This window comes from Coregonus lavaretus, assembly GCF_964263955.1.
Source record: "Coregonus lavaretus genome assembly, chromosome: 13".
NCBI classification, from domain to species: Eukaryota; Metazoa; Chordata; class Actinopteri; order Salmoniformes; family Salmonidae; genus Coregonus; species Coregonus lavaretus.
Window position 1 is genome coordinate 31,502,124 of NC_140000.1, and position 70,416 is coordinate 31,572,539.

At 41.5% G+C, this 70,416-nt stretch overlaps 4 protein-coding genes across 7 annotated transcripts; 2 read left to right on the forward strand and 2 right to left on the reverse strand.

Annotated features, from left to right (window-relative positions):
* Positions 1-4,313: 4,313 nt before the first annotated feature.
* Positions 4,314-10,375, reverse strand: LOC311140140 (growth/differentiation factor 6-A-like). Its single transcript, XM_084175081.1, has 2 exons — positions 9,930-10,375; positions 4,314-5,633 (listed from the first exon to the last, which is right to left on the reverse strand). Exons 1-2 carry the CDS (start codon positions 10,279-10,281, stop codon positions 4,741-4,743), a joined length of 1,245 nt encoding a protein of 414 aa, XP_084031207.1. The 5' UTR covers positions 10,282-10,375; the 3' UTR covers positions 4,314-4,740.
* Positions 10,376-18,518: 8,143 nt separating this feature from the next.
* Positions 18,519-33,464, forward strand: LOC311139446 (syntabulin-like). Of its 2 annotated transcripts, none has more exons than XM_084174322.1 (8): positions 18,519-18,627; positions 24,332-24,386; positions 24,655-24,841; positions 25,795-25,989; positions 29,209-29,308; positions 29,626-29,772; positions 31,386-31,541; positions 31,665-33,464. In XM_084174322.1, the coding sequence occupies exons 2-8, from the start codon at positions 24,363-24,365 to the stop codon at positions 32,824-32,826; spliced, it is 1,971 nt and encodes a 656-aa protein (XP_084030448.1). In that variant the 5' UTR covers positions 18,519-18,627; positions 24,332-24,362; the 3' UTR covers positions 32,827-33,464. The 2 variants fall into 2 exon arrangements, with proteins under 2 accessions (XP_084030448.1, XP_084030449.1); XM_084174323.1 differs by having other exon boundaries at positions 25,849-25,989.
* A 3,580-nt stretch (positions 33,465-37,044) lies between these two features.
* LOC311140525 (receptor-binding cancer antigen expressed on SiSo cells-like) lies at positions 37,045-49,004 on the reverse strand. Of its 2 annotated transcripts, none has more exons than XR_014614145.1 (7): positions 46,868-47,139; positions 46,472-46,550; positions 46,050-46,202; positions 45,326-45,433; positions 44,443-44,537; positions 39,461-40,419; positions 37,045-38,182 (listed from the first exon to the last, which is right to left on the reverse strand). XR_014614145.1 is itself a non-coding variant. In XM_084175610.1 (7 exons), exons 2-7 carry the CDS (start codon positions 46,948-46,950, stop codon positions 40,302-40,304), a joined length of 636 nt encoding a protein of 211 aa, XP_084031736.1. In that variant the 5' UTR covers positions 46,951-46,962; positions 48,689-49,004; the 3' UTR covers positions 39,644-40,301. The 2 variants fall into 2 exon arrangements, 1 of the variants encoding a protein (XP_084031736.1); XM_084175610.1 differs by lacking the exon at positions 37,045-38,182 and adding an exon at positions 48,689-49,004 and having other exon boundaries at positions 39,644-40,419; positions 46,868-46,962.
* A 411-nt stretch (positions 49,005-49,415) lies between these two features.
* LOC311139707 (dual specificity protein kinase Ttk-like) lies at positions 49,416-60,664 on the forward strand. Of its 2 annotated transcripts, XM_084174629.1 has the most exons (25): positions 49,429-49,515; positions 49,890-49,982; positions 50,258-50,480; positions 51,025-51,131; positions 51,462-51,605; positions 51,824-51,935; positions 52,067-52,151; positions 52,687-52,793; positions 52,879-52,960; positions 53,154-53,262; positions 53,450-53,672; positions 53,782-53,888; positions 53,998-54,141; positions 54,376-54,542; positions 54,746-54,885; positions 56,920-57,052; positions 57,248-57,340; positions 57,676-57,833; positions 58,573-58,724; positions 58,862-58,986; positions 59,096-59,170; positions 59,314-59,490; positions 59,603-59,702; positions 59,834-59,919; positions 60,009-60,664. In XM_084174629.1, exons 2-25 carry the CDS (start codon positions 49,892-49,894, stop codon positions 60,093-60,095), a joined length of 3,027 nt encoding a protein of 1,008 aa, XP_084030755.1. In that variant the 5' UTR covers positions 49,429-49,515; positions 49,890-49,891; the 3' UTR covers positions 60,096-60,664. The 2 variants fall into 2 exon arrangements, with proteins under 2 accessions (XP_084030754.1, XP_084030755.1); XM_084174628.1 differs by having other exon boundaries at positions 49,416-49,982.
* Positions 60,665-70,416: the final 9,752 nt, after the last annotated feature.

A 70,416-nucleotide genomic window follows, 5' to 3' on the forward strand; every position in this document is an offset into this window, starting at 1 on the left:
ACTCCTGTGTTTTCCTTTTTTTAACTTAGTGAGCAGCTGCCAAGGGCAACCACCTCTCTTTACAACATCACTGTCTCATGTGAGTCAATCACAGGTTGTAAGAAATACAAAGGTTAAAATCATGATAGATAGAAAAGGGTTCACTCATATCCTCTTTTCTCTCTCATTCCCTCTTGGTTGCCCCGCTTAACACACTCAACTGTCTGCCTCAGAAAAAAAGAGGTGTATGGAAAAAATGGGACCTCTGGCATTAAGGCACAAGCAAGTATATTTCATGTTTGGATCCACCCATGCCTTTGTGTGGAGGCCAGTGGTTCAATGCAGGGTGGCAATGGGGGTCAGTCCAGGCATCTGCCGCTACTCTGCAACACTCATCTTCCCATCTGTGTATGCTGCTGTCCTTCTGTCCTCTAGCACACACAAGCTCACACACACACACATTGTACATTATACATGCATGTTCACTCTCACATTCAAATATACTTGTACACTCTAAACCAGCGCACACGTTCTGGAAAGAAACCACCTTGCACTGGCCTGTAGGTTGAAGGGGGAGGTGGGGGAATGAGCCACAACACAGCCAGGCTCTATTAGATGCAAGGAATTGAAAAGGAAATAAGGAAGGATCTCTTTCCAGAGATAAACAAAAATCTCTAAGAGGAGAAACAGACACTGAAAATCCTTGATAAAGAAATTCCAATTTGACGTCATCGATAGATTCATGACCAGTTTCAGTTCAGGCCTTTGCCATGTCCAAGCATTCCCTTTCCCTGCATCCCAAACGCAGCCATTCATCAAATCACAATGAGAGTTCTCATACCTAACAATAAATCTAATCATATTTCAATATGCCCATTTCCCTATATACTCGCTGAAAAGTAGCTTGCAGCCTAAATGTTAAGTTTGATTTATCTCCTCACTGCACAGTTTATGAGGACATCACTGATAACAGTGGGGAAATGTCTGTCTCTATAGGAGCCAACTTGTGTTTTTAGACTTTGGAGAGACTCCCGGATGGTTTGGAGAAGCACATTGTAGATCTTGACTGTGTTATCATGCATCATTATGGACCATGAAGAGGCAGGCAACTCAGTGGTCCACAGATATGGGGTGTCAAAGCTATTTGTGTTAAACATTCTCCACATATTCTGATGAAAAGGAGCTGTGGTTTTGCCAATACAACATTGGTTAAATAAATATATTAGATAGAAATGTTAAACAAAGCACTCTCTCGGAATGGCTTCCCCATAATGGTGACTAAGACAATTATGCAACTATGAGGACGAACATGTTATTCTTTATGAGACCATTAAAGCTAAAGAATGAATGATTGAGAATACTAAACTAAAGCATTCCTTCCTTTTCATCGGCATATACACATTCTCAAAACTTCCTCCATCAACCCAGTGTCCAAACCAGAGATATCACTGTATCCAATAAAAGAAAGGGACCTAAAATGTAAGGGGAATTGAAATTCCAAGCCCTCATTTCTCACAAAAGCAGTGTACGCAATCTCACAGTTGAGGTAAGAGCATAGAGGACATTTGACTAATGGCAGTCAACCTGTCACACACTTTCTGTCTTTCCCTTCAGACCTGTCTCTTTCCTCTTTTCCACTTGCACTGCACGTCTGCTAGTAAGGTATCACCATGCTATGGGTATCACCAACGCACTGCACTTGAGGGGAGTTAGTTAGTGGGCCTAGCATTAGCCACATAGCATCCTGATGCTATTCAATGCTGACACACAGACATAGCCTGAATGGCCATTTGGTTATGCTCAGGGGAGTGGTTGTTGTGTCAGTCATTTGCAGGGGCAGCTAAAGAGTGCACTTAGTGTCCTCTCTTTCCCCCGGCAACCATGTGGGGAGTGACATGATACTGTACAAGAGCCTGGACAACGTATAACATTTCAAAGCCATTTCCTAATTGTTTCCAGGCCAAGGTCGATAGCCTATATGGAAGCAATCCCTGCTTTCAAACTTTTTTCATCCTCAGATTGGGAAACATTAAAGTGTTAAGTAAACTTGACCCAGGGGGGTGGCTAATTCATTGGGAAATAGCTGCGGTTCATTCATTCAGTACCATATCAGTGACAGTCAATGTATTTCCTTCTACTTGAACGGCCACCACATGTTAACATAGCTTTAGCATAGCACTGAGTCGGCCAAACACTGAACAATAACACTCATTGTCTGTGAGGGGAGGTTGAACTGTTTACATGTTAGTGAAAACACTAAATTATCCTGTGGCTTGAAGCAGAGAGCCCTATGACTTCCAATAAGTTCATGGACTACACAGTACCATTATCATAGCCTATATCAACTCCTACCAATAAAGATGAATGATTTGTTTACATTGCATAAACTTTTAAAGAAAGCTGAGCTCCATTGTCACCACCATTGAGTTATACTGCATGAGTTCTAAAACAACTATAAGGCTCAAAGTCAACAGCTTCGGTGCTGTAACCAACAGCACTAATTATAATCCTACATGGGTAGAATGTCCTGTATCCCCTGCTAGAAATAAAACACCATGCTTTGCTAAAAGCTAGTTTTGTAATTCAAGCACATTTAATGGTTAAGATTTGGAAATACATAATGGATTCATTGTGATCCGATAAGACTGATATTAATGAAATATGCATTGATAGGGTTGAGCAACAGAACAATGTACAAACAAACAGGATCTGTGCTTATATACAGGCTTTGAAAGCAAGGGGGAAAAAAAGTGATTATTTTTCCATAGTTAATATAATCCAATGATCAAAGGAGACATTCTTCTCACTTCTTATTTTGGTCAACATGAAAAATCGCACAAAGGTCTGATTGAAGTGTGAGTTTTTCCCATTATTCAAATAAAATCCTTGTAGACCACTTGATTAAGCATGATACTTCCAATAACGTTAGGTACTCTAATTAGTGTGGTTCATATCTGTAACTTCATTGGAAACAAGCAGAGTTATAAATCACTTAAAAACTATATTTTCTCTCTGTCACAGAGGATCAGCTCTGGGAAATTCAAGGGGGAGTTGAGTCATCCAAAGCACAAGAGTGTTGGATGTTTTTTTCTTCACTTTATTAGTACAGTAATAGTGTGGAATAATATCCATTAATATATATATATATATATATATATATATATATATATATATATATATGTAGGCCTATATAATCGTATAATTTCATATATCATTTAAAAAGAACTTAACACAGTTGAATGCACCTCAGAACTCAGAACCTAGGTAATTATGAGGTAGACATCAATAATGGTATTTCCACCCTCAAATGTTTTTATACAGCTTAAATTACTCTTATCAGTGTAAGAAATATATGATTATCATGAAACTCTGTACATCACAATTAATAAAATTATTATAGAATAGATATTATAACGATTTGAGTGCATTTAAAGTATGTACATTTACAAAGAAATGCATTTTGTCATTTCTTCATTCGGTGCACTTGTAAAGTTTTAACTATACAAATATTTACAGCTCAAATAATGAACAGCAGTGCATTCAAAGCTAATGTGCATTTAAATATCATCTCGTTTGCGAGTCTTTTCTGGTCAGTCGATGTATCGTGAAAAAGGCGTTCTTCCTGACTACATGACATTGGCGCAGTCAGTTGTTGAAGTGCCTTTCGTAAAGATGCAGACGTTGAAGATGCAAATGTTTGTCTTGATTATTTAACGTGGCCTCTGGTGTCCCCACGTGCTCCTGTGCGCAACCGGGTCCAACTGCCTTTCACTGTGCCTTCAGCAAGTCATCGAGATACAGTCAGCCGTCAATGGCAGCCACAATACGAATGTCTATGTCCATTGAGCCCATGTTTATAATCGTCTGTTTAGTCTTGCATTCTTTTCCCCCGGCTGTGGTGACTCGAGCGCGCACTCCATTCCGATGAAGCAGGGCGCACAGGGAAATCTCTTGTAGGCATACCTGCGCTATCTCTTTTCCTCAGAGCCCATTGTGTGTTTGGTAGATTACATTCACCTTTTGGGGAGAGAGAGAGAGAGAGAGAGAGAGAGAGAGAGATAGAGAGACAGAGAGAGAGAGGGGGGGAGGGGGGGGGGGGGCTAGGGCCGATTGATAACGCATCAGAAGAGCTCGATAGTTTCTGCTGGACACTGGCAGTGAGCCTGGAAACACCCGCTACAAATGAGTCCTCTTTGCAAGACTGTTGAAGGGAGCTGCAACAATGCACAAGGGCTATCCCGTGACTGCGGCCTAGTTTGAACAGGTGCATTCCACTGTGCCCATTTCGGACGCAGTCCACTGATGGAAGACCAACAATTCCAAGCCTGCTCAGGCATTAACAAATAATAGCCTATCACTAGCATGTTGATACCCACTCCTCTCCTGCGGACTAATGGTTTATGACGACTTGTCTATCCATGTCGGGGCCTGGCAAAACAATAGACTATGCCACTGAAAAACATATCAGACGGATGGAAAAGTAGGCTAGGAGTATGTATTAGTTTAACACAACAATTGGACAGCTAAGGCTATGTGAGATTGTACTGAGTTTAAATTTGACCAAAATAAATATGCTTGCATAGGCCCACACTACAAATAATTTCTCTCGCGGATCCCTTTTGAGTGAAGTTTAGGCGCACCAAGGCATGGGTCTATATGCTTCAGATATGCCACAGCTTTCATATTCTGACCTGGACCGACTGACATATCTTTGATTTTACGGGGTTTAAATACTTTAAAGTGTCGCAGTAGAATAGAACGCTACCTGCAGCCACACTGCTCTACCACCATGTCCTCGTACTGTTTGTACACAACGTTATTACCCGAGTCTATGTAAAGAATGCTGATGGGACTTAGTTTGGTGGGAACACAACAACTAGGAGGTGTGCTATTGGGGTCCATTGAATTCATAAGAGTTTGAATGATGGCATGGTTTGTTGGCTCTAAATGCGATCTCAAAGGGAAGTCGCACACACCCTCGCAGTGGTACGCCTCATAATCCAATGGCGCAATGATCCAGTCATCCCACCCTAGCTCTTTAAAATTAACGTGCAGAGCCTTTTTGCTGCATCTAGATTTGGACTTTTTGCCATGTCTTTTCCCATGCCGATTGTTCAATGCAGTCCTCCGTCGGCGCCTGGCTTTGAACTGCAGGCCCCTCTCCTCCTCCGACCTGCTCCCCGATCCACGCGACTTGATCTTCTCTTTCATTTCGTTGAACAGGTTCTCCCTTTTCTTGGACCTGGTGTAAACCACCAAGATGGCCTTCTCTTGCTGGGTTCGGCCGGTTCTGTCAAATCCCATCTGTTTTAAATCGATTTCCATTTCTGATTTACCAAGAGTGCCCTTGAGCTGGAGACAAAGCTGGCTCCCCTGATCAGAGTGATGCCGGTTTTTAAACATTTCCCACACGTCCAAAACCTCCCATCCTGGTTTTCGGGAATCCAGAGGATCAAGGGATCTGGAATCCAGTAGCCGTTCTGATCGACAGGAGAGTAATTGAATGTCATAGAGACCTGTCGGGGACGTTTGCAAATCCCCGGGCACTTTTCTAAATATCCTTAATTCAGCTCCAACCAACTCCTCTTTGTCTGAAAGGGTTGAGACATCAAACAGATACTTTTGTCTTCGCAAAGGAGAGTGCAAGAGATCGTCTGCAAGATAAAAAGAAATAATTGCAGTCAGATTCACTTAGGGTGTACAGTGTTCAGGAGAGGGAGGGAGGAGGAGGGTTCACATTCTCACAAAGAGGCCAGATCCACTGGCCTTCTTTCTTGTTTTTCAGTGCCCACTCGAAAGTCGAGCTGAGACAAACTACGATTGACACGTCATCAAATTCAATAAAAAGGTCTCATAGTTAACATCATAGGCTACTTGATATAATTTCTGAGCAGAAAGAGTGGATTATCATTTTGGTACTGTATAATAACCATCTTCATTCTTAACATCAATAATCAACAAATGCAAACTTAGCAAAACAGCTACCATAATAATCAATTATTTAGTTTTGCCCATTAGGCCTAATATGATGAGGTGTCGACTGTCTGAATCAAATGTATTTCCATGTTACTAAGCTATAATTGTTGAGACAGTCGCCTGAATATTGTAGGCTAAGCCTATGATCATAATACAACAGCTGGCAATTACATATTTCTCTCTCTCTCTCTCTCTCTGTACCACACTGTCCTTTTGGATTAGGCTTTAATACATTTTCGATGTGCAAAATACCGTTCAGTAGCCTATAATCCTATAATTTTGCCCTGTACTTTAATTGATGTCACTTTATATTATTAGAACAGAATCGAAATATAGCCTATGTATTTTAATTCTTATGGGGAGAAATGTGAAATTCGGAAACAAACTTCAATTGAATTGTCAATTGAATCTTATCATTAATTTTAAATGTTAATGGTTATTAGGCTATTGTTTTCTAATAACACCCCAAATGAATCACACTTCTGAGAATACTTTGCTTTTTCAATGTATGCCTATCATCACTAAACGAAGAGCCTGGTTAAATTTGTGAATATTATATCAAACAAGTTTATTAATTATTCTTTGCTTGGAAAAAATAATTTCTGAAACAATTATCAAAGTTGTGGAGCATAGAAACTAGGTGCCTAGTGACATGACGGGAGGGGATTCTGCCAGACTCAACCGACCAAAGGCGACATAGGCTACTGTACACTCAACTGAACAATACACAATTAATACATTATTCCCTGCTCGAGACCCACGAGGCCTAGGCCACACATATATGATCCCATCGAAGCAATGTGCTTTCATATAAGTTAGAATATTTTACATTTCTGCTGTAAAGGGTTTACCTGCGGTATGCAGTGTTTTTTATACCTAAACCCCAAGGTTTCATAAAATACATTATAGCTTTTTAAAACACCGTTTTCTAAAGATTTTTCGATTACTTACGAGAAATTTAGATTTTCGTAATATTTTATCAGTCAAATATACTTATACATATGCATAATAGGGGAAATGCTCAAATAGGCTGAAGTAAAAACGAATCTTTTTTACTTTTATGGCTACCATGAAAAAAAGTATTTGCCCAAACAAAATGCGATTTTCTTTAGGATTCACGATAACATACAGGAATATACTAGGCCTACATAAGACAGATAAACCTGTTGTGTTCTGAAATATCCATCAAATGTGATTCCGCTTACCATTTGTCCATCAAATTAAATGCACTGAAAAACATTTTATTTAATAAAAACAACAATTGTTGGTAGCCTGTTCTAGGCCTAAACAATTGCGCCCTGTGTGTAGGCTATTAATCTATAACTCCAACATAGATGCCATATTTCAAAAAAATATGATGTTATTCGAAATAGATATTTGAATTTGGTTGCCAGTACTTTCCCCCCTCTGTGAACCCTGCAGAGTTTAATAGTAAAAGTAGATTGAAACCTTGTGTTTGTTTCAGTAACTTTGCACGTATGGTCTGCATTAAGGTTTTTTATAAGACCTCAAACAAATCGAATACAAGGTCACCAAATAATTAACAGTTCTGAATTCCCCTCTTCCTCATTAAAATACTTCCCCGCTTATATTTCATCTCCTCTTGCCAACGACAACATTCCCGGTTCAAAAGTGCTTGGCCTGATTATGCTGACTTTAAGTTACAGGGGGAATCTGTTTTAAAGAACTTGACATTGCAGTTTGTTGATTTTGAGATATGATTCGACAAATTAAGAGACCCGTTTTGATTCACCTCATTTGCTTGGAAATTATAAAAATTTTGACATAATGGAGCCTGTGCGTAATTTACATATGAATCTGACCAAAATATGAACGATAAGGCATCATCCGCTTATGTTAGGCCTATTGTCATATTATCTGAGGTTATGGACAACATATAACATTGATGTTACGCTTTCGTCTATCTATTAGGCTTTCTAACTGATAAAGAGAGCGAAGAGGAGAGGAGCGAGAGAGAGAGAGACAGACAGAGAGAGAGAGAGAGAGAGAGCGAGAGAGGGAGATAGCGAGAGAGAGAGCGAGAGAGAGAGAGACTTCTAGTGCTGTGGCTTCCAAGGCCAGCGAGCACCATCTGCGTTTTAATGAGTTTCTTCAAGTGCCAAAAGTAATTTTCATACATTCGGTTTATTCTTGTCTGACCTTGCGACCATAACGAACATAGGGACGACTCCTAATCTGTTTTGCATAAATTGTTTTCATTTTACCTGCAGAGGGGAAAGCCTACGCAATAAAAAATATTTCAGTTTTATACAAACATGTCGTCTATCGGTCCAGTTCACCGTACACTTACAAGTGTTTCCAAAAAGAGCTGTGCGTAATAGCTGAAAAACCACAAAATTCATATTTACGCACGAACGTTGTCTCTTGAGTATTACTTTTCGTACTTTTTAAAGTGAAAAAAAAACATTATGTTGTAGCCTATTATACAATACAACTCAACACTCGAGGGCCTGGTAGAATCTTAACAGAAACCACCACTGTGCTGAGAGAACGGAAGAAAAATATATTTTCAGCAATTAAAGTGGTGGTAGCGCAGGGAGGTACACGGTAAAATACTAACCACTTCATAGCGAAGGACGTGTTCTTACATTTTTTTCCTTCGTTTTTGGTGATGTGCCATTGGCTGAGCTGGGTCATTATGGGAGAATAGACAGTGTTTGATATGTTATGACATGAACACTCAATTAGATCACGAGTTCAAATACTCCAATCAGCGGTTTGATGCTAAGCAACCCTCAGAGAGTCCAGAGAAGGGTCAGAGCCAGTGACACATCAAATCAAAATCAGGGGGAAAGTGAGGCTTTTCACCAAATCAGCTCCATGTTACAGATGGGAAATAATGCCAACAATGACGTTAACTGATTGTATTTCTCCTCTAAAGATAAAGGAAACTTACATGTGTTCGGTTTGTTGGTGTTTATCTGCCTTTGTTTGTCTAATCAAATCCGCCAAATCACTTGATTACAGAGTTAACTGTCCCTAATCACCTGCAGCCCACCCTAACCCATTCTAATATATCCGTTTATTAACTACAGAGTTGGCCATACAGATTGCACTGATGGCATGATGATCTGTAACACAAACTTATAATTCCTATCTTGATGTGAGCCAACTGTAATTTCCTCTTTGACGTGTTCACTGATTCACATAGTCCTACACCAATTTGTAAATTAATGCACAAGTTCTTTGGAAATATAACTTTTTCTATGATTATCTAAATTGGCCCTGTTTTGAGATAGTCTAGTCTGACGACATGGCAAGGTTTGAACAGGATGGGTTTGGTGCACGCGGGGACCCATAGAGAATGATTTACTACCTTCATTTAGATAGGGCCTCAATTAGTGTTTTATTGTCGTGTTACCTGGGGGTCAATGTATGTCTAATATAACTTTATATTTTACAAAACTGACGTACTCCTATGGCTCTTTAAAATGTGTCCCAAGGGCTCAAAGGGAACTGAATGCGACAACAAAACGTAATGCGTCCCTCATAAATGGTGATAAAGTTCTAGTGCAACTTATACAACTTTGAGGCTGACAAGATAATTGAACTTTAGCTTGTGATATATCGTTTTATGCATTAATTAATAGGACATTTTACAACTCAAACTGTTACATATTTAGATTGGATCATCTCTAAACATGCGCCATCGACTGATAGGCCAGCACACTCTATTTTGATGTGGTTATTTTATTTTATGGCACTCTTTACAGCACAAGAGCAGAACAGGAACACCATTTTTCAACATTTCAACTCAACTCCGGCATTTCCTTCATTAAGAGAGCCATTGTAAAATGAATAGTTTATGCGACTGTTTTTGTTTTTTTGATTTAAAAATGCATACAATGGCTGCAGCGATGTGTGCAAATCTAGAACAAATGTAGCAACATTCTCAATTGGTCGTATGCAACGGTAGTAGGTTACATAGCTAAGTCATTTTAGTTGAGACCAACCTGTTCCTCTGTCCACAAAACTTGTTATGGTGTTTGCAGACTTTGAGGAGCGGAAAAAACTTGCGTTTAGTCCGAGTCTCTCTGCAGCCGAATACGTCCTGTATATGGAGAGCATGTAATCGTGGGGCACAATTGCGTCCTTATTAAAGTCTTCTTGGTGATGGCTTAAGATAGGAGAAGATGCGAAGATCTCTTTGAGAAATTTGGTTGACCTTTGTCCATCATGAAGGATCTTGGCTCCCTTGTTTCTCCTTGGCACAGAGGGAGATATGATGGCAGCTGACTGAAAACATGGTATATTCCAAATGAAGATGAGTAACAAATATAACGATAATACTTGAAATGCGTCCATGGTGGTAGTGTCCCAAAGATGTTTCGAAGCCCTCTACACAATGAAGCGATTTTAGACAGCAAGGGCTGAAGATAGACTGCGCGTCAGACCTAGACTTCTGCGTTCCGGTCTCACCAGAAAAGTGCGTTCGCGCCCTCGACTTCACACAAGAGCGGAGACTGTTGAATCAACAGAGAAACACGCCCACTTGCAGACGCTCATGTAGCCTACTTATTGGAGAACTTTTCCCAGTCTTTCTATGGACGTTGAGACGGAGGAGACATCTCCGACGGCCGAGGAGTCGTTTCTCACCGCCATAAGTAACGCCACAGGATGCCAAGTTTAAAGGTACAATAACACGTTGACAAAGGTCAAGAGGTGGACAAAGATTTCAACAGAGTGGAGGTCATGGAATGTTCCTTACCAGCTGAGAGAGTAGCCTATTGGCCTATATTGATGAATGTAACCAATTATCTAAGACCCCCTATAAACTTTTACGCATGAAAACATGAAGACCCGTGATTTATTTCAAACATGCAAAGGTTTTGGGGCCATTTTAGTTTTACTTTAAAAACACCTTAGCAATAGTTCAGCTATTTGGGGCGATGGTCTACATCCCTAAATATGTTCACAGGTGCAATTTTGACTTTTCAAGACCAAGGACCTCAGTTATAGATTTTGTATTTCTGTACGTAAACCAAACTGCCAATGTCCACGAGGGTATCAATGGATTCTGAAAGTACTGAAGAGAATGCGTTCCATTCAAGAAAATAAATAGCAAGAAAAACACTATTCATTACGCTATTCAGCCTCTCTTTTTGCTGTACTCTACCGACCTCCAATGGCATTGCCATGAACTACAAGTGGATTCAAAATCATACGACCCATGCTTCTCTGAATATCTAGGCCCACTTGATGAAGACATTATAATAATGTCTCCTCAAAAATGTGTCATTCAGTTCATGATAAGGCCATCATGTCTCCAGATAAAGGACTTAATGAAAATCCCTTGTGGAAATCTCCACTCTTGAATTGTTTAGTCAGAGATAAGATGTGTGCATAGACCTTGCCAGTAACATATTAACTAACTGTGGTGTTAATAGGTCAACAAACGGACAAGGTCCTTCACAGTGATAAGATTTAAAATAGTTTGAGACAGGAAACAACTTCACAGTGATTTGTAATGCATGCAGCTGTTGTTGCATTCACTAATTATGTGTCTGCCATAGTTTTTACTCTGTGTATGTTTAGGACTATAGCCTATGTCTACGCAGGCCCTATTTCTAATGACAGTTGGGTAAGACTGGATCCAGAGGATTCACCCAACAAATACCTAGCTGTTTTTGAAAAACTCCACAAAATCAATTTCTGGTGCTGATTTCTTGTAGTATGTCACGTTTTAGCTTTTATCTATATGGCGTATTTGAGGTTTTAAATTAGGGTTTAAAACGTTTAAATGTATTTATTAAATGTATCTAAAAACGTACGTATCTAATCATTCACATTATCTATTTGCATTTCTATAAATTGGCATGTGGAGGAATAAACATGATTAAACCAGTCCATAAAATAGCATTATTTGCTCTTCCATTGTGTAGCAGTACTCTTCAGCAGAGGGCAGCATTTGTCCACCACCTTCTCCTGATGTCTGTGGCTTTGACATGGAGCATTCACTCTTTAAATTTACTCTAAGACACATGGACAGGGTCAGTATTTTATTCCAAATGTGAATAGGCCTTAGATGTCTCACACACTTAACTAGCCGTTGGTCACAGGGGAAGCCTACTTGAATGTTCTGGCCACTGCTGTGAAGCAACACAGTATCCCCCACCTCTTTGACAGCCTCCCTCTGATTATCTCTACAATCTGAACATTGGGTTTGGAGAGGTTTGGCAGTTACTTGTCCTCAAATTAATTTAGCTCTCAACGGGCCCTGCTGCATTATGTTATTCATTTCTTTCGTCAGTAGGAGTCAGTATAATTCTCAGAAGAACCTCATCAATTTGGTCGAATGGTTACTGTTGACATTTTTTTCTTGGTCTGCTAAACATTTTGTAGAAGCAATTCTCACCATAGAGCAGCTTTTGATACAGATTGGGTTTTGATGTCTTGCGAAGGCTGCACTGCAGAGTCTACTCACAGGCGCTATCCTACTACTGGACGGCACCGGGGCTTTGACCTGCTTCGTTTCCGACCTGGGGCAGTGCACCCCTCCTTAGACGACCTGGTGAGCCCGGGCTCCCCCAGGAGCACCATATCGATACTGAATTTAGTGCTGACATAGAGCGCCTCAGCTCACACAATGCGCCAACCTCAGCCTCCCGGTGACTTGGGTTACAGGCATGAGCCACCGCGCAAAGCACGAAACTCAGCTGCAGGTAAAGGTGTTAAGGGGAGTAGTGTGTGACGTCATTTCAAAGGAACGCTAACGATCCTTTGCAAAGTCAACGAGAATAACTAAAGACTATAGTTTCTATAAACTAGGCTTCAAGTGCTTCAAATTACCCTCAGATTTGACAATATTTTAATAGAAAGTCGGAGTACAGATTGTAGTATTGTATTTGTATTTGTTTATTTTAAAACAGTTACAGAAATGCAATATATATTTTTTAGAAAAAGCAATAATGTATTTTTAAATTTGCTTAGGCAAAAACAAGATTTGATAAACACAACCACAGAATTTCTCTATGCGGATTTCATTCACAATGGACAGAAAATATTAACATTTTAGTCATTTAGCAGACGCTCTTATCCAGAGCGACTTACAGTTAGTTAGTGCATACATTTTTCATACAAACCTGCAAGAACTGTAGTGCGTTATGAACACAGAAGGCATTGATGCAACTTCGAATGTTCAAACTTATTGCGGACACCCGTTCGGCATAGCGTGCTACAGTCCAGAGCTCCTCAACTCACTCGATCCGCCAACCTCAGCCTCTCAGTTACTTGGATTACAGGCACGCGCCACTGCGCCCGGCGAGAAACTCAGCTGCAGGTAAAATTGATAAGAGGAGTAGTCTGTGACGTCATTTTAAGGGAACACTACAATACTCTACAATACAAGACTATGGTTTTCTATAAACTAGGCTTCAAAAGTGCCTCAAATTACCCAACATTTTTATATTATTTTCATAGAAAATTGGAGTACAGAAAATCTCTGATGGTCAGTTATTTCTCTTTGTAAGAGGATGGAAGGCTATCTGTGATGCTGACTAGAATGTTGTAAGAAATAACATAATAATAATATGCCATTTAGCAGACGCTTTTATCCAAAGCGACTTACAGTCATGCGTGCATACATTTTTTTTTGTGTATGGGTGGTCCCGGGGATCGAACCCACTACCTTGGCGTTACAAGCGCCGTGCTCTACCAGCTGAGCTACAGAGGACCAATTAATACTTTTATGCTTTACCATAAATTGTGGAAGAGCACAGTAAGAAAAACCCACCTGTAACTGATAATGAGATTGTAGTATTGTATTTGTATTACTTTATTTTAAAACAGTTACAGAAATTCAATAAAATTTTCAGAAAAAGCAATATTTTCATTTGAAATCTGCTTAGGCAAAACAAATATTTAATAAACACAACCACAGAATTTCTTTATGCCCTCTTCGCTCAGTGTTCAACACCATAGTGCCCACTAAGCTAAGGATCCTGGGACTAAATACCTCCCTTTGCAACTGGATCCTGGACTTCCTGACGGGCCGCCCCCAGGTGGTAAGGGTAGGCAACAACACATCTGCCACGCTGATCCTCAACACAGGGGCCCCTCAGGGGTGCGTGCTTAGTTCCCTCCTGTACTCCCTGTTCACCCATGACTGCGTGGCCAAGCACAACTCCAACACCATCATTAAGTTTGCTGATGACACAACAGTGGTAGGCCTGATCACCGACAATGATGAGACAGCCTATATGGAGGAGGTCAGAGACCTGTCAGTGTGGTGCCAGGACAACAACCTCTCTCCCTCAACGTGAGCAAGACAAAGGAGCTGATCATTGACTACAGGAAAAGGAGGGCGAACACGCCCCCATTATATACTAGGCGGTGTAAGAGGAAGGCCCAAATTGTTCCTATTTTGTTGCATTACAACCTGTAATTTAAATTGATTTTTATTTGGATTTCATGTAATGGACATACACAAAATAGTCCAAATTGGTGAAGTGAAATGAAAAAAATAACTTGTTTCAAAACATTCTAAAAAATAAATAATGGAAAAGTGGTGATTGCATATTTATTCACCCCCTTTGCTATGAAGCCAATAAATAAGATCTGGTGCAACCAATTACCTTCAGAAGTCACATAATTAGTTAAATAAAGTCCACCTGTGTGCAATCTAAGTGTCACATGATCTGTCACATGTTCTGAAAGGCTCCAGTCTCCAACACCACTAAGCAAGGGGCACCACCAAGCAAGCGGCACCATGAAGACCAAGGAGCTCTCCAAACAGGTCAGGGACAAAGTCGTGGAGAAGTACAGATCAGGGTTGGTTTATAAAAAAATATCTGAAACTTTGAACATCCCACGGAGCACCATTAAATCCATTATTTAAAAAAATTGAAAGAATATGGCACCACAACAAACCTGCCAAGAGAGGGCCACCCACCAAAACTCACGGACCAGGCAAGAAGGGCATTAATCAGAGAGACAACAAAGAGACCAAAGATAACCCTGAAGGAGCTGCAAAGCTCCACAGCCGAGATTGGAGTATCTGTCCATAGGACCACTTTAAGCCGTACACTCCACAGAGCTAAGGCTTTACGGAAGAGTGGCCAGAAAAAAGCCATTGCTTAGAGAAAAAAATAAGCAAACACGTTTGGTGTTCGCCAAAAGGCATGTGGGAGTCTCCCCAAACATATGGAAGAAGGTACTCTGGTCAGATGAGACTAAAATTGAGATTTTTGGCCATCAAGGAAAACGCTATGTCTGGCGCAAACCCAACACCTCTCATCACCCCGAGAACACCATCCCCACAGTGAAGCATTGTGGCCATTCCAATCGGTTTGCTCTGAATTAAAAATAGAAATAAAATCCATCATCTATAAATTTCTATAAGGCCTTAAAATGCTCCTCAGGTAGGTAGGTAGAGAGTTTGGCTATGAATGGAGGAGAGGCTGAGTGCCGTTTGGTGGATGTCGGCAGGGACTGGGAAACTGGTCAGAATTGAAGGAATGATGGATGGCGCTAAATACAGGGAAATTCTTGAGGGAAACCTGTTTCAGTCTTCCAGAGATTTGAGACTGGGACGGAGGTTCACCTTCCAGCAGGACAGTGACCCTAAGCATACTGCTAAAGCAACACTCGAGTGGTTTAAGGGGAAACATTTAAATGTCTTGGAATGGCCTAGTTAAAGCCCATACCTCAATCCAATTGAGAATATGTGGTATGACTTAAAGATTGCTGTACACCAGCGGAACCCATCCAACTTGAAGGAGCTGGAGCAGTTTTACCTTGAAGAATGGGCAAAAATCCCAGTGGCTAGATGTGCCAAGCTTATAGAGACATAGGCCAAGAGACTTGCAGCTGTAATTGCTGCAAAGGGGGGGGGGGGGGGGGTGAATAGTAATGCACGCTGAAGTTTTCTGTTTTTTTTTGTCTTATTTCTTGTTTGTTTCACAATAAAAATTATTTTGCAACTTCAAAGTGGTAGGCATGTTGTGTAAATCAAATGATACAAACCCCCCAAACATCCATTTTAATTCCAGGTTGTAAGGCAACAAAATAGGAAAAATGCCAAGGGGGGTGAATACTTTCGCAAGCCACTGTAGACTGTTCTCTCTGCTACCGCATGGCAAGCGGTACCGGAGCGCCATGTCTAGGTCCAAAAGGCTTCTTAACAGCTTCTACCCTCAAGCCATCAGACTGTTGACATAGACCTCGACCTTACCAACGAGGCAAAACTGATGAAAGAATGCCACAGTAGCCAAACCCCCCCCCCCCTCTCTCTCTCTTTCTCTCTCTCATACATACACACACACACACACAGTGCAGTAATTACAATCCATAGAGCAGCTTTAAGTGATACCTCGCTCCATTGCTTTCTCTGTGTCATCTGTTGCTTTCTCTCTTCTGCCCTCTTCTGTTGCTGTCTCAGTATTCTATGTTGCTGTCTATTGTCTATCCTCCTCAGACTGGGGCACAGGTTCACCTTCCAACAGGACAATGACCCTAAGCACACAGCCAAGACAATGCAGGAGTGGCTTTGTGATAAGTCTCTGAATGTCCTTGAGTGGCCCAGCCAGAGCCCAGACTTGAACCCGATCGAACATCTCTGGAGAGACCTGAAAATAGCTGTGCAGCAACGCTCCCCATCCAACCTGACAGAGCTTGACAGGATCTGCATAGAAGAATGGGAGAAACTCCCCAAATACAGGTGTGCCAAGCTTGTAGCGTCATACCCAAGAAGACTTGAGGCTGTAATCACTGCCAAAGGCGCTTCAACAAAGTGCTGAGTAAAGGGTCTGAATGCTTACGTAAATTATGGGGTATTGTGTGTAGATTGATGAGGGAAAACACCTGTACAATGGAATAAGTTATAAGACCTCTATTATTCATTTAATTTTGTCAGTTCTACCAGCTAATGTGAGATTTTTTAGATTGCATAACTTAAGGGCCTACAGTGGCTTGCGAAAGTATTCACCCCCCTTTGCTGCTATAACAGCCTCCACTCTTCTGGGAAGGCTTTCCACTAGATGTTGGAACATTGCTGCGGGGACTTATTTCCATTCAGCCACAAGAGGTTGGGCACTGATGTTGGGCGATTAGGCCTGGCTCACAGTCGGCGTTAATCCCAAAGGTGTTCGATGGGGTTGAGGTCAGGGCTCTGGGCAGGCCAGTCAAGTTCTTCCACACCGATGTCGACAAACCATTTCTGTATGGACCTCGCTTTGTGCACGGGGGCATTGTCATGCTGAAACAGGAAAGGGCCTTCCCCAAACTGTTGCCTCAAAGTTGGAAGCACAGAATCGTCTAGAATGTCATTGTATGCTGTAGCGTTAAGATTTCCCTTCACTGGAACTAAGGGGCCTAGCCCGAACCATGAAAACCAGCCAGTAGCTACCGAAGTGTCTAGCCAGCCAAGCTAGGTACAGAAACAAAACCCATCAAATACACTCGCTGAAAATAAACACTTTTCCTAATATCATGACATCAACATCCTTTGCTTGCCCATTCATTAAATATACTGTTAAGTAACTCTGACTGACACCCAATAGCTTAAGGATGCTGAGCGCTAATGCTAGTTTATTAGCATTAGCCAACCCTTATGCTGAGGGAGACAAGCTAGTTAGCTACCACCAACCCTGCACAAACCTGTGGCTAACTCTGCTGCTGCTGCTGCACTTTGACTTTCTGGCTGTTCTACCCTCTCCACCTCATTCACTGATGCCTCAACCTGCTCAACCTGCTTGCACTCTTTCAGGAAAGAAGTTCAGAATATCCAGACTCTGAGTGACAGGCGTTTTGCTGAGTGATGACATTGACATCTAACCTGTGCTGTAGGGGTGGGCGAGGGGACAAGGGACGTGAGTGGTCCACTGCGATGTGAAATCTCGATCAATCACAGCAGGCACTGTGTCTTTCCAGGGGCTTCTTTCAGTGCCTACTGCCTTGTGCAAAAATATTGTATTGTTTATTTTTGTCATAAAAGTGTGTTAGTAAAACGTTTTCTTATAAATATTGCATAACGCAAGTGATGTGTGGTTATGGAATCTCATATCAGACTGAAATGTAAGAAGGTTGGGGGCTGGAGCAAAAACATCCGGGGATGAAGCCCCGGAAGCCCAGGCCTAATGACGCAACTGCTCAATTCCTGGCCACACCCAGTGACTTCAGCACCATGGACAGGAAAAGCCTGCTGCGCGCCAGTATATTGCCAGTATATTGTTTAGAAATTTAGATATTTGTTGTTATTTCATGCATTTGTTGTTGTCACACATCCTGGTCTTAGTGTCTGTGTCTTTTTGGGGGAACAAAATAAAATCTGAATCTCGCTACATAGGCTATGGCAGGCGGAAGTAGGCTATTTTATAATCTGCGCGTTATTATAGGCTTAATTGGCAGCCAGATATGTCTTTAAATAATAAAGGAATGAGTCAACAATTTCAGGACAGAACAATCATGTCTGCGTTATGTAACCCAACACTGTTGGAACATTGGTCATATTTGACTTCGAGCGCGCGCTGTCACTGGTCCTCGTCCAATCCTGTGTGCACAGTGTAATTTCCACATCTCAAAACACAGAGTGGGATGGGCTCGACAGTCAGACTCGTGAGGAACACTGGAGTAACGCGGGACTCGTTGTTGTGTCCGTGATTTAGGCTACACGCGCATCCTTTGCGACTGGAGGAATCAACACCAAACATCCAGGCAAGTAGACTTATATGTTTATGTAAATAGCTTGATGACAACATTTTTGAAAAAAATAGGAATAGGAAAAAAAGAAAAGCATGTAATTCTGATTTCTAGCTAGCCTATGATGTTGTTTACTTTCCCATGTCTTATCACAATTTGCTATCCATCGACATATTGTTGTATTCAGTTAAGTCCGAAATGATGATTGTAAAATACATTTAATTTACTTAAGCTACTGCGCACTAACCAAATGTTAAAGGTGGGGATGGTTGAAAAGAGGGTCAGGTTAAGTTTGAACTCATACAGCGCTTGATCATATTCAGCACCACGAGACAGTGGACAGCGCCACTGATTTCAACTGCGTATTACGATAATCCCGTGGGCGACCATCCCCCTAAATGCTTTGATATCTTTCCTCTTTGGTTACAAGAGCGACAAAACAAACATGTTTTGGTAGCTATATTTCAAAAAAATTATGGGCTAGACTATATGTTTTGCATTCATTGCTGTATTTTGGGGGAATGGTCTAAAATCATTGACAAACCATCAATCTTAAGAATTCATACATGTGGCGGAAAACCTTTTGATATTAGGCCTACCTATGATATTAAAAAGGGGGAGCGCGGGTAAGAAAAACAAAAACAAAACAACAACTATAATAACCTTAATCCAAGTCACCATGAAGCACATCTCATACTGTAACATAAACATGGACAAACATGGTCAGCATTTGCAGAAACAGATATTATATGGATATTAAGGAACGTTTTGCCATCATAAATTGGCTGATGTGAGCTGTCTGTATTTTCTCTGTAAATAATGTGTGTATTTAGAGTGCACTGAAAGGGATGTTATCGACCACCAACAGCAAGTGAAAGCTTTTACACCTTGCCATTGTTATGGGTCTTTTATGGGTATTTTATGCACACCATAATGTTCAGGTTGATATGGATAATCTATGTTGGATTTAGGGGAAATCTATCAGAGCAATTTATAGATCTGGACATTTTCAGATGTGGTTTTATTGGAGAAACTGTAATGTATTCGTTTGTGAACATCATCAAAAGACAGATAATTAGACACCTTGAAACACATAGTTTCTATCATCATCCTGAATGCTCACACACACACACACACACACACACACACACACACACACACACACACACACACACACACACACACACACACACACACACACACACACACACACACACACACACACACACACAACCATACACGATACCTACACATACATACACGATATGTCCTGGTCAATAAGCTTATTTTCTCTGTTTTTATATGGCTTTCAATAAATGATTATGTGCCATACCATATGTCAACCCACTCAGAGGAAGAGATTGGATTATATAACTCTCCATACAGTTGACTGACCTAAAGTGCACACTCTAAATAGCTGAACAGATCTGCAGGGTATGGCAAGCTCATATTTTAACAAGATAACTAATTTAGTTATGAAAGCCCACTGAGTGGGTATAATGGTTTCATTTAATTCAAGTGGTTTTATTTGTTATTTGCATTACACTTAGACGTAAGGTTATTTCTGAGCTGGGAATTATCTCACGATACTGCATCCTCAATCTGTTCAATCTGTATTTAGTCTGCCTGCTTGGCTTGAGTGTGCACTTTAGGGCAGTCAACTTTATGGAACGTTATATGAGAGTGGAAAAATATTTTTGTTTGAAAAGACCACCTGAAATTTCAGACTGTTTTGGTGGGATGGCGTTTTGGCCTGCTTGGTGACACCACCAGGCGGTAAATTAGTTAATAGACCAATAACAGAGAGTGTTCCAAAACTCTCTGCCAATAACAGCTCATATCAGTTTTCCCCTCCCACTCAGACTCTCCCAGACAGTCCTAGCAAAATTCCTGTTTGAGAAATTGCTCTTTGCTAAGAAGCTATTTTTGTTTCTTTTTCATCATTTTAATTTAAAACAATCACAGCATGGTACTTAATTGTTACCCAGAAATGATTTGATATTGAGATAAACGGCTGCAAACCACTAGCAGAGATGAGTAACCTTGCCTGCAGAACAGAAAAGTAATGTTAACTCCCAGAGCTGAGGTCTATAGACTTTAGCTTGGTGGGGTAACATAGTCTTGAGTTGTGCAGAACACCCGTGTTTGATACACAGTTGATTGCATAAGTTCCAGCCGTAGGACCAAGGCCAGGAACATTGTGAACAACACAGCCAGGTCACTCGTGATAAAGGTCAGTTTTAGACGCCCAACCGACTAGAATCATTACTCTCGACGGGTCTGACCTAGAGTATGTGGACAACTACAAATACCTAGGTGTCTGGTTAGACTGTAAACTCTCCTTCCAGACTCACATTAAGAATCTCCAATCCAAAGTTAAATCTAGAATCGGCTTCCTATTTCGCAACAAAGCCTCCTTCACTCATGCTGCCAAACATGCCCTCATAAAACTGACTATCCTACCGATCCTTGACTTCGCCGATGTCATTTACAAAGTAGCCTCCAACACTCTACTCAGCAAATTGGATGTAGTCTGTCACAGTGCCATCCGTTTTGTCTCCAAAGCCCCATACACTACCCACCACTGTGACCTGTACGCTCTTGTTGGCTGGTCCTCACTACATGTTCGTCGTCAAACCCACTGGCTCCAGGCCATCTATAAATCACTGCTAGGCAAATCCCTGCCTTATCTTAGCTCATTGGTCACCATAGCAGCACCCACCCGTAGTCTGTGCTCCAGCAGGTATATCTCACTGGTCATCCCCAAAGCCAACACCTCCTTTGGCCGCCATTCCTTCCAGTTCTCTGCTGCCAATGACTGGAACGAATTGCAAAAATCTCTGAAGCTGGAGACTCTTATCTCCCTCACTAACTTTAAGCATCAGTTGTCAGAGCACCTTACCGATCACTGCACCTGTACACAGCCCATCTGAAATTAGCCCACCCAACTACCTCATCCCTATATTGTTATTTATTTTGCTCTTTTGCACCCCAGTATCTCTATTTGCACATAATCTCTTGCACATCTAGCATTCCAGTGTTAATACTAATTGTAATTATTTTGCACTATAGCCTATTTATTGCCTTACCTCCATAACTTGCTACATTTGCACACACTGTATACTGTATATATTTTCTGTTGTATTTTTTGACTTTAGGTTTTTTTACCCCATATGTAACTCTGTGTTGTTGTTTTTATCGCACTGCTTTGCATTATCTTGGCCAGGTCGCAGTTGTAAATGAGAACTTGTTCTCAACTGGCTTACCTGGTTAAATAAAGATGGAAAAAAAAAATATATATATATATATCCGAGGACGTCAGGAGATGATGTCAAAACCAGCTACTAGGGGCAACAGTGAGCGCTGTTACGGACATCTAATTCTGACGTGAGACAGTGAGAGCTGCTGTTGCAGCAACAGCCAGAGCGCCAGACGGCTCCCGCTGTGGAGATGTTCACGTTGTTGTACATCTTATCTACCAAGAGCATGCATGGGCAAGCATAGATGAAAACATCTCTCTGTGAATCTGAGGCTGTCAACCCTCCACAGCCCTTATTGGTCTCTATCTTCTAAGGGATCACCAGGGTCACATTTGCCTGCATGGAAAATGTAATATTTTAATATATTTTGCAAAGGAAAGCGAAAATTAGTGCTTCTTATTTGACAATTCCAGGTAGTCCCTCACCATTTCCGTCCATTTTCTTTGACCTTTTCTTTGAGAAGGAGGTTTACAAGCACTGCTGAGATTCAATCAGCATTGAAACACTGTATGGACATGACATGATAACAACTATTGGGTATAGCAATGCACAAACTTGATTGCATTTTCCTGACATTGATTGCTGCTGATGTGCAAAGAGACAACGGCTCACGTGCACTTGCTCATATGGGAGCACACCTGACCATGTCTTAGTCTGTGGTAACACTCCCCCCACACTGCCCTAGGCCACTCCCAAAGTAAACAATATTGACCTTTGTTATGTTGCAGGAGGAAAACCCTCCTATTGCACTCTCGGAAGATGCACAACACAGAACTGTCTGCATATTTAATTGGCCCCATTTAGCCTGTGTCTTCCTTGCAGTAATTTTCCTCTGTTGCTAAGTCTGTTGCTAGGGCATGGTTTGGTTGGTAGCTCTGCGACTGTGCCTGCTGCCTAATCTGATTCTACTCTGAAGCTGTGTGTCTGTGTGCCAGCTATCCAGAAGTGGGTAGAAACAAAAGGAAAACATATCGAGGCATAAAATGCTGGCGTACTGCGGTTTTATTGTGATGCTCATGACACACTACTCAGTTGCCTTAAGAGGTACAAAAAGCTGAGCTCATTTCAGGTGAACTTTTGTGGTGTTCTCATATCAGGGCTGGGGGACCTACAAGACCAAAAGTGCATACAATCTGGTATAAAACCTGCCTTCAAGTATTCTATTTTGTGGTTTAACAGATTTCCTTGCCCTTACTTGCTGAAAACATACCTGTAGTGAAGACATGATAGTCAGGGTACACAGTGTATTTCAAGATAGTTTGCTTGGGGATAGGGACAGCAGATGTCCTGAGCTATATATACCAACATCCTGGGTGCCATGCAGTCAAAATAAAGAGATAGCATCTGGATGGTAAGGGGGAAAAAGAAGTCCGGATTCAGTAAAGCGATAACGAATCAGACCTTAGGGGTCAATTACGTCATTCTCGATATAAAAAGGAGAAGACCAAAGACGTACACACTTACATAACCAACCCCTTTAAGCGATGATGCTAAGAGGCACAACATTCAACAGGAGAGAGGGAATGGATAAGGAATGGAGTGATGTTATAATGTGCAGTCAGGCATTATGGGAACCTTGAATTATTCAGCCGTCAAACATCAATAAAACATACACTTTTGTACATGTACTGGATCCTGGAGGCCTTTGTACGTCTATGTCAAAATGGAGAGGGTGAATTGAACTACGTGTATAGGGTCTATGAAAATCAATATACATTGATACACTATTATTCTGTAATTCTTATCTCAATATTCAGTGAGCGGTTTGCCGGTGTGTTACTCTCTGGTGTCATCTTTTTGGCAGGAAAAAGACTCTTGGCACAGGATCCCAAAAGGAAGAAATGATGTCATATTTCTGTGGTGTTTCTTGGCAGAATTACTCATGGCACCGAGGAAAACCTTAGTCAGCCTCTCTCTATTAGATGTTTGAAGATGCTGCTGTCTGTTTTCCACCTAGTGGGACATCATTTAGAAATAAATTAATAAATTAAGAGTTAGAACCACACCCAGTTCCTCTCTGCAGCATCATTCACGACTAGATTTCAATCATCATTCCATTATATCGATACATAATTGGATAATGGATTTTAGGTTGTTGTATTTTTTGTGGCACATGCATGTGAAGGACAGTAAGCCTGGGTTTTATTGGATTTAAGAAACAGTCTCATGTCTTTGTTCCATGTTTGAGGAAATACATGCAAACTATTTTCAAGTAAAACATATATATTTTCAATCTGGTAGCCTACATTTGATGTGGGGCTCACTGGTTTAATAACCAAGGTCCGGTCAGTGTCTGTGCCATCTGTGCCAGGCAGGGGTGGACGTGGGCGGGGGTGACATGATTTACGTAACAGATTTCGGACAGAGTCGCCCTTGTTCGTAAAGGGCTCAGTGCCAGTGTGCCACGTCAGGATGCCTCGGACAGAAATACATCTCACCTAGTTTTACTTTTCTCACAGATCCAAAGGGGGAAACGCAGTGTGAAGCACAATGGGACCGTTCCAGGAATATGAGGTGCGTGTCATTGCAACACTTTGAAATCATTTTGAATCTTAACAATTCAGCTAATATTTTTGTTAAAATATCACATAATGAGAATGATAATAGCCTACAGTTATCTAATCTAGACTGTCACAGTCACATTAGTAGACCATCATTATTTAATGACTGTGTTGCTGTGACAGAGCAAGTAAGACAAAAACAAAATTCATATGAATTTGATTTGTTCTTGTCGCAAAAATTCAAGTGGTGAGCATAGTTGTGATACCTGTATGGTTCTCAGGAAAAGAAGTCACCAGGGAAGGAGAGCCCCCGCAGCCGCATCCCACGCTTGATCCTCCATCCTTTCCACCCTAATGAGAAAGGGTCACCCCTGTCCGAATCCCCCATTTCTGAGGAGGAGGGTAAGGACTGCGACATCAGCTCAGACAACTCCAAACGGACCATCAGCACCAACAGCTTTTGCTCAGGTATGTGGTTCCCATGTTTCAGATCAAGGTTAGGTTGCATCCTAAACGTCTAAAATAGATTCCTCTTCTAATCTCACTACATTTAGCTGAAAACATAACATTTATGGGAATTTGCTTTCACCTGTCACTATTGTCACATTGTTGATGGCAGCCAGGGAGGTTCTGGCAATGGCAGATGGGCTGGTCTATCTTTAGCTCAGTGGGTCTATCTAAATATCATTTTTGTGTGCAGAATTAATGGCCGCCGGTGTGTTAGAAATGCCCAGGACGATTTCTGATCCCAGTCCATCCCTGCAGCCAGGGTTCATCATATAAAAATGTCTGAATTCATGCCAACACACTGCTATGTAGGCCGAATCCACATCTTATCACACACTAGTCAGGGCGTTGATTACATAATCATGCATTGGAGGTTTTGTGAGTGTTGCCAAGTCAAATTATGTAAAGATAAGTCCTCATCATATGAAAGCTAGTTGATTACTGTTGTTTCAATCAACTAGCATACTTTTTTGTAGATGATGACATCAACTGTTGAAACAAATCTGAATTACACAAGGCTACTAACCTACCATAAACAACAAAGTTGGCAAACATAACAAAGTTGGCATAATAGTTGGCATTATTCCAGAAATGACCTAGCCTTCTATAGTAGGCCTAGGTTATTTTCTCTATTGACGTTATTTTGACAACAGTTAAACCTAACCAAAATTAGGTTACAACATATTGATGTATATTGAATAACATTAAGTCATCATGGAAGTTTCTTGTCACCCCTTTCACCTCCCTTCTGCTTCCATAACACAGTGCTGTGGTGTTGGTAATATGAGCACTGTTGGTTGGATGAGTTACAGTATGAACAGATAAGAGGGACTGAACCTCGAGCTCTGAATGATTGATTGACTGCTGTGTGTTCCGTGCTGCATGCGTATTCTTGGCTATACCTGTTTACATAGATGACACCGGCTGCCCCAGTAGTCAGTCTGTGTCCCCCTCCAAAACCCCGTCAGGCTCAGACAACAGTCCGCATGGCTCACCCACACCCACCGCTGAGTGCAAGACCAAGGTGAAGAGGGTGAGGGTGATGGCAGAGTGGCAAGCATCCCCGCCGAGGCACAAGAGGGAGCAGCGATCCTCCACATTGCCCAGAGGTAGGCTACTACAGGGAATGGCTTCAGGTTTTTTTTTTTGTAGGTGGGGTTTGGAGGCTCATACATACGTTGTCCTAGCAGATCTTAGGCTTTTCTCTCAATTCTGATTCTGATATGTATTTGTTTGATTGAAGTACTAACTGTCAATTAAAAAAGATCTACAAAATAGATCAACGTCAGAGTAAAATATATATGAAAAAAACCATGTGAAATGGTTTCTTGTAGACCAGGGTTGTGCTCAATTCGAATTGAAGGCAGTCAATTCAGGAAGTAAACTAAAATCACAATCCTATAATAGAAAAAAGGGCATTTATTTTCAATGACTTCTCAATAAATTCAAAAGTAGAAGTTATTTATTTCTAAAGTTTTTTAATGTCTGCATTTTAAATTCAAATAATTTCTTGATTGACTGCCTTTAACTTAATTGAACGCAACCCTGATTTCTACATGCTTTGTGTGTATACACTATCTGCATAGTATTGTTTTCATGTAATTTTAATCTCAATTGCAGAACACCCATTGGAGGAGACAGTCAGAGGGGCAGGACCTCTGGCTTTCTCATCCAATGGATTTTGAGAAGGAGGCGAGACGCTAAAAGCTTATAGTTTTTTTATGAGTATACAATTGAGATTCTCCGTATGGCTACATCCCAAATATCTCTCCTACCTTCCACAGTGTACACTTGTTCACTTCCCTTCATGGATTTGAAGGAACTGACTGGTATAAGCAATATGGTAGAAACTTCCTCTAGCCCATGCCTACACCAATCCAATGCTTTTACATTTCTGGGGAGTAGTGAATGAGTGCAGGAAGAAGGAGATATTATTGGGACGCACTCAATGGTTGTGTTCCCCTGCACAGACATTGCATGCATTAACAAATGGTTGCATGACACTTCATCGACTGTGCCTTTGGGCACCAGATTGCTCTGACATATGATGTGGTTAGCTGATATGTAAAATACTTATGCAGGCTTTGTAAAATCTGGCATGTGTCAGCAACGTCTGTGCAGAGGAATGCCAACAATGAGGGGATTTGATTAATCTGGCCCGGGCACCCCGTTTAAAGCCCACGTTGAAGTTGGCTCAAAACAAAAGTGATGTAATTAAGCACATGGAGTAATGAGTAAGACTCTGTGTTTTCACATGCAAAAGTGATTGCTTTTGATAAAAACGCTTTATCTGCCAAATTAAAAATAGTTTGAAAATTCAAACATATACTGTATGGAAAAGAGATGTATGTTTCTGGACAATGCGCCATGCTGCCTTGTTTGACAGCATGACCGAGCAGTGCAGATTACTGTTTGATTTGAGAAGGGCACTCCTCCCTCACCCCTTTTGCCCGTTCATGTCACGGGCCATATACTGGTGCCCGAGGCTCAGCATAATTGAATCCACCCAACGGCTTGATCAAGGTTCAAATCCAGAGAGGCTGCTGATTGGATAATTAATGTTGGACCTGAGGTTTTCCAATTAGGCTGATTAGCAGTAGTTGACTTCACTTATTGGTTGGCAGCACATTGTACCTGCAAGTGACTCACTCACCCAGTGTTGAAGGTTCAGTTTTGTTGTTAGTTAATCATAAATTCACAGTGAGCACTTTACTATGGTTTTATCGAATGGAAATAGATGCTACTCAGGTATGTCATGTTTTCACAGAAAATACATCATTAGTGTCCCATGCTTCCTTTCCTTACAGAAGGTTACCAATCATTGATAAGGGAGAATGATGTTCTACCCACATAGTGAGTTGCCATGCTGGCTCATTCTGAGTGATTCTTTTGTTTGATGGAATGTCTGAGAATGCATTATTGCAATAGTATTTATGTACTAATTTAGCAACATGTCTTCAGAGATTCAGAGATTATTTATGGAATGATTTGGTACAGCTGTAGGTACATTAGGTTAGGTTGACCCTGTTCTTTTCATGAGATTAATCTTGTCTGAATTTTTACTAGATGATGATATGCTTAAGCTTACTATGTTTCGTTTTCTAGGTATTACCTGGATTAGATTTTTTTTTTTGTATATATATATATATATATATATATATATATTTTTTTTTTTACATAACTTTGCATCGGCCCTTCATGTCTGCTCACGTCAGTAGGTTACTGTAGTGCATAGGGGATGGAGGGAGAGGTTAGAGAAAGGGATACCACAGCCTGTCCTGCAGCCATCAGACAGGTGTTGAGTGACAGATCTCACGGTTGCCTAGCCCAATAATTGACAAAAGGAGCCTAATGTTATTCCTTATAGCCCAAGCAACACACATGTTCTGTTTAGAGGTGAATTGGCTCTGGCAGCCAAACCAGCCAAATACTCCATCTAAACATGAATTGATTCTCTATTGCGGTACGGTTCTAGAAACATAAAGCCCTCTAATTTCATATCACAAATACAAAATCTACTTTCTGTACACTGTTTTAAATTACAGCTGACAGTATTTTTCAATGACACAGGTGTTCGAAGACGCAGATAGCTAATTAGCACAGGTAGTTGACTGTCTTCTGTCTGTTGTCCGTAAACAAGCGCTGTAACATGGAAATATGGCCATTTGTGAACCCTATAAAGGTGTGTAGCAATTTAACCTTTTTATTATTTCTCGCTGATATGAAAGATGCGTACCTTATGTTTCGAAAACCATACCGTAAGTGACGCATGTTAACGTTCAGAACGAGTGTTGGGGCTCTTAATAAAACTCCCCCAGCCAGAAGATCCTATCGTCAATGGGCGCTAAAAGTAGTTAGCGTCTATGAATGGATTAGCGGTTGCCTAGAGGGTAAGAGGCTGCATTCAGTAGGTAGTATCTCATGCTGTGCGAGGTTGGACTGACCGGGCCTGCTTATACTATGGCAGCTGTGTAATCCCATAGCCTCTGCTTGAATCCTGCCATTGTTGCTAACCACAAATGCACCATAGCCTCTAACAAGGAAGGGCTTTGCAGCAGGATGAAGCTTGTCAGTTTGCTTACTGTTTTGAAGTGGCTCACATGGTGATTTCGGGGACTTTTCTGTGATGTTTTTGACTTCTGAACACAGAAGTAGGTTCTGATAGGATGAAATTCAAAGACTTGAAATGGACATGGATCACAACTGCACGATGTGTAGCCATAGAAATGCAGAATGTAAGTGGTGTGTGTATAGCACCAGTGTTTGGTGTTTCCTGCCCGCTGATGCCAGGTCAGTAGTAACATCCTGACGCATTTGTCTGACTGCAGGTAGCGAGGCAGACTTCAGCTCCTCCAGCAGCACGGGCAGCCTGAAGAGAGGGGGGAGCCTGGCCCACAATTCAACAGGGAAGAAGATCTCCTCACGCAGGTGATATATGGGGTGGCTCTGGTGTTCTGTTTCTCTACTGCCTCTTCTAAAAGCAGGCACTCTATTCTCTTACACCACTAGTGGGTGTTATACTTAAAGGGCCAGTTTCCCAGACCCTGATCCTAAACTAAAATGCACTTGAAACAAAAACATTTCATTGGGTCTGGGAAACTGTTCCAAAAACTATAGCTATGCTATTTCTTAATTGCTGTATCTTTTTTCCCCGCTGGTATTTGTTTTTTCAATGATAAATGGACATTACAAGACTAGTTATGTCTTATTAGCTTTGCCTAACTACTACATGTATCTTCCCACAGTCGTGGTGCCCACATCAGGAGCCTCCCGGTTTTCAAGATGGCAGGGAGCCCCTCAGCATCCCGCGATGCAGAGCTCTATGCCCCGTACAGGACAGTCCCCTCATCCACCAACAGCAGCAGCAACTCCAGCCCCACAGTACCCTCCAGGTAAACAGCCATGTCATACCCACACCCCCATACACTGGCCAGTTCCAGAAACAACCTCCAGCGGTACCCCTTCTGGTATTTCTTGCCATATTGCTTACGTAGACAGGGCCTGGATCTGAAATGATTGGATAGCTCAAAGCAATATGGCAATAATTCCACCTAACCTATCAAAGGACAAGATCAACTACCATGTTCCTATCCTTTCAGATCAACATGAAAGAAGGGGCTAGGTGTCCCTTTGTAATTGAGCGTCTGCTCTGTGAGGGGTGGGCATTCACTAGTTGGGGCAAGGGTGGATAGATTAGGCTCTATGGCAGGACTGTTTGTCATCTCCTTATAAACAGTCTGAATTGTGTTATTGTCTGTGTGTGGGTGTCAGTCAAAACCTTGGGTTTATAGGAGAGGAAGGTCATGAATATTTCATCATAACTCAGTCGATAGCCAGACTGGCTTGCCTGACTGCATCCCTGCCTTTTTTTCACTTACTGTCTCACATTTGTGGTAGTGCTGCTGGGTTCTCGTGTTACTATGTGGCAGAATATTCACTCAAGGGATCCTGTGCTGCCATGACAGCAGCACTGCACGAGCAAGCTCAACCTTGCCTTTCTGCTCTGACTATATAAAATAACTAACCAGCGCCCTCTTGAATTCAGCCCACAGGCTTAATGTGAGTCATTCTCTATGCAACACAATCCCTACTTATGTATCTTATGCGGACGTATAAACGTCCATGACTGCATTTTTGTTTCTAGAGTCATTTTATTGCTACAGGATTTTTTTGTTCTTGTTCCCCTCAGCTCTCTTCTGCCTGGCTGGGTTTCGTGTGGTGTCCTTGTTCTCTCGCTACCTTCTGCTAGCCTGTTCTATTTCTGGCAGGGATGCAGAGCGCTCACATCAAAGCACAAGTCCCAGTTTGATGCTAGGATATAGTGCTAACTTTTAAGCCTGTTTGTAAGAGGGGCTGCTCTGCATATTAGCCAAATCCATCCTCAGACACAAAAATATGTTTCATCAATCCTCTTTGAACCTGAGGAAGACCTGATCACAGGTATATTCCAGAACTGCTCATGTACAATTGAAGGTTAATGCACTTGTATTAATTTTAAAGACGTTTTAGGCATTTCAGGGAATTCTCAGGCAGAAACGCTGTTACCTTGTAGACTAGAGCCAAGCGACTGTAATTTGGGCTTTCCCTCCCAATTAATTGTTTTCCTATCCATCTCTGCCAGCCTTTGACCAACCTGGCATTTTTGCTTTTTGCAGCATGAAGTCTGCTGGTTGGCTAGCCTGTGTCCTGACCGTGACATCCCCAGTCAGACACAATCGACTAAGTAATAACCTTGCCCGGCAGTGTTTTCTCTCTAAAACAAGCTATTTTGAGCTTTGCGTCGTGCAAGTTGCACCAATCACTATTCTTTTCATGGCCTACTTCCTTCCCCACAGAACTGAGGGAGTCTGCTTTAGATGGGGGCTCAGCACTGTTCATGTTACTGAACACAGTACAGGATGGTGTGTACAATATATGGGGTGTCCTCTTCCTCAGATGTCTCACCAGCAGAACATACAGTATGTGACTCAGGGCTAACGTGTAATTTCCTGTCTCCTCCCCCCAGAAGGATGACCCCCGTACGATACCACTCCTGTGGGGACAACCATGGCATCAGACCCCCCAACCCAGAGCAGTACCTCACCCCCCTGCAACAGAAGGAGGTGGCCATTCGCCACCTGAGTAGCAAGCTGAGGGAGGCGGAGAACACCGTCCACGACAGGTTACCTTCTCAGTGTACATCTCATGTTTAGCTTATTTCCTAAATGCATTCCAACTACAGTGTAGCCAAACATTGCAATTCCATTCAGCTGTAACTATTAGCTAACCCTCTTTTCCCCCTTAGGGAGTCTGAGATCGAGGAGCTCAAGTCCCAGCTGGGACGGATGAGGGAGGACTGGATCGAGGAGGAGTGCCACCGTGTAGAGGCGCAGCTAGCCCTGAAGGAGGCACGCAAGGAGATCAAGCAGCTTCGGCAGGTGGTGGAGACCATGAAGAACAGCCTGATGGAGAAGGACAAGGGCATCCAGAAGTACTTTGTCGACATCAACATCCAGAACCGCAAGCTGGAGTCCCTGCTGCACAGCATGGAGATGGCCCAGAGCGGCTCCACACTGCAAGACGAGCCAACCATGGACTTCATCTGTGGCGACTCCCCTGTCAAAGACAAGCAGTGGGAGGTGGGTGACCAGGCAGCGGAGGAGATGGCGGACAGTGGGCTGCTGGTCAACGACAACCTGGAGCACGTGCTCATGTCCACGGCGGTGGACTCCAGCCAGAACTCTAGCGGTAAGCTGCGCTGCCACCCAGAGGCTGGTCTGGGGGTGTCCACTCTTCTCCACAGCCTGGAGGAGGAGAAGATCACACCACTGCCTCCACCACCCTCCTCCAACACGTTCTGCTACAGCACACTCCCCTTCCCTGCTCCAGAGGAGAAGGCCGTTCAGACCGAAGTGGCGTCATTCCCTCCTGACCTGCACGCCCTCCTGCTGCAGCTGCTGAAGCTCCATGGTGGTGCAGTTGGAGACGCTCTCCTCCCAGCATCTACCAGCCTCCTAGAAATCCCAGCACTGCAGGGCCCAGACTCGGCCCCTATCCTGTCCACTCCTAACCAGTCCACTTTAAGCCTGCCCAGTCCCAGCAAGCCCACCCCAATTCTGCCAGTGAGCCCTGACATGTCCAGTGATTCAGGGCTGTGTTGCTCAGACCCCGAGGTGGTGATTTCCATGCGCTTCATGGAGGAGCTGGATTTTGAGGTGAGAAGCGAGGAGCCCTGCAGGGCCCCTGAGATGGACGTGGTCAACAAACGCTATTGGAGCAGCAGCTTCCTTGTTGATCTGGTTGCTGTGGCTGTACCAGTGTTGCCCACGGTGGCCTGGCTGTATTCCCGGTATGGCGTGGATGGGGCAGCACCAGTCTACAACATCGCAGCGCTGATCCGTGGCTGTTGCATCATGGGATTGCACTCTCTCCGTCACGTCACTCCTCCTCATGCGGCAGATGTGTAACGGCCTCCGACCCGCATGCACAGCCCGACCCGTCAACTTAAAGCACTTCAACATCCGTTAATCCGAGTATTTGTGAAATCTTTTTAGTTTTTCTACACTTGTGAATATTAATGCCACAGTTATTACTTTAGGTTCCCACACGGTTACTTTGCACTGTACAGTTGCTGTGCGTCAAGGCAAAAATTGTGAAGTTATTTATGGTGAAGGGATTTATTTTGTTCATTTTATTTACTTTCCATCTATATTGTTATCATAATTGTGTATAAACTGATAATCTGGGTAGGTGGTTATGCATCATTGATGTCCTGGGCTGGCACTAGTTACCCCTACTTAAACAACCATGTTTTTTCTGAAAGTATTAGGATGTCTGAGGGTGGGGATGAGATTGAATGTTTGAGCAAGTGTTTGATATGTTCCAAAATAATCTTAAACCTGCAGCCAAAGCTTTATTAATGAATGTTCACTCATTTATTTTTCTACCTGTGAGTAGAGCTTTTTACATGTGTAACAAATTGTTGATAGGAGTATGAGATCAACGCTTCAAAACAACCCATACTTGTTTGTGCCTGAGCTATGTGTAATACTCTTAACATCAAATGTCCTAATATATTTATTATTAAAGCACGATAATCCCATTCATGTTTGACTCCTCTTGGGCATTTTCTGGTGGGAAGGGTTTAGCAGACTATTTAATCAGTTTATAAGAGAATCTATGGCATATGTAGCAACAGAACACAACCGTTTTGTATTGTTCTACAACCAATTGCGATGCATTGTTCAGCGCTTGTCTTTTTCATGGGTGCAAATTTCAATTGGTGATTTATTTGAATAGTTTCTTTTTAAATGCCAACAAGAAGGATATTTGAGTGAGCAAATTAAACTAAACACTTCTTGGATTTACGGTTTTAATCTCCAGATTAGAGGGGGATCCTTAATTGCAAAGCCACCCAAAAAAGTCTGAGAGGGCCCAGCTCTGAGAGCGGCAGAACACAATGTTCCCGGCCCCAAACACGAGGGCACATGTTTCTGCGTTCGCACAACAGCTCTTAACTACGGAACAAATTCACATGAGTTGGTAAACAAATCTGTCTGAGCCTTTCCTTATGACTGCAGATTAAACTGAACAAAAATATAAATGCAACATGAGCTGAAAAAAGATCCCAGATATTTTCCATATGCACAAAAAGATTTCTCATGTTGTGCACAAAGGAGTTTGCGTCCCTGTTTGTGAGCATTTCTCCTTTGCCAAAATAATCCTTCCACCTGACAGGTGTGGCATATCAAGGTGATTAAATGGCATGATCATTACGCAGGTGCACCTTGTGCTGGGGACAAAAGACCACTAAAATGTGCCATTTTGTCACAACACAATGCCACGTGTCAAGTTAGGAGGGAGTGTGCAATTGGCATGCTGACTTAAGGAATGTCCGCCAGAGCTGTTGCCAGAGAATTCAATGTTCATTTCTCTACCATAAGCCGCCTCCAACGTAATTGTAGAGAATTTGGCAGTACGTCCAACCGGCCTCACAACTGCAGACCATGTGTAACCAGGACCGCCACATCCGGCTTCTTCACCTGCGGGATCGTCTCGTCCTCACCAGGGTCTTGACCTGACTGTAGTTCGGCGTCGTAACCAACTTCAGTGGGCAAATGCTCACCTTTGATGGCCACTGGCACTCTGGAGAAGTGTGCTCTTCAATTATGAATCTCGGTTTCAACTGTACTGGGCAGATGGCAGCGTGTATGGTGTCATGTGGGCGAGCGGTTTGCTGATGTCGGCGTTGTGAACAGAGTGCCCCATGGTGGTGGTGGGGTTATGGTACGGCCAGGCATAAGCTACGGACAACGAACACAATTGCATTTTATCAATGGCAATTTGAATGCATAGATGTACCGTGATGAGATCCTGAGGCCCATTGTCGTGCCATTCATCCTCATGTTTCAGCATGATAATGCACAGCCCCATGTCACAAGGATCTGTAAACAATTCCTGGAAGCTGAAAATGTCCCAGTTCTTCCATGGCCTGCATACTCACCAGACATGTGAGAATGTTTGGAATGCTCTGGATCGACGTGTACGACAGCGTGTTCCAGTTCCTGCCAATATCCAGCAACTTCGCACAGCCATTGAAGAGGAGTGGGACAACATTCCACAGGCCACAATCAACAGCCTGATCAACTCTATTCCAAGGAGATGTGTCGCACTGCATGAGGCAAATGGTGGCCACACCAGATACTGGCTGGTTTTCTGATCCACGCCTCTAATTTTTTTTAAGGTATCTGTGACCAACAGATGCAAATCTGTATTCCCAGTCATGTGAAATCCATATATTATAACCTAATTAATTTTTTCAATTTCTATCATGATTTCCTATTATGAATTGTAACTCAGTAAAATCTTTGAAATTGTTCCATGTTGCATTTATATTTTTGTTCAATGTATATCAAACAAAAAATACAATGGCTTTTTCAGGCTGTGTTCAATGTCCCCTGGGCAGTTTACAATGGAAGTGCATTAGACCTGCCATAGTGGAACTTCCAAAGCTGCAAGATGGTGGTTCCGAGTCCGACCATCTTTGAAGAAAGGTCATGCACCAGACCAGCAGTGACTGTTTATACACACATACTATGTTTTCACTTGTCACGTTACAGCTATTTAAATATATCTAATCAACCGGCAAACTGATGCAATGAGACTGGGGTTGGAATGAGAAGCCCCATGCGATGCTAAATAACCCATTTCCCCTACTGCCATATGGGGATGTTCTGTTACATAACCATATGTTCATTAGAGTGCAAGCAGACTGATTAATCATTCCATCTGCTATAATCTCTCTCTGCAACCAGGCCTGGTAGCAAAGAAAAGGTTGAATCAATATGAGGAAAGAGGTGGAGTCATACTGCATTGGTAACCAAGTGGGAATTTACCACATACGAATGGGGAAAATTCATCTGAATGACCTTCCAACTGGTAATTACTCGTGGTGAACTCGTCTATCATCCTGAGCTCTCATTTCTTCCACATGCTGACCTCTGACATCAGCTACTAAGGAAATTACCTTGATAACAGCATTTTCAGCAGTTAAATGCAACAAAACTTTATTTATAAAAGGCAATCTATTAATATGGTTTTTGAAGATAATTTGTTTACAGGCATGATAGCTGAACTTTTAGTTTATGGTTTACTCAGCTTGTTGGCCATTAGCCAATTGGCGTTTCTCAAAGAGTTCATAGCATGTGAATGCATCCAACTGTTATTTATGACATCACAACTGGTCAATTCCCACTTCCCACTTGGTTACGAGTGCAGCGTTAGCTGAGTTCAGGGCTGTCTCAATTTGTCTTTCTTTGATTCCATGCATCCTATCTCCTCACCTCCTTCTCAACTGTATTGGAGGTCCCTCCCCTCTGACCTTCTTCTCCAATGCATTTTGAGGAGGCGAGGCGATAGGATGTGAGGAATCAAGGAAAGATGGATTGAGATTGTGCCAGAGAGCACTAGTAGTGCTTAACATACCAGCAGGATAAAATATGGATACTTTACTTAGAATGGCTATTAATCACACAGATGAGACAATTTCATTTTTACAATCGAAAGATAATTATAATTCTGCAGGAACAGAGCAGATTATCCCTCAGAGATGTCTACCCCAGCTCTTCCCGAAAAACTGATGAGAGAGACGTTTCGTTCCTAAAAGTAGGTAATGATCAGCCTCTGAGTGGTTTGATCAAGCGGGGGTGTTTTTGGAGACAGATAGTGAATTTGTGACGATGATGTTACATGTTAAGGCCGGAAATGAAAAGAGAGACAGGACAACTAGTCTGACCTTGGGTTTGAAAGGCATTTGAAAGGAATTAGCATTGCATGAGATTAAAATGCCCTATTAATCTACTTAGAGAACAAGCATATCTAATGACACTGGGATCCATGCACGTAAAAGGTTTATTCATAATGGTTGTTTTTCCTAATGCAATAAATCGTGGGTTGTTCAGAGAAATATGGCTTGAATGAATCTGGGGAGGACATTTTATTCCAATACTAAAGATTATGTTCAATCCCACACAAGTCTGAAAAGAACAACAGTGATTTAATGCTGATTTAATCTTAAAATTGCTTGCTTTATTGGTTTTGAATCTTTGTTTCTGTCATGACTCTAATATTGGTTAACATTCAGACACAAATGAAAAGGGATCCAGAGATGTATTACAGAAATTAAGGAATGTGCAAAAAAAACATCTTTATTGACAAAGAAAAATGTATAATCATGTATCCCCATCATGCTGACTTTGATAACAATTGGAAGAAGTATGTGCAAAGAAAGCAAAAGGACATGTTAGCTGTATTATGTTCTTAATTCTCTGGGGCCCCACCTAAAATAACCATGAAAACACCACACTGTTTCAAAGGCATCGTTCATTTAAACATTCAATATAAAAACTACTTTTGCCAGAGTCCCCATATTATATACAGGATACCCCAGTGATGGTACAAGGAAAACACAAATGTGTAAAAGGGACTGTCAATTGTTATTCTAATCCAACAGGTCTGTTTAACTGCAAATGCCTTATGCATGTCAGTTCTTACAGCGCCATCTCTGCATACATGTTTCCATGGCAACTAGACCCTTCTGCTTGACATTCCAGTCTCATAAACCGGTTTGCTAGTCACACACACATGCACACGCACGCCCACTTCCATCACAAAAAGCTCCACTTGATTCGACATTGATTGACCATACCAAAAATCATATTGATACGAAACAGGTTATTGGTCCAGTCAATGCAAAAGGCTTTGACTCATTAAATCTATCGTCCGATTCTGTTATTAACTGTCCACAAATTACAGATGAGGGGAGATCAGACCTTTGCATCTTTTTATTTGCTTTGATCACGAACAAGGATGTGAGTTGGCCATCCAAGTCTGATTACCAGGCTGTCTCAGATAACACAGAGACAGAGTTTGTGTGTGTTATGCTACATTGAACATGTAAAAAAACAAAAACACACATTCAACATAATAACAAAGACAAAAGTCGTTAAAGAAGAGTCACATCGATTTTGGTGTATTAAAAAGCAGGGATAAGAACAAGCAGGAAAATGTTTTGATTATTCAAGATGTCAAAGATGTTGAGCCTGGCAGATCAGTAACCATAGGATTACCATAGGAATCCACAGCCAACTCTTTAGTAAGGCTCAATTAAATTCCCAAATCCCTTTGACAGTGTCCACACCCTCAGTTTGAAACTTATTTTTAAGCCTTCAATTCAAATGTGCAACTCCAGTGTATTGAAGGCTGTACAGTACAAGTCTAATGTTTGGACACACCTACTCATTCAAGGGTTTTTCTTTACTTTTACTATTTTCTACATTGTAGAATAATAGTGAAGACATAAAAACTATGAAATAACACATATGGAATCATGTAGTAACCAAAAAAGTGTTGAACACATCAACATATATTTTATATTTGAGATTCTTCAAATAGCCAACCTTTGCCTTGATGACAGTTTTGCACACTCTTGGCATTAAGGGCTTGTAAGTAAGCATTTCACTGTAAGGTCTACACCTGTTGTATTCGGCGCATGTGACAAATAACATTTGATTTGATTTTCTCTCAACCAGCTTCACCTGGAATGCTTTTCCAACAGTCTTGAAGGAGTTCCCACATATGCTTAGCACTTGTTGGCTGCTTTTCCTTCACTCTGCCATCCGACTCATCCCAAACCATCTCAATTGGGTTGAGGTCGGGGGATTGTGGAAGCCAGGTCATCTGATGCAGCACTCCATCACTCTCCTTCTTGGTCAAATAGCCCTTACACAGCCTGGAGGTGTGTTGGGTCATAGTCCTGTTGAAAAACAAATGATAGTCCCACTAAGCCCAAACCAGATGGGATGGCGTATCGCTGCAGAATGCTGTGGTAGCCATGCTAGATAAGTGTGCCTTGAACAGTGTCACCAGCAAAGCACCCCCACACCATAACACCTCATCCTCCATGCTTTACGGTGGGAACTACACATGCAGAGATCATCCGTTCACCCACACCGCGTCTCACAAAGACACAACGGTTGGAACCAAAAATCTCCAATTTGGACTCCAGACCAAAGGACAAATGTCCACCGGTCTAATGTCCATTGCTCGTGTTTCCTGGCCCAAGCAGGTCTCTTCTTCTTATTGGTGTCCTTTAGTAGTGGTTTCTTTGCAGCAATTCAACCATGAAGGCCTGATTCACAGTTCCCTCTGAACAGTTGTTGATGGACTGCCGTTTCTCTTTGCTTATTTGAGCCGTTCTTGCCATAATATGGACTTGGTCTTTTACCAAATAGGGCTATCTTCTGTATACCCACTCCACCCCACCCCACCTTGTCACAACACAACTGATTGGCTCAAACACATGAAGAAGGAAAGAAATTCCACTAATTAACTTTTAAGAAGGCACACCTGTTAATTGAAATGCATTCCAGGTGACCATCTCATGAAGCTAGTTGAGAGAATGCCAAGAGTGTGCAAAGCTGTCATCAAGGCAAAGGGTGGCTATTTGAAGAATCTCAAATATAAAATATATTTTGATTTGTTAAACACTTATTTGGTTACCACATGATTCCATTTGTGTTATTTCATAGTTGATGTCTTCACTATTATTCTACAATGTAAAAAAATAGTAAAAATATATAAAAACCCTTGAATGAGTAAGTGTGTCCAAACATGACTGGTAGTGTACTTCAAGAATATCAAGCAACATCAAAGAGAGAATGTGTTTTCGAACAATGACGACGAGAAACGTAATTAAAAAGCATAATAACCAAGCCAACAAAGGGATGTATGTAACTGGGAGACTTACATTTAATTACACGCCTTTGTCCTTTATGTTATAAATAAGACAAAGTCAGAGAAATAGGTCTCTTTTGAGAGTCCACTTGTACTATAGGTACCAGTATATTTACACGTATTCCTGGGAAATACAAATGGACTGTTTGTTTTCTATAACTCAGATCTAACTACTGAACCCAGAGTCATACCTAGCCAGAGTGACATTTGATACCAAGTCTCTGACTCTGATACAGGGCAATGCCAAAGGGCATTGCACAGAGTATTTATTGAACACTTCAGATTCAATAAAGTATCGTCACACAAACTGTAATTAAATCAGGATAGTGTTCATTCGGCGCCAAACAGAAGAAAACGGACTGAAACAGGGAGGGAGTTGCTCATTTACGTTTTCCGTTGCATGCCCTAATGAACACATCCCAGGTATGAATTGCCTTCCGACAGCTGAATACAACAGTCATTGAGCAAACATCACACTGGCCAAGCCATGCCTCGAATGATGGCTGGTGGACAGAGATTTTAAAAAATGACCATTGTGTGGAGTAGAGATGATCTTCGTGTGGTGATGACTAGAGAATAGCGTGTGACGTTTGTCTCAGTGTTTCTCTTTTTGCCCTCCAGCTCACGGGATGAGTGCTCGAAAAAAATGTTACGAGAGCTTGACAGCAATCTTCTGGTCCTTCTTCATAATCCTCTGAATCTCCTTCTCCATCTTCTTCTTCTGCTGCTCCATGGAACGCTTTTCTCTCTCGGCCATCTTCTGTTGTCTGAAATGACAAAAAAGGTGTGAGTTTAAAAGGATTGCAACAAACCTCATTACTAAGCTTTTTGAGAGAGCAAAGGTGATGGTTCACAGAGGTAGAGAGAAAAAAAATACATAAAAAGTACTGCCAACCAAGTTTCCCTTAAACCAGAATTTTTCTGTGTGCAAATAATGCCTTTCTTTCATGTTGATGCTGTGCTGAACATTCTTAATATACTGCCACCTGCTGGATAATAACTAAACTTGCAGATCTCTTGACTATTTGACAGCAATATGACACTGAACATGACAGGGGTTTCACATTGAACTAGGGCTGGTCGACCTTGAGTCATCTGGTCGAAATGTTTAAACGTGTATTTTTCCCTATATAGACACATCCTATGTGTTTTAATCAAATAAACTATATGCACTGAACTTGTCTGATGCTTTAAGCCCACCGTTTGATGAAATAATTAAAGACACACATTGATTTGATTGTGCAGGGCCGGGCTCAGACTTGCTGCGCTGTTAAAAAAAATGACAGCGAGTGACTGTGTGACTAGCAACCATTGTCTCTCTCTCCTCCCTGCTGCAGTGACCACCACAGAACATCAACAGTGTTTATCACGCTGTCCGTGATGCTTAAACTGAAACATAACTACAGCCATTTCTGACTGAAAAGTTCTGTTACCAAAATCCTTCTTTTGTTTAGGAAAAACATTCCCTATTCCCTCAACCATTGCTCTCTTTACGTGACAAATGTATGCATTGCATGCACATCACCAATAGGCCCTGACCTATAGCATATCATAATCACAACAATAAATTGGATATAACAAACTTTAAACACGTGACAGCAAAATGGATGCAGAGGACGTGACAAATAAACTCGAAACGGGGGAATGTTTTAATGGTTGCTCAGGAGGTAAAGGGGAAGTCAGATGTGTGGAATACATTTGACTAGTTGTGGAAAAAATGGAGATCAACAAAAACAGGTGCGGTTAGATTACAATATACTTTTCCTGACCATTTGGAACAATGAAAACAACACTAAATAAATGATAAGCGTACCAGAGTCTGTTGTAACGTTATTTTTTTTTCTCCAGCCTTTATTACAGCAAAGACTAAAAACAGTCGCATTCATTCGTGAATGCAATTTCCAAAATGGAACGGTTTAATGGTCTGGGGCTGTTTTTAATGGTTCGGGCTAGGCCCCTTAGTTCGAGTGAAGGGAAATCTTAACGCTACAGCATTCAGTGACATTCTAGATGATTCTGTGCTTCCAACTTTGTGGCAACAGTTTGGGGAAGGCCCTTTCCTGTTTCAGCACGACAATGCCCCCGTGCACAAAGCGAGGTCCATACAGAAATGGTTTGTCGAGATCGGTGCGGAAGAACTTGACTGGTCTGCACAGAGCCCTGACCTCAACCCCATTGAACACCTTTGAGATTAATTGGAACGCCAACTGCGAGCCAGGCCTAATCGCCCAACATCAGTGCCCGACCACACTAATGCTTGTGGCTGAATGGAAGCAAGTCCCCTCAGTAATGTTCCAACATCTAGGGGAAAGCCTTCCAAGAAGAGTGGAGGCTGTTATAGCAGCAAAGGGGGGACCAACTCCATATTAATGCCCATGAGTTTGGAATGAGATGTTTGACGAGCAGGTGTCCACATACCTTTGGTCAAGAAGTGTACAGTGTGGGAAAAAAGTATTTGAACCCCTGCTGATTTTGTACGTTTGCCCACTGACAAAGACATGATCAGTCTATAATTTTAATGGTAGGTTTATTTGAACAGTGAGAGACAGAATAACAACCAAAAAATTCAAGAAAAACGCATGTCAAAAATGTTATAAATTGATTTTTCATTTTAATGAGGGAAATAAGTATTTGACCCCTCTGCAAAACATGACTTTGTACTTGGTGGCAAAACCCTTGTTGGCAATCACAGAGGTCAGATGTTTCTTGTAGTTGGCCACCAGGTTTGCACACATTTCAGGAGGGATTTTGTTCCACTCTTTGCAGATCTTCTCCAAGTCATTAAGGTTTCGAGGCTGACGTTTGGCAACTCGAACCTTCAGCTCCCTCCACAGATTTTCTATGGGATTAAGGTCGGAAGACTGGCTAGGCCACTCCAGGACCTTAATGTGCTTCTTCTTGAGCCACTCCTTTGTTGCCTTGGCCATGTGTTTTGGGTCATTGTCATGCTGGAATACCCATCCACGACCCATTTTCAATGCCCTGGCTGAGGGAAGGAGGTTCTCACCCAAGATTTGACGGTACATGGCCCCTTCCATCGTCCCTTTGATGCGGTGAAGTTGTCCTGTCCCCTTAGCAGAAAAACACCCCCAAAGTATAATGTTTCCACCTCCATGTTTGACAGTGGGGATGGTGTTCTTGGGGTCATAGGCAGCATTCCTCCTCCTCCAAACACGGCGAGTTGAGTTGATGCCAAAGAGCTCAATTTTGGTCTCATCTGACCACAACACTTTCACCCAGTTCTCCTCTGAATCATTCAGATGTTCATTGGCAAACTTCAAACGGCCCTGTATATGGTGATTTCTTGAGCAGGGGGACCTTGCGGACGCTGTAGGATTTCAGTCCTTCACGGCGTAGTGTGTTACCAATTGTTTTCTTGGTGACTATGGTCCCAGCTGCCTTGAGATCATTGACAAGATCCTCCCGTGTAGTTCTGGGCTGTTTCCTCACCGTTCTCATGATCATTGCAACTCCACGAGGTGAGATCTTGCATGGAGCCCCAGGCCAAGGGAGATTGACAGTTATTTTGTGTTTCTTCGATTTGCGAATAATCGCACCAACTGTTGTCACCTTCTCACCAAGCTGCTTGGCGATGGTCTTGTAGCCCATTCCAGCCTTGTGTAGGTCTACAATCTTGTCCCTGACATCCTTGGAGAGCTCTTTGGTCTTGGCCATGGTGGAGAGTTTGGAATCTGATTGATTGCTTCTGTAGACAGGTGTCTTTATACAGGTAACAAGCTGAGATTAGGAGCACTCCCTTTAAGAGTGTGCTCCTAATCTCAGCTCGTTACCTGTATAAAAGACACCAGGGAGCCAGAAATCTTTCTGATTGAGAGGGGGTCAAAAACTTATTTCCCTCATTAAAATGCAAATCAATTTATAACATTTGACATGTGTTTTTCTGGATTTGTGTTGTTGTTATTCTGTCTCTCACTGTTCAAATAAACCTACCATTAAACTTATAGACTGATCATTTCTTTGTCAGTGGGCAAACGTACAAAATCAGCAGGGAATCAAATACTTTTTTCCCCTCACTGTATATGTGTGGCCTCATTGAAATCGAGTAGGCTGCCTATGCATGTGCGGAGAATCACTGGCAGTTATCTTTCCTAGGAAATGTACTACCTGAATATGATTAGGCTATAGTTTACTACATTGCCTAGAAATAAATATTGATAACCCATATTTGTCTCAGTCTGAAAATCATCCCACTCCTAAAAGGTAAACTATGAAAATAGCTCAAGAGAAAGTGCATGTCTCTCCAACTCTGCTCTCTTCAAACTAAGTCTAGCATATTGTCTGATATAGCCCAGTAATAACGATAGCTTAATATAATGGGCCACGTGAGAATCTCAGATAATGTAACCTAGGCTATTTCTTAGGTTATTTTTGCGTATTTTGATATTGCCTATAGGGCACAAAATTGCTGGGACCATGGCTGGCAAGTGAGCTGCGTCACATATGCCTAAAATAAAATTGCGTTCGGAACTAGTTATGCGGTAGCGGGTGGTAGCAGGATGAAGAAATCAGTTCTGCGCAGACTACATCGAAGCCAGTTCCATTGATTGTTTTTTTCTCCATTCTTCCCCTCCAACCAAGGACTGATTTAGACCTGGGACACCATGTAGGTGCAATTTATTATCAGGTAAAACATAAAACCAGCAGGCTCTGGACCGTGTAGGGTAAGATTTGAATACCCCAGCTCTAGACAATATAATAATAATAATAATAATAATAATAATAATAATAATAATAATAATAATAATAATAATAATAAAAAGTGCTATCACCTGAGCACTAAATCGGCCTCCCAGGCAGCATCTGACGACTCATCCTCCCAGGCGTTGGCGTCCTCATGCCAGGTATCCATGTCTCCAAGCTCAGACTGTGGGACAGAGAAGAGGACAGGAATGCAGTCAGGACACGGTCACTGACACAGTATAGGATGGCAGTGGGACCTAACCTCCATTAGCAACTATTCTTCACATCGTTATAAACCTTTATTCAACCTGAATACAGAGAACTGTGGCCCTGGAGGACTTGTGCACTCCTGGTAATATAACAATGTCACAGCACTGGTCCAACTTAAACAGACTACTTTTGAGATGGTGAACAAAGAAACCCAGACTTCATCCTAGTGCTGTGGTGAGCTGGTCTGTAATCCTTGAAACAAGAAATTTGACCGGCGCTGGCTAGCTTCTCAGCTTTTGGTGGCTGAGGTTTGAAATCTGGACACAGTGGAAGGAGCAGTACCACCCCTCTCAAAGCCTCTGCGAAAGTCCCTCCCCAGCACGTCCCCTTTCAAAAGTCCAGCTATGTTTACAATCCAGGCTGTACAACATTTGATACAACAATTTCAGAGGTTAGCAGTGTGCATTAGAACATCCAAGTTAAAATCCCCACCCTAACTTCAAATAACACCTCTGCAAAATCAGTAGGTCAAAATAATTAGTGAAGCTAATCCACCGTACAAGGAGATCACCTCCCCCCATTTAAAATTCAGCAGAGGCCAACAGATGATACCATTTATATTAACAGTCTGTCACAAGAGACATTATAATTTAATCTATTTTTAGATTTAATTTTATGGCGGCAAAATGTGAAAAAATAGTTAAAGGGGGTGTAAACTTTCTATAGGCACTGTACTTTAGACGGCGCTACACTGTAACTCACAGATGGTTGGATGAAGGAGGTGTCTTGAGTGGCTGCCAGTCTGCTGGAGAAGCCTGCACTGCCGTCGGGTACCAAGTAGTTGAGTGGCTCCCTCTTCTTCAGCACAATCTGGGGTGGGGACAGAGAGAGAGGAGACAAGTTAAAACTACTAAAGACTCAACCATATGATATAGCGTGACTACAAGCAGCAGTGTGGCCAGCGATATTGTCGACAGAGTGTGAGGCAAGAGGCTGCACTCGTCATCACCAATACAGATACTGTTAAGCATCAGCGCATGTGCACGGGAGTTTGCTTCGCTCTCTCATGCCATGTGATAGCTGCGTGACAACAAATGTTGAACAGTGCAGCCTCGCCCTTTAGACAATTTTTGTTTGTGTTAGGAGTTACCCTGATCCTCCCTTGTGGTAAACATATATTGCTGAGTCTACCTTCAATTAGTGTTGAGAAATGCACTTAAAGCTGGAATCCGTACTTAGTGAAAATGCCTCGTCCATTTGGGATATTACAACAAAGAAGTTACATCAAACAACAAACACATTTTTCCGCTCGGACATCATTGCATGCGCATACAACACCAGAATATGTACTGCGATTTTTTAAATCATGCTGCCTGACACTCCTCTCCTGAGTTTCATCAACTCAACAAAACAAACACAACAACAAAGACGTTGGGGCGAACAGTGGCACTTTATACAGATTTCAGCTTATGAAGACCCAGCCTACTTTCTGTGTTTTTCTGATGGTGGGAGCCATGTCTTTGAAGTAGTCTGGTTCCTCTTCCTCGCCAGGCTGAGGTGGCATGTTGCCGTTACCGCCCTCGATCTTGATACTTGTGGGACCGTCTTCATCCCACGAGCTCCATTCTTCAATCTCTGGCTGCACAGGGTTTGGTCAAAGTGACAAGGTGTAAATTAAGTTTCTTGTAAAAAGAATGAGACAAAAATAATATGATGAAAACAAAGAGAAAGGATTTAAGTGTGCCACAATGTAAACATTGACTGTTGGTTGCACAATAAATGCTTGATGATGTCATTAATGACAATAGGGGGAAAGCAGGTTTGTTATGGATGTAAAGCGAATCGGCTAAGCACTTGCCTCATGTTATCAATAATGGGCTGTATCTTATAAACTTGTATATCACTGACCTGTTTGGGCAATGATGAAAAATCAACCGTCGTTGGAAGAGATATCTGATCGCCGCTTAGCTTACGCAACCTCCCAGATCTATGTCAAAACAGGAAATGTGCTTACCATCAAACTGTCGGCCACCACAAAAACATAAATTTTAGAGCAAAGGCATTCCATGGGAAGCAATTTTCACATGCAAATAGCATTTGATTTCTATGCTAATGTATTTGGTTGTGCTCAATGAATGACGTTCCATGAGGTTAACATTCCTTTCAACATGAAGTAAAATGACTGGAAATCTTACAGACTGTGGCTTTCAGATTTTACCAAATCTATGCAGACATAGTCTGACACGGCAAAGGGTTCTAGATCAGTTTTGCTTCTTTCAATTCACCATAATGGGTGTTCCTTACCTGCATATCAACCTTTTGAAGAATGAAAGGAAGGTTGCAAGCCATGTGCAAATCTTAAAAAGGCGAAACTGAGAGATGGCCATGGTGAAGTTGAGCTAAAATGAGGACATACCATTGTTAGCAAATCCATTGGATTTATAATGAGAATTTTCTAGCAAAACTGTCATCAACATCCTAATAACGAGTAAGCTTGCTAGCTGTTATAGCTTTTGTCATTAGCATAGCTAGAAAGCTAGCTAGCTATTTCTTCCTGGTTACTTCTTCTTCAGTGGGGTTTATCGTCGGTTGGCATCCAACGTTATGGTGCATTACCGCCACCTACTGTACTGGAGTGTGGGCCAGAGACAGGGAGAAACTAAATCCTACCTATAATAATATAATATAATATAATATAATATAATATGCCATTTAGCAGACGCTTTTATCCAAAGCGACTTACAGTCATGCGTGCATACATTTTTGTGTATGGGTGGTCCCGGGGATCGAACCCACTACCTTGGCGTTACAAGCGCCGTGCTCTACCAGCTGAGCTACAGAGGACCACAACCTGCCAGCCCCGTTGCTCTTAAAAAAGATAACAAAATATTTCAGACTATATCTAATGAAGTTCTACTCAATATACTCTTTAAACTAATTTCCTGTAACCCCTTCTCCCTCATACTAGATCTCATCCTCTCTCTTTCCCTCTGATACTGCCCACACTGTAGCAATACATGCTCCATGGTCTCTGTATCCTGATCTTCCTGGTTACTTCTTCCTCCTGGCAAGTTAAAGAGTACCACAGTGCGAGTCATAATACGCATAAAACCTAGCGGTCAAACAGGGAAATGGTTCCAATTGTTTTTCCCATAGGGGATTTTAGAAACACTTAAAATAAGGGCTGTGTTTCATAGGCTTACCCTGTCGTGAAATTTTGGTTACCGTGTAAATCTCTCTAGGACAAGGTGACTTATCAATATATCCGCCTAGATTTACCCCTCAAAAATGAAACGCTAATTAGGCTATCATAAAGAACTACAAATGCCATGATGATCTGGACGAGACTGCCGAATCGAGACAAAGGTAAGCATCTCTGGATTGACTATGTAATGTTATCTAAATGTAGTAATAAATAAATTGGCTACATTTCTTTAAATGGGCAATTATGTGAACTGTCTTGTGCAAGTTTAAAATTGACAATGTCTGTTAGCAAAAGTGTCAGCTAGAAATGACGTGCAGGAGCTTGCAGGGATTTGTAGTTTTGCATGACGTCTACTTTGATGCTATTTAGCATTTTCGAATCTGAGAGTAAATAGTCGAACGTATTGATAAGTCACCTTGTCCGAGAGAGATATCAATGGTTATCAAAACGTCACGCCAGGGTAAGCCTACACGAAACACCGCCCTTATTTTAAGTGTTTCTAAAATCCCCTATGGGAAAAATGAATGGTTGAAAAACGATTGGAACCATTTCCCTGTTTGACTGCTAGGTTTTATGGGTATTATGACACCACCACTGTGGGCTCTATTGCTGCATAATCTAATGACCCATCCAAAACAACTGAGAACTCATTAAAATATCATGAGGTCAGTAATTTTCAGGTCGGAAAGTCTAGAAAGAGGTCCGAGTTGGAGGATCGTTCAAATCGATTTTTCCCATCAAAGATCGTTTTTTTCCTGAGTTCCGAATTGTTTTGAACGCACTTAAGTCGGAGGTTTCAGAATTCCCAGTTGTTTTGAACGCGGCATTCTAATCAAGTCTAGGTAGCTAGTTTATTTTAACTGAAACGGATATAGACAGGTAGCCACAGTTTTATCTTCATAGATAAAATAGACACTCACCGCACAGATCAATATGTTTGCTTAGCTGACAGCTGGCGAATCAGATGTGGCCGTCCCCAGAATTCATTTATTTGGCTAGCTAACGCTAGCTTAGCAAATGAGCATACCGGTATGCAACGTATTTTTCCTTGTAAATTTCACTCTAGAAACAACACACTTGCAATAATGATACCAGTCATATCACAATCGTATGTGTCTAACAGCTGCTACCTAGTATCTGTTTTCATTATTTATTCCATAAACATTTGTCGCTTCTTCATAGCCTCATGGCTGCCATCTTGAAACTGGGTAGACGATGTGGAACCAAAACCGGGGCAAGAGGCACACTCAGCATCTCTGGGTTTTGGTAGGCATTGGTCTTCTGCCCCCTAATGGTAGAACACATCATAGGACTTTGGCTTTATTTGTCTTCCCTGAAATAGATGTTATGTGAAATGTAATAGGTTAAACAAAACAGTATTTGGTTAAAAAAAGCATAAATGTCATCCAGGCAAACTATGAATTTATTATGATCAAATAATTAGGACATCCCGTAGCCCACTAACACATTGCAATATGGCAGGGATCATCAACTAGATTAAGGTCAGCCCGATTTTTAATTGAACCTTGAACTGATGGTCAGGTGGCGGGAGCATAAGTAAAAATAATTTTCTGCGAAGTGGGCGGAGTCTTTCGAATATCTAGGGGCGTGGTCAACCATACAAACTGACCAATGAACTGACGAAGTACTTGGAAGTGGTGGATTTGAAAGTGTGTTATAAACAGATAGACGGACGTTTTTTGTAGTGAAGTATAATTATTTCACTTGAAAGTACATTTTAGAAAAGGTGAGATGCGTTTGAATCTAATGTACGGTGAAAAAAAATGTGTGATTTGGATTGCTTTATTTCCTTGCAAGTTTGTGTGTTCCGCCACAACCGGGAGCTTACTAGCTAACGTTATTAGCTAAGCTAGCTTTGCTTTGGCTAGACAAGATGCAGATGGATAGCTAGCTAAGGACGTTAATTTAGCTACACATATCCCAGCGAGCTGGTTATTTACATCAGGGTCCGTTTTCTGCTTGCTGATTCACACATCAGAAGTATATATATCGCACTATAGCATAGATGTCATATGTGTGAATAGCTAGCTAGGCTTAATCAGGAGCTGCCTCAACATATCCATTAGCTAACGACGGCAACGTTAGCTACATTCTTTGCAGAGATGTTGGAGGAGGAGCATACAGACAGACAGCACCAACTTGCCATGTTGTGTCAGAAGCTCGACCGAATTAAAACAAGATATCTAATCGAAGGTAATAACACCATTTCATTCGTTCCATAGCGAAGACAACATGCCTCATATAGTCCCCTGTAGCTCAGTTGGTAGAGCATGGCGCTTGCAACGCCAGGGTTGTGGGTTCGTTTCCCACGGTGGGCCAGTATGAAAATGTATGCACTCATTAACTGTAAGTTGCTCTGGATAAGAGCGTCTGCTAAAATCTTAAATGTAAATATTGTACATAATGATATGCCGATATAAGACCACTGAGTTTCAAATAAATGGTCACTCACTGTTTCTTTCATGCAGATGACACTGATAATATCAACCAGGCCATTGGCTCAAATTCCCCTGAAACGTGTCTCGCATATCTGATGGACTTGGAGAAGAAAGGAGACCCTCACTTGGATCCTAGTCATCTCACAAAGCTTACAGACTTCTATACCCGTGTATTCTCAACTATGCCACTGGGAAAACACTGCCAAAATGAGAGCTATGCCAGAATGCTGGTCAGATTTGCAGAGCTGAATGTGTGAGTGAACCATTATCATACTGTTCCATGAGATGGTTGAGCCTTGTTTTGCAACATGTTCTTCTGTTGACTGTACTTAGCTACATCAGTTAAAAATACAATGTGTGGGGTGTATTAATAATATTAAAGGGGCAATCTGGGATTTGGGAAAACAACAGTGGCACCCTGCCACTTTTTGGTTAACAGCTGAGGGATAAGGCTAGAGAAATGTAACCACTCTCAAATTCATGGATGCAAGGACTGACCATCCATGAGATCAAAATGATAGTTTTATCCATGTTTTGAAGCTATTCAGTGTTTGTTTACAATTACATGGTTTACAAATAATGGAAGTAAAATAAGTTTAGATGTTGGGTTCTAATCAATTACAACAGTTGAACTAAGCTCATGGGGCATTTATACCAGTAAATTATGTTCTTCCAAAAATCAAAGGCACCTCAATACTACCAAAAATGGATGTACCAATCTCAGATTGCCCCTTTAACAGACACCTTTTTGGTATTTAGTTTAGTTCAGTCGAATTAGTATTTTTAATGTCTTTCAGAATCCAAGACACCAATGGGGCAGAGGGCAACTTCAATGTTGCGACTACACACTGCCAGGATTTTGCTTTTGTCCACATTGCACACGCTCAGTTTGAACTTTCTCAAGGTAGAGAGATGCACAACAATCTTTGGTTCGACTGGCGTAGATGATTTATACTCACAGACGACACAATTTGGGTTATTTACTAAACTTTAGCTCCATGGTTGTACCAGCTTTTTCATATTGATAAATACTCAGACACCGGATACAATACACACCCATGGCAACTATTGAATCTCTAACATCTTATTTATATCCTGACAATGATGCATGCATCAGTCCAATCTGTGAAGCTCACATTCAGAAAATATACTGCTGCAGGAAAGTATTATTGGTATCTAGTCAGTAAATATTTTTATATATATATATATTTTTGGTGCTATCCCATCTCAAAAGGCAACACAAAGAAAAGTACTTGGATACTTCAGAGGGCCATTGAACTGAATGCCAAACCCAGCGACCTGCTGGAGGCTGCTATGCAGAACTTGATATTGGGCAAAGCAGAACTTCTTTCCTCTGAGGATAAGGAAAATATTCCAGGTTAGTTTTTCTGTCCAATTTCCAATCCCATTTCAGATCAGTATTAACCGGAAGCCCATCTTGATTTTTTTACGTCAAAGACAAGAAGTAGTATAATACATGACCATGTTTCTTCACCCTAGATTTTTTTAATGCAATCACCACTTTTATGCTGCTTTAGGGTACTAGTACTGTATATTCATTGTCTTAATGTGTTGTCAAAACTATTTTTCTTTCAGTCTCAACTTATAATACACATGGTTCTGCAAAGAATGGCACAGAATTTCGCAAAGTCTCCAGAAACTCTGACGGTACAGGCGACTTGCATCTCTCCAGTATATTTTCTTCAGGGTAAAATACAATTGTTTAGTTTTTTACAGTGCCAAGTTCTCACACCAAGGTTCTGTCTTTGTTTTGCTTTACATTCTTCTATTCTGTCTCGTGAAAAATGATTGTTGACACTGTTCTTCTCATTCTCTTAGAACAACGGAACCACGAGGTGGACCCCTAGAAGACGAGGTTCCATCTTGGAGGTCTGGGTCTCAACGAAAGAGAACCGTTGGCATGGTAAAGTTTGATTTTTTATTTTAAAGATCCTACATTAGTTTTTATTAGTAGTAGTTTTAAATAGTGTTGGGGGAAAAAAATGAAACAGTTACATATCGCAATATACTTTGACTCAAAGTATCAATTGTTTTTTTTGCTAGGTAGCGTTAGCTAGCGCTAGTTGGCTGTACCTGTGCCAAAACCCGGGTATTTTTCATCCTATAGCTTGTTCTCCATCTTCTTTTTAAATAGTGAGTCAACATGTTGTCAGCACTTTTATTTCCATGACTGATCAAAACTCGTTTTTATTATGGCTCTCTCGTCTCTGCAGCAGACATATAGTGAGCGATATGTTTGGAACATCAAATCGCAATAAAATCACAGTATCTAATTGCAATACATATAGAATCGTGAGAATTGCAATATATATTGTATCGGTACCTAAGTATCGTGAGGATATCATATCGTGAGGTCCCTGGCAATTCCCATTTCCTAGTTTTTCCATCACTTCTCTGGTTTTAAATCATCTCCTGTTCTTTATTATCCTGCCCTATAGCCAGGGAGAGTGCCTGTAGTCCACCGCTCTATCCCAGAAATGGATGATGACAGTGATGGAAGACAAGTGAAGAGGAGGGAGGCTCTCATCCCAAGTAGCTTGTCCAGGTAAGCATTTTTTACCTATGTCAAGGGAACACATTCAGAACACAGGATTACAAAGCCTAAACTGATAAATGGAACTTTGTTTTAGGCAAACGGCTGGTTCAAGTGCCACGTTTACCTTGTCCTCAGCCAAGAAGCATGATGAAGATGGGGACTTCCTCAATCTAAAGGTTTGAATGAAAATCCCCACATTTCAGTTGTAATTATAGATTGTGTAAGAATCTTCTAGCGCCCGGCCCAACTGTTTACAATTATATAAAATAACATGGAGAGCAGAGCATAGTAAAGTGATATCTTACATAATCCTATTTTAAAGACTGGAGTTGATTGGACAGTCATATCATTTTTGATTTGCTCTCTCAGACACTTATCATTAGCCCTGAGCCACGCCCATGGGAGGACATGGGAATGGTGGACTACACCACTACACTGCTGCACAGGCAAGACAGAAGAGATGCCACTAGGATGGAAGGTCGGTACCTTTACATTGAAGTGAAACTATTTTTACCTAGTTGTTGACGGTGCATAAAGCTTGTTTAGTAAAAAGCATGAGTTAGTGCACACCCACATATTCAAGGAGGTGCTGACTAACGGAATGGTAAACTTGTGAAAAAATTAATTCTCACTCATATCGAGTTTATGTTCTCTGCTGTTGGTAGATACCACTGACAATATAAACCAGATAATCGGTTCCAACTCCCCTGAGGCTTGCCGGATGTATCTGACCAAGCTGGAGAAGAGGGGTAATCCTCAGACAGACACCAACCTTCTCCTAAAGCTGAAGGACTGCTATTCCAGAATCTTCTCCAGACTGCCATTGGGAATGTACAGCAAAAACGAGAGCTATGCCAAGATGCTTGTCCGATTTGCTGAACTCAAAGGGTGAGTGTCCTTCAGGATGTTTTGGAGTATTAAAAACCCTGCATATATTCAGATATGTTTCCAGTGTTCTAGAACAGGTTTGATGGCTGTCTAAAAATGTCCTCTGTAGCATTGATGACCCAGATGATGCTCGGGACAACTTCATCGTTGCGAGATCCAACTGCAAAGGCTTTGCCTTTGTGCACATAGCACATGCTCAGTTTGAGGTCGCTCAAGGTAGTTTTTTTTTTTTTTTTACATAAAAGATTGTGCATAATATAGAGTTTAGATACTGAACATTTATATTTAGATACTAAAGAGATTTTTGTTCATATTCTTCCAAAAGGTCAGGTCAAGAAAGGCACCTCAATACTACAGAAAGCCCTTCAAGTGAACGCAAAGCCCACTGAACTAATTGAGACGGCAATGCAGAAGCTAAAAGCCGGGAATTACCAGTTTCTCTCCGAAGAAGACCAAGAGAGTCTCCCAGGTAGGTTTCATTTACTTTTAGTCAATTATGCTGTACGTCTTGGTCGTGTTCATTAGGGCATGGAATGGAAAATGTAGTCCCTCCCTGTTTGTCTGTTTTCTTCTGTTTGGTACCTATTGAACATGACCCAGTTCATCCTGACTACAAAGTGATAACGGCTTCAAGCTTAAAGCTTGCAAACCTGATGTAAGTTTTAGTTGAATAGATTCCTTATATGTGTGTTTCTTTTTACAGAGCCACAGTCCCACGGGTCATTAAGTCTGTCAAACTATGGTAGAGAGAGGGAGCCGGAGATTCCCGCCCGTTTACCTCTGAGCCAGACACAGCCCAAACCCTCTAGCATGGAGCCATCTTCAGGGTGGAAAATACCAGCCCGCGTCAGCCGAGTCGTGTCTCCAGAGGTTTGGCTTGCTGTTTTATTTTTGGGATTACTACTGTGTTATGAACATGAAAAGTGCTTGCATCAAACTCCAATTTAGTTTGTTAGTTCTTATGGCTGCGTTATAACCACATTTCTGTGGTTAACACTTGTGTTTTTGTTGTTTTTCTTTTGGATTCTTCAATTTTAACCTCTGGGTTTAACTGTGTGTGTGGTCGTCATCAGGAGAAGCACGCCCCTCCTGATTTCAGGCCCACTCCACGTCTGGTGGACTCTCTGCCCACCCCATCCCTCCCTCTCCCGTCCAGACTCAATCCACCCGTCGCCTGCCAGACGCCCAACTACAAAGACCCCTGTGCCAACAGGTGAGCGAGCTGGAGTGGACATGTATCTGACATAAAAGCTCTTGTACAATGATCCTAATCATTATCTAATGATTCTATTTCAGCTCTTGAGATATTAGGAAATGGTATTGTCAGTGTTGGGGAAGCTACTCTGAAAATATGGTTTATCAAGCTACCAATTACTTCGCACTGGAAGAAGTTGAGCTACAGTAAAGCTACCCTCAAGAAAAATATACACTGCTCAAAAAAATAAAGGGAACACTAAAATAACACATCCTAGATCTGAATGAATGAAATAATCTTATTAAATACTTTTTTCTTTACATAGTTGAATGTGCTGACAACAAAACCACACAAAAATTATCAATGGAAATCAAATTTATCAACCCATGGAGGTCTGGATTTGGAGTCACCCTCAAAATTAAAGTGGAAAACCACACTACAGGCTGATCCAACTTTGATGTAATGTCCTTAAAACAAGTCAAAATGAGGCTCAGTAGTGTGTGTGGCCTCCACGTGCCTGTATGACCTCCCTACAACGCCTGGGCATGCTCCTGATGAGGTGGTGGATGGTCTCCTGAGGGATCTCCTCCCAGACCTGGACTAAAGCATCCGCCAACTCCTGGACAGTCTGTGGTGCAATGTGGCGTTGGTGGATGGAGCGAGACATGATGTCCCAGATGTGCTCAATTGGATTCAGGTCTGGGGAACGGGCGGGCCAGTCCATAGCGTCAATGCCTTCCTCTTGCAGGAACTGCTGACACACTCCAGCCACATGAGGTCTAGCATTGTCTTGCGTTAGGAGGAACCCAGGGCCAACTGCACCAGCATATGGTCTCACAAGGGGTCTGAGGATCTCATCTCGGTACCTAATGGCAGTCAGGCTTCCTCTGGCGAGCACATGGAGGGCTGTGCGGCCCCCCAAAGAAATGCCACCCCACACCATGACTGACCCACCGCCAAACCGGTCATGCTGGAGGATGTTGCAGGCAGCAGAACGTTCTCCACGGCGTCTCCAGACTCTGTCACGTCTGTCACGTGCTCAGTGTGAACCTGCTTTCATCTGTGAAGAGCACAGGGCGCCAGTGGCGAATTTGCCAATCTTGGTGTTCTCTGGCAAATGCCAAACGTCCTGCACGGTGTTGGGCTGTAAGCACAACCCCCACCTGTGGACGCCGGGCCCTCATACCACCCTCATGGAGTCTGTTTCTGACCGTTTGAGCAGACACATGCACATTTGTGGCCTGCTGGAGGTCATTTTGCAGGGCTCTGGCAGTGCTCCACCTGCTCCTCCTTGCACAAAGGCGGAGGTAGCGGTCCTGCTGCTGGGTTGTTGCCCTCCTACGGCCTCCTCCAAGTCTCCTGATGTACTGGCCTGTCTCCTGGTAGCGCCTCCATGCTCTGGACACTACGCTGACAGACACAGCAAACCTTCTTGCCACAGCTCGCATTGATGTGCCATCCTGGATGAGCTGCACTACCTGAGCCACTTGTGTGGGTTGTAGACTCCGTCTCATGCTACCACTAGAGTGAAAGCACCGCCAGCATTCAAAAGTGACCAAAACATCAGCCAGGAAGCATAGGAACTGAGAAGTGGTCTGTGGTCACCACCTGCAAAACCAGTCCTTTATTGGGGGTGTCTTGCTAATTGCCTATAATTTCCAACTGTTGTCTATTCCATTTGCACAACAGCATGTGGAATTTATTGTCAATCAGTGTTGCTTCCTAAGTGGACATTTTGATTTCACAGAAGTGTAATTGACTTGGAGTTACATTGTGTTGTTTAAGTGTTCCCTTAATTTTTTTGAGCAGTGTAGTTTAACTAAAGTTACTTTGAAAACTACCTCGTGAAAAATGATCATATTTAAATCTGAACTGTCATAATGCAAAGTTAAGCCTGTCATTCATACTGTGACGTGGTGTGAGTAACAGTCACTGCAGATGGTGTAGTGAGATTTGTGAGTGCGTTTCGTCTTGGAATCAAGAGGAAAGTTGGGAAGCAGTGATGTAAAACAGGACTTTCTTTGACATTTGAATTCCCTTCTCTCCTCACAGTTACGTTACCCCTGTGGTCAAGAGGAACCCCCCATTTGCGGCCCCTCTCTCAGCAGCCCATAAAGCCGGCCCTGCCCAGCAGCAGCTGTGCACCCCCCTCAGCCGGGTGTCCTATGCCCAACAGACCCCCCAGGTAAACCACAAACGCCATCCATGGGATTTCCGTGATCACTTGACCTGAACAGGCAAAACGCTGTCAGGTCAGGAGGAACAAACGCATGGCCCTAGTTATGTTCTATTTGTGAGTTTGCTGTTTAAGTTATAGGCCTATGTCAAATGAAATGTGAACTTGATGGTTGAATGACTCTGCACTTGTCCCTTACTTCAGGGTTCCGTCGCTGCTCTCTCAAACGAGTCCATCATGATAAAGGGCAAACAGTTCCTCGTCCTGAAGATGATTGGCCAAGGTGGATCCAGTAAGGTAGGGTCTAGTTGTCTTGTTCATTAGGGTACAATGTAAAAAAAGCTCTCAAAACATTGTGTAATGGAAAACAAAAAACAGAGTTTGTTGTTGGACAATTTAAGATGGTACTTCCACCCCCCCCCCCCCCCGCCCGGGGGGCCAGTATGAAATAAATAAAAATAAAATGATGCACTCACTAACTGTAAGTCGCTCTGGATAAGAGTGTCTGCTAAAAATGATTAAATGTAAAAAATGTTTGAAACAGTAACATACCAGGGAAGTACTACAGGAGGTTTGATGGCTGATTGGCTGTTTTTTCAGCTGGTTTGATGGTAGGTTCTCTGTCATTTCAGGTGTACCAGGTTCTGGACCAACGGAATCAGCTGTTTGCTGTGAAGTATGTGAACCTGGAGGAGGCTGATGCCCAGACAGTGGAAAGCTACAAGAATGAGATCGAGCATCTCAATCACCTGCAGCAGTACAGTGATCAGATCATCAAGCTGTATGATTAGTGAGTGTTCAGTGTTCACTACTCTGACTTATTCCGCTAGGGTCTAGCAATAAATTAATTAGATTTTTTGATAAATGCATACTGTACATCCAAAACATAACAAAAACTGGTGGTACTGGTACGTATATAGTCACATGGCATACATTAAAAGAAAATATGAATGATACGAACATATTTTTTTCTTTCTTCTTTTAGTTATGTATTTTTATATTTTTTACCCCCTCGTCTCATTGATCTTGTCTCAACTCCCCAACGGGCTTGGGATAGGTGAAGGTCGAGTCATGCGTCCTCCGAAACGTGACCCGCCAAGCTTCGCTGCTTATTAACACCTGCTCGCTTAACCCGGAAGCCAGCTGCACCAATGTGTCGGAGGAAACACTGTTCAACTGACGACTGTGGTCAGCTTGCAGGCGCCCGGCCCACCACAAGGAGTGGCTAGAGCGCGATGAGCCAAGGAATGCCCCCCGGCCAATCCCTCCCCTAACCCGGACGACGCTGGGCCAATTATGTGCCGCCCTATGGGACTCCCGGTCACGGCCGGCTGTGACACAGCCTGGGATCGAACCCCAGGCTGTAGTGCCTCCTCAACACTGCGATGCAGTGCCTTAGACCGCTGCGCCACTCGGGAGGCCCCAACACAACGTATTTCGATTGTGGTCCTCTGTTCTATCCCACTATACATGTCATGTGATTCCCAGTGAGCAGTGCTTTTTATCAGTCGAGTTCTCTTTTATTCCAGTGAAATAACCAACAGCTACATCTACATGCTGATGGAATGTGGTAACCTGGACCTCAACACCTGGCTACGGAACCGTAAAACTGTCAACCCGCTGGAGAGGAAGTTCTACTGGAAGAATATGCTGGAGGCAGTCCAGACCATCCACAAACATGGTTATTATCTCTCCATCTATCTTGAACTCTGTATCTCTCTTCATCAGTCACCCTTATGTTTTCTAAGTTCCTCATACCCAACCATTGCAGTCTCTATAACAAGTCTTTTTCGTTTTTCTGTTACTTTTTTTGTGTAGGTATTGTCCATAGTGACTTGAAGCCAGCCAATTTTGTGATTGTGAATGCCTCGCTGAAATTGATCGACTTCGGCATTGCAAACCGCATCCAGCCTGATGTGACAAGCATTATGAAAGATTCTCAGGTAAGAGCACAACCCCCATCTCCAACTGTAGTTAATAATGTATGTATACATAACCAGAAGCTTGCCAAAATAAGGATCTTGATCTTCAAGAAAAAAATCCTAAACACAGGTGGGGACCTTGAACTACATGCCTCCCGAAGCCATCAAAGACACTTCATCCCAGCCAGGGAAGGCAAACTCTAAGGTGAGCTGATGTCCCTTCCTTCTTATCCAAAACAATGTATTTTTAATACATGCATATTCCATATGGACTCATTTATATCAATGTTGGAAGATTATGCATGTGTAATGATTTATAATAAATATTTTTGTTGATTTGATTCATAGATTAGTACTAAAGGTGATGTGTGGTCCCTTGGATGCATCATGTACTGCATGACCTATGGGAAGACTCCATTCCAGACCATCACCAACCAGATCACCAAGCTACATGCCATCATTGACCCGTCCCATGAGATAGAGTTCCCTGACATTGCAGAGAAGGATCTGCTAGATGTGTTGAAGGTGAGTGATTCCTTTCATTCTGCTATGTATTGGCTTTTTGGTTGAGTTTTGATTTAGTGTGAATGACGTGGATAAATGGGATCTGATGGTATATATATTTTTCTACCACCAGAGGTGCTTGGTACGAAACCCAAGAGAGCGGATTTCCATTGCGGAGCTGCTGGAACATTCATACCTAAAGCTTCAGTCTCAGCAACAGTCACCTGTGCCAGGTACATAAACGCACACACGCTATGCATATTTACACCTCATACCTGCCATAATACCAAGTGTTTATTTTTTTTTAAATAAGAAAAAGAATTGCAACAACTTTCATTTTGTCTTCCTCTCGATCTCCTTTCAGCACCTCCTGACAATAACGATCTGAAGAGGATCCTCAACGAGCTCGCTGCCTTACAGTCCCCCAACAGCATTGCCAGGGCTGCTAATGTAAGCGTAACAATGTGGAATTTCCAATAATGTTCCAGTCTTATCGTCATTTGCTTTTAACTGACTGGCATCTTCTCTGCAATCGACAGAACTTGGCGAAAATGTGCAACAGTGGTCGGAAACTGGACGCTGCAGGGTGTGTAAAGTCATCCAGCCAGCTCAACTGGAAGATGTGATCTGGCCATGTAGATGCTCCACTGATGGCCTAAAAAAAAATATGGTGTCAGCAGATGGGACTCCAATCCTAGCCTAAGTCGAGCTTTACCCAAGAGATACACTGCCCATGCCATGCTTCAGCACAACTAAAAAAATATGTCCTGCTTGGCAGTACACTGGCCCTGTTTGAATACTTTGAAAATGTATCCTTACTTCCTTCCCCTCAAAGTAATCGCTAATCTGACATGTCTGGATTGGTGAAAGCTATGAAGTGGAACCATTGCTTTTATTCTATCCAAGTATGTTAGATCAGAGAGAACACCAAGAATGGGAGGAAAGAAGGAAGCATTTGAACTGTTTTTAAGCAGGGCCCATATCTGCCCTACAGAGTTCTACCATCATCGCCATGTTGTATCCTCTCATGTCCTCATGACTTCCCCTTGCTCACATCTTGAAGGAAACGGATCTACACTTTTTGTCTTTTTTTTTTAAGACAGACACTTATTTGTGTTTCCTTACTCTCTACACATTTTACTGTCCTCAAACATGTAACTACAAAAAATGGTCAACAAATAAACTAGCTAACTGTATTATTGATGTTTATTTCTTTAAGCGGTCACTTTCATCTGTAGTTATTTGTAGGAATATCCATTTTTTTACTGCCACTGGTAGGATACAAATAACTAGAAGTCTTGAATGGATGGATGAAAGGGGGCATTTTATGTGAGTGGGGGGGGGGGGGGGATAACCTGCTCTGACATAATGTAAGCTTGGATGATTTCAGTGTATGGTAATAATGCTGTCTCAAATTGATATCAAAACCAACCGAAGGATTTCAGCACCACATCAGGGAGAGCTCTGAAAATTGACCAATACTGCATGCACCATTTTCTAATACCTCTATCAGCATGACTGTTCCATGCTCTTCATGACACCAAACATCTTCCTCTCTTTTTCACCTGTTTGCACCCAGGAATGGTTTCCACTAGATATTACAGCCACAAAGTCAAAATGGGTTTTTGTAAAAATTCCTTAAAACAAAAATGAGCTTTTTCGTCTTTAAGGTTAGCAGTGTGGTTAGGGTTAGGTTTAAACGGGTAATTAGTTGTCTTTTTACCTAAGCACAGTACTTGACTTGGGAAGGAGCTCACAGAATTGAGTAAAGGCATGTTCCTGCACCTCCTGTAGAATATTATCTAAAAAAGTATTGAGTTCCTGCACCTATTTCAGACCAAGACAAGCACTGGCCTAAACATGCATTTACAGTCAGGTAAAATTCATAGCAAGCAGTAGGGAGTGGGTGGGGAAAACAAAAGGGATATATAGTATATATTGACAATAATAATACATTTTATTTGGCAGATTCCTTTCAGGACACTCAAGAACATATTACATAAAATCTAGTCCTGTACATTAAATCTATTTCATTTAGGCCTATGTAATGAATTTGAATTATGCTTTATTATTTACAGGGAAAAAACAAAAACACATTTAAAATAACAATCAGCTTATCAATTTCATAATAATTGGTGGGTTCTGACACGTGTCACTTCGCACTGATACCATGTGCAGTAAACAGTAGCTATTGCTGTGTAGGCTACTCACCGTTAGCTAGCTAGCTAGACTCACTAGGCTATTGTCGTATCTGATGAGTGGTGGCCATTATTGCTGTCAACAAAGAGTCCGTTTTATGCTGCATGGTGTTAGAGGCTTTTATTAAAATCACGAGGTTACAGCATAAATGACAGGTGACATGACACCCGGAGAACGGCTCCCCCGATTGCCATGGCCGTTCTGACTTCTTCTTCGTTTAACCCCCCTATTTATAAACAACGAAGCTGACCTCTTCTGGCCAATCCCCAGTCTCCAAGACACTTCCGGTCTGCTGGATGTGGCGTTACACCCAAAACATTCCCTCTTGCTACTAACACAACCAACATTCCATTTCTTCATGAAAAACATTTAACAAAGGCATAATCTTCAGATACTATATTCCCCCCTTCGAGACGAACTAAACGTCTCGAAAACAAACAGAATAGGATTATGAGTAGTAACAATTTATCTTATTGAGTATCTTTAACATTAAACCAAAAACATTCTTCTCTAGAGTGTAAATACCTTTCTTATGAAATAACTGTTTATGAAGTGTGAATACATTACTATGAAATATGAACAAATCTCTATGGAGTGTAAGAGCGAAAAACTGTCCGGCAACCTTCCATCCATATCAATCAAGACAGTAAAATTCTCTCACGGTCCCTCTGCCCCAGGCAACCACCGTCGGTACTCCAGATAACCTCATTAACCATGTAAATGCATTTGAAACTATGATGCAATTAAATACACATGTAAGCCCCTGCAAACAAAATCCTATCCATAAACATCCACTTGCAAGGCTGGTCAACCCATTGGACCGTACAAGTGGAACTCTCCCTGCCTAGACCTTCTGTCCCTAAACATTCACGAAATAAACAAAAACATCTAAGATCCTCACATGTATTCAATAACATCAAACATCATTCTACAAAATTAATCCCTAAGAATATGACACAATTATGTATTACACATGTCCATATTTCATTGCAGACACTGGAATGTAGTCCACTACACTTCATCTCCCTGTAGTCTCCTCTTCCAATGGACTTGTTGATGATGGAATCAGCCACACCCTCCTTGTTTCATCTCCTCCAGTCATATTGTCCCTTCCCATGTTCCTTCATATTGTCCTTGTTTGAGTCACATGTTCCCCCAAATGCTTCTGGAATGAAAAGAAAAGAAACGACCAAACAGTATCTTTTGCAAAACAAACACTTTCAAATTAAACCTCAATTTCACCTAAGAATTTAAAAAATGATATATAAATGATGTATGAATCACATAAACCTATTCCCCCATTTGATTCATAAATCATACCAACATCACCCCAATATTGAGAAAAAAAAAAAGATTTTTTTTTTTTTTTTTTTGAAAAATCATCAAATAATCAAAATGATATTTATCCATCAGTTCCACTTGTCCATCTTTATCCAGATCAGGAACAGTCAACACCGGCATCTGAGTGTTGTCTCCAGGCATCACTCTCCAACCTATCTCAATATCATAACTTTCTCAAAGGTCAGTAACAAATTACAAACATCACACAGTGTTATCAAAGCTGAAACTAAAATCTGACCCATCACTGCCCCTACTGGCCTAATTGATCTTGCAACCAAATCCTCTCAGATCTCCCAAACACATCCCTTATAATGCATCTATAACCCCAGTGATATTATCTGAACTATCTGGACTCAAAGTATAACTAATATTTATCAATATGATCTTCCCAAATGTTACACCATACCATGAATAAAGTCCCCCCTTCTCCCTTAGACTTATCCTTCAATGATAGGCTTGAAGCCTATGACATGTCCCTTTTCATCCTATTTTGAACTCTAGTTTCAGATTGATCTGTGTTCAGTGCTACTCCTCTTTTAATAGTAAAAGCCTCATATGGAAGCTTCAACGTTGACATGTAACAAAATCCTGTCCATCCATAATGTAAGAATATAGATGCTTTATCACCCCAAACCCTCCAAATATCTCTAAAATTCCCAATAGTCACATTGTCAGTCAAAAGCTAATCTTTTAACCATCAAAGTCCTGCTCTTCTTACTACCTGGTATATTAAAAAGTAACCTTATATTTCTCATTACTACCCTTAAGGTCATGCTTATCCAAAGTCATCATATAATCATCACAATCTGATATTCCCATAAACATACCCTTTACCTCATATGTTTTATTAGAACAAAAACAACTTTTAGCCCTCAATGTTTCACCTGAATACTTCAGGGTTCCGTTGTTACCTGATTTCCTTTCCATCTAACAAATGCACCCAAATTAATTCACTTAACCCAATTCCACCTACCCCTAGGCTTAAACCACTGTTCTGACAACGACATTATTTTATCTGTCAATGACTGTTGCTGACACCACAGTCATGACAAAGCATAAGACTGAACCATACCTGAAAGAGGCCGCGCGACCGTCTAACATGTCTGGTGCTGGAATCCTCAACAGACATGGACACTCAAGATTCCTCACTGATCTTACAGAATGAGTTAATCTATCTCTAATTTCCACAACAGAAGAACGAGCGGTACTGATCAGATACCTCTCCCTGTCTGTCATTAAAATCAAAGATCTCATCCTGTCCTCCATGATGAATCTATATTCTCTCTACTACTATCTGCTCTCCTATTTTAACCCTATTCGTACTATCCTTGACAGCACTCTCCATCCGTAACATAACCCATGAGTCCAAAATTCCCCATTTAATTTCAGAAAAGTTGTTGTCGATGTCTCCCTACCTTTGCTATTGCCATCGTATCATTAATCCCTTCCAAAGTTATCATTAAAGTAGTTGACTTAATTGCTGTATCAACCCTAATTACTTCTAGTGCAAAAGTTCCCATTATCCTCTGTGTATTATCTACTGTTGGAGTGACTACTGTAATCTACTCTTCCTGAACTCCTTTGGTGACTGTGGAGGCTACAAACCTTAACTCTTCCATTATAAGCGTTACTTTATGAATTACATAGCCCTTTAACCAATAATTCCTAACCGGAACAACTTCTAATGCTTGCACTAGATAAGTACACATATATTCTCCCTGACCTTTCTCTGTAACACTACGCAACATAAGTGAACAGTCACTCCTAACCCTCTTCCAAACTATACCTCCTTTGACTAGGTGCAACCGCTTCTACTCCTGGTCCTGATAACAATACTTATTCTCCATAATTATCTCTCCATGTGGGAGGAACGTCCCCATCCTAACCCTAATAAGTATTCTTCCCTAACATTGGTGCTGTATTGGTTCCCTTATAATCAAATGCGATATATTTATGACTTTAATAACTATCAATGTTGAAAGAGTTAAATTGCTTCTCACTGTTGTTATAATAGACTGAAGTGTTAATGTCCTTATTGTTGTTACTTCTAATTTCCCGAGTTTTCCCCTAAGACTTTGAACTCTTTACTTGTACTTCCATCTATCACCACTAGTGTCACTTTTTCCCCAAATCTCAGTCCTTTCTCTAAATCCCTGACTTTCAAACCTTTGATTACACAAAATACACCCATAATTACCTTGATCTCCCTGCTGGGAACTGTAACTATAGATACTCAATCACCCTCAATCTTCTATTATCATTCAGCAACACATACTTTCTCAATGCATCTGCTCCCAACAGATCTAACCTCCTACCATATCTTCCCACTAAACTTCTAAAAATGTCATTCACCACTTCTCTCTCTGTCTTACTACTAACTTTGAAACTTAGCTTACTGTCTCAGAGTTCCTTCAACCCTAATCCTCCTAACTTATTTTAATCTAATCTTTTCTCCCATAACTTTTAAACCTTTTTCCACTGATATATTTACAAAATCCCTTTACCACCAAATTTGTAGAATATGTGATTGGGAAAGTTCCCCACCTGCTTCTGACTCATTACACACAGACTTTGCAAAACGACTAAACACCTTTTAGCCTAGCCTGAAACCTCTTAGTGTAAGAATGTAACCCAGAATAAACAGTCACCCCTTTTAACTTTATTTTTCCAGACAGATTGTCTAATAGACAGAACAATAGATTATCATCCTTCCTATGATATTATCTTTTTTAAGCAAATGATTCCCAAAAACCCAGTCGTCTAGTGTACATCTTATTGTACAATTCAATTTAAACAATGCATCTCTTCCCAACACTGCCATAACAGTATCTTCTAATATTAGTATGTCTATTTTGATTTCTCTTTGATTTTTATAGCAGAGCTCCATGGATTCCCTAACTTCAATTGTTAGCTATTTTCTCTTCTTCTCTAATCGATTCTCTCAGCTGACACCCCCCTTCGTCTCTTCTAGGCACTAACAGGTGATCTTCACTTGCTCCTTTATCTTCCTCTGTTGTTTTCTCCTGGCGCATTTCCATCCCAGGTAAAGTAACCAATCTGTCCATAATTATAACAGTCTCCTGAAAGTTGCTGGAAGTGTAGCTGAAATCTTCCTCCTTCTTCTATTTCTTCTTTGTTCTTCTCCAATTCTTGGGATCCTCTCAGCAGTTTCTCCTCTTCTGTATCTTCAGCGTCTCGAGCTGTTCCTCTAGCTCTCTTACCTCTCCCAAAGTCGTCGCTTCCTCCAGGCCTGATACGCCTCGGTCTATATCTCCTATTTCTTCTTTGCCAGTCATTGTAGGATAAAATCCTCTTGAACATAAAGCACCCTTAATCTCCCTCTTTTCTTCATCTTCAACTTCCATCAGAGATCAAATCTCGTGTATCCTTCTTCCTTCAACTTCCATCTGATCACAGAGTCATATCCACCCATGCATGACCTCTTCATCATCACTCTCATCTTCATCCTCCTCGTCTTCTTTAAGTTCACTCTTCTCTTCCAGACATCTAATTTTCTTCCTTCTGGAGTTTTGGATTCATCTTCATCGTCGTTTCTGCTTGTCCTCTATCTATTATTCGTCTTCATCTCTGAATCAACAATCACCCTGCTGGATAATCACTGAAAGCTGAGGATAAACCTCCCTAAGCTGTACTTTTTCTTCTCGTAAGGTGAGTGTCTTTTTGCTGAATCCGTATGTGAGAAAGGTGTACTAACTTCTGCCATTAGTTTTTCTAACCCTACTTTCTAACCCTACTTTAATTAAAGGATTACTATTTTACCCCTATATCAATCGGTGTAATCACCTTCATCTAGCCTTGCTGTCCTTTCTCCCCATTGTAAGAACTCTTTTATATTCCTTTATTATGAATTAGCTTATTTTAGACTGTATAGCCTAAGGCTTCCCCCCCTCTAATTATTAATATAAACCTAACAACTCCCAAAAAAAAAAAAAAAAAAAAAATATGAATATTAAAAATTTTAATTAAATGCTTTATTCAAAAACCATTTAATTAAAAATAAAAACCAATTAAAACCTCAATAAAAAATTATGAATAATTTAAAACCAATTTTTATTCCTATATTACCAATTAGTGTTGGCTATCCTACCACAACCCATCAAATGCAAGTAAATGCAAGTTAGTCATCTTCAAAGCAATCCCCCAAAAACAAAGCCTCTAACCCTATCATTACTCCAATTCCCATAAACCCCTTGCTCTATCAGCTCTAATTATCTTAAATTTACAGAACAATCCTCAATCCATCCTTGATTCCCAACACATCTGTAATCAAACCCCAGTGATACAGAGCTTCCAAAATGCAATTTTTAATGAAATAGTATTTGCCAAGCCTATGTAAAATTGTCATAACATCACATATCTTGTAACAGTCTCAAAACCTTATTTTTTGACTTGATCCTCTGCCGCGTCACGTGATCACTTCCTGTATCTCCTCGCTCCCCCTCTCTCCTGTCTCTCATGACAAGGGACAAAGACACAGAAACAGCTTTTAGTAGTTAATGCCATCACTGAGTATTTCCAACCATTCAATATTCATTCGTTCTACATTATTCACTCTAAGACTAAACTCAGAACTAAATAGATCGCTCAAAAACATTATTTTATTTTAATCCGTTATTTAATTATTTAATTCAATTTATTATAATCCGCTACCATATAGCTCATTTATAAATTCAATAGGTTACAAAACAAGTTTAATCTTTAACCAATCGCAGTTTAAACTAGAATCATCGTGCTAAAATCTATCTTCTCTTTGTCCGTGTGTTTCTCTGTCTGCCCCTGCAGCTCCCAAATGGGACCTATGACCTCAACCAACCATTTTGTTTTGTAGGCTCAGCGCGACCTCATGTCGTAGTTTTAGCCCCGTAAAATCAAGCACATGCGCACATCCATTCAAAAATACCTTTTCACCGTGGAAGGAAGATTCTCTACTCTCTCTCCCCAAACAGACAGAATAACACTCCAGCTGTAACTCCCGTTTCCCCCTTATAGTCAAACAACATTTAACAGCGCTCACAAAACATATAACCTGACTTAAACACAGAGACAAATTTAAGAGACTTTAATCCATCGCAATGGAGTCTCTAAGGATACGTTAGCATGTAGCACACAACACAATTAGCATTTAGCATTAGCCACGATGTACCATGTAGCATGAAACACACTCCCATTTAGCCTTAACCTTAGCTTTAGCCTCTAGCTAACTGCGGCCTACCCAGCCCTAAGTAACCTGCACCGTGGCCAAATCATTGTCCATTATTATCAATATCTCCGCCTAACTTTATGCTGCCGTAAGTTCTGGATAATCATAGAGAGGTTACCCCATGCATTATAGTTCGTCAACCATACGATGAGTATATAACATGCATATAATCCGTCCAGCTTATAATTCCCAGAATTAACCTCACCACACCGAACGCGTTGCAAGGATTTTATGGCCCATTCCTAAAGAATCGCCTCGCTTCGAGGTCTTTACCAGATTCACGGTGCCCTAAAGAATGCGCATATCGGCCTTCTCTAAATCCTCATTGTCACCCGTTACCAATGAAATCTATCTTAATGCTCTAAATCCTCATTGTCATCCGTTACCAATGAAATCTATCTTAATGCTCTAAATCCTCATTGTCACCCGTTACCAATGAAATCTATCTTAATGCTCTAAATCCTCATTGTCACCCGTTACCAATGAAATAACATTTTAGCAGACTCCAGTCGACCGCAATAACGCCACCGAGGCAAGGTCATATGGAACATCTTTCCAGTGTACACAAGTCATAACCAATCTAACAAACTCCGAAGCGGTAAGAAAACACTCACCATTTTTTTTTTTTTGCCCTGCTTCAAAGCGAGTTAGCCTGGCGGTTGACTGAAACAAGGAAGAGACGCAAACCCAGCCCCACGTTGGGCGCCATTATGTCGTATCTGATGAGTGGTGGCCATTATTGCTGTCAACAAAGAGTCCGTTTTATGCTGCATCGTGTTAGAGGCTTTTATTAAAATCACGAGGTTACAGCATAAATGACAGGTGACATGACACCCGGAGAACGGCTCCCCCGATTGCCATGGCCGTTCTGACTTCTTCTTCGTTTAACCCCCCTATTTATAAACAACGAAGCTGACCTCTTCTGGCCAATCCCCAGTCTCCAAGACACTTCCGGTCTGCTGGATGTGGCGTTACACCCAAAACATTCCCTCTTGCTACTAACACAACCAACATTCCATTTCTTCATGAAAAACATTTAACAAAGGCATAATCTTCAGATACTATACTATCAAAAACAAGTAAAATGGCCAATTAAAGATCACTGTTCAATTTTTTCAAGAGACCGTGTATAGAAGAGGATGTTGGAGCATTTGCCAAGTCATTTTATATCAGTGATTTTGCCATGAAGGGCCTCCAGTCCCCCTCTATATCAATCACTGATTGCATGAATCTAATTGAGGGCCTTAAAGACAGTTTCAGTACATTCAGAGACAATGATCAGCACTACAATGCTGTTTTTATTCAGCACTTTTAGAAATCATGAAACACGCTTCTCCACTTCGACTCACATTCTCTCCCTTTCTCGGCTGAGAAATGGCCATCAGTCCAGTAAAGTAAAAAAACAAGTTATTTCAGTTTACGCTCCGATGTGCCTCGCAAGTAATAGGCTACAACAACTGACCTATTACCAGTGTTTCCGTATTGAAATATAAGGGACTTTACCTTATCAGACCTCTTATTATATGTGAAAATAGGCAAATGCATGAGACAATATTTCCAGTCAACGTAAATAGTCTATAATTTTTTGGAATGTAATTTAATTGGAAATAGAACTTTGCCCTGTGCTTTTCCGCTCATGCACTATAGTTAGGCTATTGATTATTTAATTGATATCACACAATACATTGTATGTGCACTAAGAAAAGGTTGGTGACCGCTATTCTAGTCTATATAGGCTATGGCCTATTAGTATGTGTATTAGCATACTGTTATGCTATAATCTAAATTTCCTTTTATGGTGTTTTACAATGCAGAGTGTAACCTAATACAAAGCTGATCTACTTTGATTGGCCTCCGTGCCAGTGATTAACACTAGAAAGGCCTCGTTGGACACACCTTTCGGGCCAATGATGTGTCTTTTGAAAGTCAACATGCTAGCAGTGTAATAAATACAGTGCATTCGGAATTTCCCTCATCAATCTACACAAAGCAAAAACAGGTTTTTAGAAATGTTAGCAAATTTTTAACAAAAAGGAAACAGAAACATCACACTTACATAAGTATTCAGACCCTTTACTCAGTACTTTGTTGAAGCACCTTTGGCAGCGATTACAGCCTTGAGTCTTCTTGGGTATGACACTACAAGCTTGGCACACCTGTATTTGGGGAGTTTCTCCCATTCTTCT

What these genes read in the sequence shown, in the direction of transcription:
- LOC311140525 (XM_084175610.1), bottom strand. Translation starts at nt 46,950, where the DNA reads ATGGCCATCTCTCAGTTTCGCCTTTTTAAGATTTGCACATGGCTTGCA. An exon ending in TTTCATCATTGCCCAAACAG is followed by an intron (nt 46,203 to 46,471) that starts GTCAGTGATATA and finishes AACCCTGTGCAG; the next exon opens with CCAGAGATTGAAGAATGGAG. An exon ending in CCATCAGAAAAACACAGAAA is followed by an intron (nt 45,434 to 46,049) that starts GTAGGCTGGGTC and finishes TCCCCACCCCAG; the next exon opens with ATTGTGCTGAAGAAGAGGGA.
- LOC311139707 (XM_084174628.1), top strand. Translation starts at nt 49,892, where the DNA reads ATGTTGGAGGAGGAGCATACAGACAGACAGCACCAACTTGCCATGTTG. An exon ending in TCAGTTTGAACTTTCTCAAG is followed by an intron (nt 51,132 to 51,461) that starts GTAGAGAGATGC and finishes CCATCTCAAAAG; the next exon opens with GCAACACAAAGAAAAGTACT. An exon ending in AGATGCCACTAGGATGGAAG is followed by an intron (nt 53,263 to 53,449) that starts GTCGGTACCTTT and finishes TGCTGTTGGTAG; the next exon opens with ATACCACTGACAATATAAAC.
- LOC311140140 (XM_084175081.1), bottom strand. Translation starts at nt 10,281, where the DNA reads ATGGACGCATTTCAAGTATTATCGTTATATTTGTTACTCATCTTCATT. An exon ending in TTTTGTGGACAGAGGAACAG is followed by an intron (nt 5,634 to 9,929) that starts GTTGGTCTCAAC and finishes TTTATCTTGCAG; the next exon opens with ACGATCTCTTGCACTCTCCT.
- LOC311139446 (XM_084174322.1), top strand. Translation starts at nt 24,363, where the DNA reads ATGGGACCGTTCCAGGAATATGAG. An exon ending in AAGAAGATCTCCTCACGCAG is followed by an intron (nt 29,309 to 29,625) that starts GTGATATATGGG and finishes ATCTTCCCACAG; the next exon opens with TCGTGGTGCCCACATCAGGA. An exon ending in AGCCCCACAGTACCCTCCAG is followed by an intron (nt 29,773 to 31,385) that starts GTAAACAGCCAT and finishes TCCTCCCCCCAG; the next exon opens with AAGGATGACCCCCGTACGAT.